Source organism: Apaloderma vittatum, unplaced genomic scaffold (genome assembly GCF_000703405.1).
Source record: "Apaloderma vittatum isolate BGI_N311 unplaced genomic scaffold, ASM70340v1 scaffold12209, whole genome shotgun sequence".
Classification (NCBI taxonomy): Eukaryota; Metazoa; Chordata; class Aves; order Trogoniformes; family Trogonidae; genus Apaloderma; species Apaloderma vittatum.
In genome coordinates this window covers 1-55,216 of record NW_009733595.1, presented here as the reverse complement: position 1 = coordinate 55,216, position 55,216 = coordinate 1, and the positions used below count along the sequence as shown (strand labels likewise).

General features: G+C 39.0%; 1 protein-coding gene across 1 annotated transcript; it reads right to left on the bottom strand.

The window, feature by feature from the left end:
• Nucleotides 1-20,359: 20,359 nt before the first annotated feature.
• Nucleotides 20,360-52,067, bottom strand: LOC104278857 (chromosome unknown open reading frame, human C14orf39). Its single transcript, XM_009875962.1, has 18 exons — nt 52,019-52,067; nt 51,645-51,701; nt 48,500-48,626; nt 43,085-43,174; nt 38,393-38,580; nt 37,869-37,911; nt 37,325-37,445; nt 36,031-36,125; nt 30,836-30,977; nt 30,304-30,381; nt 28,427-28,512; nt 28,267-28,331; nt 27,335-27,454; nt 26,364-26,431; nt 24,548-24,705; nt 23,904-24,039; nt 22,288-22,345; nt 20,360-20,800 (listed from the first exon to the last, which is right to left on the bottom strand). Exons 1-18 carry the CDS (start codon nt 52,065-52,067, stop codon nt 20,598-20,600), a joined length of 1,884 nt encoding a protein of 627 aa, XP_009874264.1. The 3' UTR covers nt 20,360-20,597.
• Nucleotides 52,068-55,216: the final 3,149 nt, after the last annotated feature.

The following is a 55,216-nucleotide window of genomic DNA, read 5'->3' as shown; positions in this document are numbered from 1 at the left end:
AGCAGAGGAGAAGTGACAATGCCTGCTGTCGTGTGGTAAGAGGATGAAGCCACCAGGAGTTGTATTTATTTAAGGTCATGGAAGAAAAGGTTCTTCAGAAAGTATTGAAAGTAGGTGATGGGGATGACTTTGTGAAGCACCTCGGGAAGGCTGTGAATAGTGGCAGGAGGGGAAAATGCCAAGAGATTCGCAGAGAAAGCAGATGCAGAGGATGCTGAAGTTGGTACGTAGGGCATGGAGGATGTGCGGGGGGCAGCACAAGAAGTGGGGAAGAGCTGGAATTATGCAGGGCACAAAGGCAAGGACAAGGAGCTTGAACAAATGCAGTAGAGAGAGGGGGAGTTAGTGAGCGGTTGAAAAAGCCTGGGCTGATTTTGGCAAGGACAGAAAGGAATTTCAACAGCTGTGTTCTGCCTGGGTGGCAGGGAAAATGGAGAAAAGGAAGTTTTATTTAATAACTAATAAGAAAATAATTAGCCTGGATTTTCAGCAGTGCAGTCTGAAAGGAAGAATCTAGCCCTTTGCTTTCTCTTCGCACACAGACTTTGTCTGATTCCTGCCACTGCTGGCAAGAGCTGTGGCATTTTATTCAGCTTTGCTTTCATTTGTACTGAACTTTTCTTCCTCAGCCACACGCTTGGTAAATGTTTTCATTTCATCCTGGCTCAGAAATGCTCAGAAACCACTCTTATCTCTCTTACTCCAGTTCCTTGTTGCTGCAAATCCACTGACAACGTTGCAGTTGCCTCAGATTTTCTACAGATGTAAAGGCAAGAAGCATAAATCCTTATATTTGAATCAGGAGGGCTGACTGCCTCTTAATAGAAGCATAATGAAACCATCAAGAGTTTTCATTCAATTAGACTTCTTTTCCCTCTGGCAAATGATTATAACACATTTATAGTGTAATGGGCAATTACTTTATACTCCTTGTCTGTTGACATCTTATTAAGCCTACATTTTATGTCCCTAACAAAGAGATCAGATGTAATTGTTAGGAACTACAAGGAATACATAAGAACTACCAGAATACATTTAAGCAAAATGAATATGTATCTGTTAGTGAGATGCATGATATGTGGTGGCAGATTTCTCCACTCCTTTCTGCTCTGGGGAAACCTCAATCACATATTCTTTTATTTCTTCATACATTAACTTTTCCTCTGGTGTCAAGAATGATCTTTGTGCTGAGTGGGTGTGGATTATACAATGAATTCTGTGCTTGTGAATATGAGACTGAGAGACGTGATGAAGCCTGCAGAGGGAAGTTTTGCCCCTGGAAGCTTTGAAGATACATCTGTTCCTGGGGTTTTTATACCCAGGAGGCAGCGAAGGCAGGGCAGGAGCGAGAACTGATGGAGTCAGCTCTGTCATGAATCACAGCAGATAGTCCTAATGATGCTGATGGTTTCTTTAGCTCAATAATATTTCTTATCCAGCCTCTGAAGAATATGAACCTTCCTGCAGTGCTCTATCATCCTGGGACATCCTGGTGTCAGGCAACAGACAGATGTGTTCAGCATCAGTGGGTGCTGATGGGAGCTGTGTGTGCATATTCCTGAGAGCAGAGTACAGCCTTTGGATTGGGCTACCTAGCAAAACCCTTACACAAGGATTTTAACAACAGGAATATAGTAGGTCACCATTTCTGAGCAGTAATTCCCTTTTGAATAACCCCTCTCATCTTGCTGCAGTGTTTAAAAGTCTGAGGGAAGCTTTAGGTGGTGGCCAGGAAGTACCTCATAGCTACGCTACCCTTGGTTGCTGTCACCATTGCTGAATTACTCTACTTGGAGATAGATCATAGAATTGTTTAGTTAGGAAAATACCTTTAAGATCATTGAGTCCAACTGTTAACCCAGCAATGACAGGTCCACCACTAAACCATGTCCCTGAGCACCACATCTACAGGTCTTTTAAATAACTCCAGGGGTAGTGACTGCATCACTTCCTGGGACAGCCTGTTCCTGTGCCTGGCAACCCTTTCAGTGAAGAAATTTTTCCTAATATCCAGTCTAAACCTCTCGAGGCCATTTCCTCTTGTCCTATCACTAACTACTTGGGAGAAGAGACCAACTGTTACCTCACTACAACCTCCTGTCAGGTAGTTGTAAAGAGTAATAAGGTCTTCCCTGAGTCTCCTTTTCTCTAGGTTAACCAGCCCAATTCCCTCAGCTGCACCTTATAAGACTTGTGTTCCGGCTCATTGCTTTAGAGCTCTTAATAACTGCAACATGGATGTCTCTTTACTGACAGATTAAAGGGTGACAAACATTACGTACAAAGACTTTTTTCACCTGCCTGGTTCTATGCTCTTTCATTATCCTCTGTGATGATGTGACTAACAGGGCAAGCAATGCCACATCCTGTCTCGGTTGCCTGGGAATCCTGAGCACACACCAATAATTCCTACCTGGCCACTGCAACAGAATCAGTTTTCAGCTCAGCAATGATCCTACAAAGAGCAGCTTTAAGAAACAGTGACAGAGAAGTTACCCAGAAAGAGACGTTACTCGGATATTCTATCCACACTGTTGGGGAGGTGGGACAGAACTTGATCCGTGACAATTTCCATGGCAGCAGAGCCCTTGCCAGGACTATGGAACATTGGAAGGAGGCGATGGAATTCACAAATCCACTTCATCTGCAGGTCCAAAAGCCACAAATAGAGACTTTTAACCTCAACACTCCAGTCCTCACTCATCTTGATCTTCCTGGCACACCTGCCTGGAGCTTGAGATAGGGAAGAGTTCGCCTGTGGTGGACGGGGGCACACTTCTGTGTAAAGTATTCAACATTTCATCCTTAGTACCCACATCCAAATACCAAAGCACTTCCCTGTTTTGAATGTTCGAGTATAATTCTGAGAGGATATTTTTTTCACTCTTAACGCCAAATTTGGGGCATGGGGTTGTTCTTCTCCAAACTCTTTTTGAAACATCCGCATGTGGCTGGATTTTTCATGTGAGTTAAGTTAGTTCTTCTGCTGATCTTGAGAAACCTCCCAAGTAGCGAGTGATTTATCATGAAGTCAGAGTTAAGCTGATGACAGGCTGGAAGGAATTTGTGCCACCAATCAGATGGACACATGCCATCGGTTTAGGCCCACAATTTTTGGCTTCTACCCATAGCATGGGGTAAAATATTCTCCCCAGTGTCACCCAGGTTTTCACTGACACACGGTGAAGGTGTTAAACACACTAAAGGTGTTAATTTAATGGACTGGAGGTGTTAAAGTTGCCATTGATGTCAGAGCGCTGTGTGACACAGAACCCAGAAACAATGTCTGGGGACTGGCACGTGCTGTGAGTCTCTCTGAGACGATCTATCACCAAACTGTTGGTGATGCCAGAGCTGGACTTTGCTGAAAAGGGGGTCCCTTTTCAAGCCTTTGTCCTCCTGTATCTAGGCATTCCTCTACAGAATAAGAATGCAAACATCTCTGCTTCTGCCTACCGTTGGCTCCTGCCTTTTCCTCTTGTAGATTCAAGCATTGTCATGATGTACCTAAATTATTCATTTTGCACCCATTTGCCACAGATTTCTAAGGCAATCATCTGGGTTTTCTTAAATATCTGTACGAATTTGTTTTCAGAGTAAATTGGAATTTCATTATACTTCGACTGTTGTTTAATAGTGCTGGGGACATGACATTTGGAGGCAGCCTGAATTTTGGTTTGAAAGGTCAGGTCTTTTTCTGAATAGCTCCTTCAGCTGGAGACCTTCCCCATCAGCTCTTTCATAATAAGCAAGAAGGCAAATGGGAAGATAAGCTAACTAGGAAAGAAAGAGATATTCCTTCCCTTGACCTAGAAGCCTGGCACTATTCTTTCTCAATGCGGTGAATTATGTAGTGGTTTTCACTATTATGCATATATTTAGCAACTGCCGCTCATCAGTCTGCAAAGGGAATAAGGTGGTGAAAGATGGAATTCAAGGGAGGAAAGAAACACGGGAAATGTTTTGTGTGTTGCTTTTATATTGCAAAAATTAGACTAGAACATACACAAGAATGTATCTCCATTGTAACGTGGGACACTGTGGCTTTTAATACCTCTGGCATCTCTCCATTAATATACTTCCTGGTGATATTTCTGAACAAAAAAAATCCTACTTCAAACTGCTGTCAAGACCAATCAAAAAGAACTTATAATTACAAGCAAAGGTAAAATGATGCACCACGGTACAATGAGGAATTCAGAGAACATATTCCAAAACAATCCTCATCCTTTCAGCTAAAGAATACTTTACCCAGAAGCTGGATTTTGAGCATCTTTTAGGCAGGTTACTTTTGCTGGGTTCTTATTTTTTGTGCAGTACGTACACCGGCTTATAGACAACTTTCACCAATAAATTCTGGAATCTTGAGTGCTTGGTGCTTGCTAACATTTAGATTGTCTATTTTGAGGGCCTGCTGGGGAAAAGTACCTATAAATGTTGAGGTGTTGTTACGTACTCTAAACATTATTTCCTTGTCATTATGCCCTGGCAGATTATCCAGCTCACAGATAAATCACTTCTGCATATGAGCATGTGCAAGCAATATACATGGAGAGGGTCTAGCTCTGCGCTTCCTGAGTCTGCTGGAGCATCTTCACCCCACCCAGTTCAGAGCTAACTGTGAGTTGTAGTGCAACTCATGTGAGGCAGGATAATAGTGAGCACACCTGGCCAAGCTTCTTAATGCAGAGACTGTGCTTGCACAGCTCCTACTTCATCCTGCTGGAGATTCCTAGATGTGTCCACAACCTACATTATAACAAGCAACACTTCAAGCTGTGATTTGCACAACAGCAGAGAAGATCTGCTTACTCACTTGCTAAAATACTAGAGGCAGGCCATGAAGATAGAACTTGGTTCTCATAGAGGATACAAGCTTCACGTCCTGCTTCAAGCATTGTGTCTCTGGGCCTCCACAAGAACAGAAGAAGATGACAAGGGAGCTTTGATTCAGAAGGTGAAATAAAATCCTGAATCTCAGCACCATGATAAGCAACAGGAGAAAATGCACATCTGAAAGGCGTAGTAAAGCCATGTTGGATACGAGGAAAAAAGAAAAAGGTATGAATGTAACTGGAAATCTTAAGCTTGTCGGGCATTGGAACAGGCTGCCCAGGGAGGGGGTTGAGTCGCCGTCCCTGGAGGTGTTTAAGAGATGGGTGGATGTTGTGCTGAGCGACATGGTTTAGTGGTGTTGGTAGGGCTAGGAAAAGGTTGGGCTCGATGACCTTGAAGGTCTCTTCCAGCCAAAACTCTTCGAGGAGTCTATGTTTTACGATTCTGTGATGCAGGTTTATGGAAGAGGACAGTCCATCTGAGTAAAGATACAAGTTCAGAGGAAATAAAGACAAGGAAAAAGATAATTTTCATCATATAATGTATTTAGTTAACACATGGTAAGTGTGGCATCTCACAGCATGTCTTACTTGCTTTATATATTTAGGTATTTGTAATTTTTTAAAGTTTATTGCAATGTTTTTTGTTTCAGCTCCCATCTGGTCAAAGACAGTTCGCTGTGAATATTGAGTATCTGGTATTAGAGAATTATTCACTGGATTACACTGAGCCTACAGTGAACTTGTAATCATCAGTCATCTTCCTTCCCCATCAGTCCTGACCTGCCAGAGTTCCTCTGGGATCACAGCATGGATTCGTATGCAAGAGAATTTGAAATACAGTTGGTGCGCACAGAGGACCTGGTACAGGGGACATATGCACAGCCTGAGATCAAACACAGGAGTCAGCTTTCAACCAAACAAAGTCAGACTGGCGCTGAAGTAGAGACACATGAAATATCAGCACTGATGATGTCTCCTCACCGTGTTCAGCACTGCACTTCTCACAGCAAATGAACGTTTCTGTGAAAGCACACACAAACAGAATAAACCATGTGCCTGCCAGGTGCCTACTACGGACTCACTCCCCATTCTTGTAATGTTCAACCACAGACGAGAATAAAACCTCCAGGTGAGCCTACATCATAAACCTCCAGCATTCAATGGCCCGTACTGACATCATTTCTTCAGGGACATTTTTTGTTTATATTACAATGAAAGCCCAACTCATTTATGAGGTGTTTAGTTTCTTTCAAAGGCTCTTACAAGAAAGATGTTTGACTCAAGTTAATTCTGTCCTTGGCTCTGTAGTAATCCCAGTAATGAGAACCATTTCCTTGGTTATCTACCCACCAGTGCAAGCATTGTTTTTGCATGGATGCTGAAGTGACCAAGGTGTTTGAAATACCTGGGTATCACTTGGTAGACATAGCATTCATAGCCCAAATGACTGATGACCAGGCTTTTAAAAAAAAAAAATTTTAAAATCTAGATTTATTTTTCTTTGTCAAAGTGATTATTGATTGGCTTAGGGCAAAGCCGGTGACCAACCATATGGGGATGTCTGTTATACGATTGGATTAGTGTTTACATCTAACTGCACTCCATCTCTATCCTTAGGATCAATAGAAGATGATAAAGAATGATTAGCCTTGCAGCTTCATCGTATGTGGTAATTCTTGAGCCATACAGAAAAAAAAAAAAAGTATAAAAAAGAGAAACTAATCTCCTGGTTTAGAAAAACAACCGTTATCTCTAAAAATACCATTCCATCGTTTCCTAAACCAGGAGATATTTTAGCAGTATTCAGCAACACAGAAATATAAAATGTAGATATTTAATTAGTTCAACTTGCTGTTCTAGATGTCTCTACTGCATAGAGGATACAAAATTTTAAATGTTTTGGCTCTAACTTTGCCTGTAAATATTGTTAGAGAATCAGATCAAAGTAATTTCTTTCTGAGAGGATGGAGATGCATGGATTTCACTCAAAACCACGAATTCATGAAGATATTATAAAGTTCTCTTTATTTTCTTTCAAAAATATACTACCTTCCCTTTATTCTGCTTTTAGAACATAACGCAGGGCTTTTCTTTTCTGCTTGGAGATGAACGTGGAGAAATAGGTTTGAGTACAAAAGAACTCGCTACCTTCTAATATTAGAGCCAGCTTGGGTTACTAATCCGTATTTATAGGAGCAGATGTTGATTGTCCTATTAATCAAAGCAAATCATTAGGCATTAATTACACTTAGTAACAGAATAATTGCTTGGTTTACCTAAACTGTGGTAGGAATGTTTTTTTTTCCTTTCTGAGTAGGATAAGCTTATTTGAATTATGTCATGCGCACACTTCCAAAACATAAAGAAAGTAGATCAAAATCTGGTTTGTTTTGCACATGTATGAGGTGAGCTGATCTTGGAAACAATGTCAATGGGCTGCCGTACACAGTCTAAGAAAAGATCAGTCTCAGAGACACTCTGGCAGAAAGGAAGATTGTTGTGATAAAAGAGAAAACAGTCAATTAATCCTGTATCTTAACGTGTCGAAGTGCTGGCAGCCAGGTTGTTTTTCTGCTTCCCCAGTTAAGTTTTGAATGTTTGAGCGCTGGGTGATCAGCCCTTCCAGCGCCGCACAAAAAGGTGAGTGAGTCAAACACACGCCCAGATCAGCAGAACATGTTCTCTGATCAAATAAAACCATAAATAAAGACACAGAGGTACAATGTAACAACACATTATCATCTCCAATGTACTCTATAGATGACTTTATTTAACTTTGTTAGGGAGAGAGGGGACACTTCCCATCAGTCTGGTGCTAGAAAGGCTGATGTGATCAGGATCATGCCCACAGCAGCTCCAAAAGCATGGCAGAGGTAATTGCTCTGCTCAGGAAGGCCAGGGCTCCAGTATGGATGTACACCTTGCTTAAACATCCAGCTGAACAGTGTTGGCTTTTCCTGCCAACAGCTTTAGAAAGATTTCCTTTTCCCCAGGAAAGAAAGACCGTATCCTTTGAGAATAAACACCACACACACACACACACACACACTACCCCCAAAAAATTATCAGCCAAAGCTTAGAATCACTTTCACCAGGTTTTCCTCCTGAAGTTCTTGGAGCTAAAAAGCTCAGCACAGCTTTGCCATGTTTATTCCAAATAAATGTCCAATGAATGTCTGTAATGTTTCAGGTATAGAAAAACCTGTCTTTTCAGTGCTGTAACAAGACACACATCCTAGGCATAGCAACCCAATACTGGCAAGAAGCATTTGTTGTCATTAACAAGGAATCAATTTTGCAAACTACATGTTCAGTGTTTATGAAGGAGTGGGAGAAGCTGCCAATGTATGAAAAGAGGGAAGAGCACCAGAAAGAGGCAAAGTCAATCAGACAAGCTGCACGCATCAGTGTAGAGACACACGGGTTTGCTTTCCCTAAGAATTCTGGGATGAGTCATGCCTATGTATTACTAAGATCATAATTCAGCTTTCTCAGAATCCTGACTGCGTGTTCAGAGAATAAAACGTTTGTGTAAGAGGCACTCAGCTCACTCCCAATAAGAGATTAATCACACCCTAGTCAATCTGCAGTCTAAACAATCAGAAGATGCACCAGCGCAACTGAAGCTAAGTCAAATTAACTAAGTTAGCTTTTTTCCCACTCGTTCAGTCTAATAAAAGATATTATCTCTTCTTACAGACCTTGTAGCACATAAAATAATAACAATGATGACAAGACCATTATTAACATGTTCATTTTTCCACATTGAGAAGAGAGATACAGGAAGACTAGGGACTGGCCCAGTGACAGACCCAGCTCTTCAGAGGCTACATCAAACGAATGAAGTTGGAGCTTGGCCAATGACCTTAATAAAATAGGACTGGCCCCAGAAATGATGACACAGCATTTATAGTTGTTCTAATTAGAAATTTGTTCAAGGGCACTAATAGACAAGGATGTTAGTGGCTTTACATTCATTCAGCACTTTATTTAGATTCTGCGCTAGTACCACAGCTCCCTGTACTCGTGCATGTTTTGGGAAATAAGAGGCTGGCAACTGCAGTGTGTGTATGGAGCAGGGCCCGTGCCGCTACTTGTTGGTGTGCTCATGCCTCTGCTTGCACATACTCAGTTTCCAGAGACAATGTTCTTGCTGATCATGAACGTGTGAACAGCCAGATCTGCCCACCATGGGCGTGTGTGAGTGGTACCTGTACCATGCTACAGGTGCTGACAAGAGGAGCAAAGCTGAAATGCAACATGGGCTTTGTCCTTGCTCTACTTTCAAGGCTCAGCTAACATTTGTCTTCTTAAACAAATTCATCATATGAAATAAATCTATTGTATGATAATATTGCCTTTTTGGGATAACTCCATCAACAAACTCATTAGTTAAAATCAGAAAAGGAAGTGAACTCTGAGTTTGGGGAATTCGTTCCATTCATCATAAAAATCCGACCCCAGGGACACACTCATCCTCCATCCGTGATGCTCCCAGTGTCCTTGCACTCCTGACAGCGTGTCCAAGAAGCTGGCCAGACATAAGTCCTGTTCTAGCAGCACAGATGCCGAAATCAATTTTAGTGGAGCCTGCTGGGCTGGAGCCGTGCCTAGATTAAGTGCAGCCCACTTCACAAACAAAGAGCGCCCGCATCGACGCGTTCAGGTCAGCACTGTAGAACAATGAGGCACATTGTAAGCAAGCACCAAATGAAAAGATACTTTATGAAGTGGTCAAACCAGGCCGGTGTGGCAGCATCAAGCGGCAAGGCTGGCACTTTGAATGACGGGGGAGTTACGTAAGTGGAAGCACACAGAAACTTTGGCATTTCTGCGCCAAGATTTCCAAACTTCTTTGCTACTGCCCATCTCAGCAATGGTTTTACTAGCTATGTCTTTACTTCAGCATCTCCTCAGATCACTGCCTCTCTAAGTTGACGTAATCGGCCATTGAGGGCCTAACAATAAGCTATAAAAGCGGTGAGAAAGCAGAGGTCCCTGCCGAGCAGTAGTTTGCCACGTCCTAAGAGTAGTGCTCAGCGCCCGCTGGAGCCAGCGCACAGCAGGGAGGAGACACTGAGGAGATAAAGCATTTGGGTCAAAGAAAAGCAACTCAGTCGGAATTAACAGGACCCATTTTGGGATCTGTTTTCCCACCCAATGTTTCTTCTTCATGCTTTCGTGATCCTCTTCTTTTTCTGATATCCTGCTTCTTGCTTATTTTCTGTTTTCCTGCTTGTCCTCCCCTGCTTCAACCTCTGCTTAAATGCCCTCCCTTTTACTTCATTTGTGTCTATGGTTCTGCTCCAGATCCTACACCACACGGAGCAACTAACGCTGCATCTCAGCATCTCGAGAGTTCACCAGCAGTGAGACTGGATGGAGCTCTTCCCCAAAATTTATTCTCTCTTGCAGGGGATGGAAAAAAATAAATAGGTGGCCTGAACCAGTGGCCCAAGCCTGCCTGTCTTCAGGTCTGCTCTGGCTTCCGTCCTACGGTTGTGGGAGAGCAGGTGACAGCAGCACACAACCCTGGTGTTTTTCACAGTGTACTCTGCACATCTGTGACACTCGGTGGATAATGTTAGAACAGAACTGCCAGGGATTAAGGTTTTGTTTCTGCTCCTACTAATAAACGCCAAAATCCCCATTGACTTTGCCGCAATAAAAGCAGGCCTTAAATGACCCGCCATGGACATTTGTAAGAATCCTCCCAAACGCGAGACACCTTTGATACGACACGCAGCACCATATGGATGCCCTCCTTTTCGTCTCCTGTAACAGCTGCCAGAAGCTGTAATGCTGACCGTAGCGATGACAATAAAAATAACTCCAACAGAAGATGGCATTTATTACAGGAAAAAACAAGGCCAGCTTCCCAGGCTGCTTCCCTGGCATATTTTGGTATCTTCACGCTGACTGACGCTGGCTTGCACCCGGGCTGCTGCGACACCACCGTGACACAACGGAACACGCCAAGCGCCAGGCTGCGCACACCTGTGCTGCACATCTACCTTACTCTGCTCAAATCCAGCTCTGAAAGCGCTGGAGCATGCACACATCAATGAATCTTACCTAGAGTCTTACTACAGTCTGGAGGTAAGAAGGAATAAATGTGTTATATCTCTGGCACCAATTCTCTGCCTGGCTTTTTTTCCTCCGTGACATTTTCTTTCTTGCTGTTTTTCATCAGATTTGCCCTTTCATCATCATTCCAGACTGACATGCACTTGAAAGGATATTCAACACTTTGAAAGCTGCTGTTTTTCAGATTTTATAAATTTCTCCCAGCTTAAGTTCTTGATGACAACTCTGCTCAGAGCGTGGCCTGTCAGTAACATTGATCTAGTGGGAATGGCCCGGTTTGAATTTGGTGCACGCCTTCCTGAGACACTCTAACAAAACCCAGTCGACGAGAGGAATTCTGTTTTATTTCCAACTACCACATTTTCCAAATGCCGAGTATTTATTTTAAGGCTTTCCCCCCTCTGCAAATGCTATAAACTAGCGAGAATTGTTTATTCTTTATTTTTTTAACTGGTATTTTCTTTTTAATGAGTCCTACAGGCTTAACGTGGCAGAACAACTGGTACTGAGGGGTCCTACGCAGCCTTAACTCCCGTTGGCTTCACTGGAAACTAAACGCGCTCAGCACTTGTGGGAAGCACTCAGCATTTTATGAGTCAGCCCATCATTGCCTGCCCAGTCTTTTTAAATTGTAAAATGTTTAAGCTTTGTCTTTCTCTCATTGTGCATAACACAATGCAGCCCTAAATGAAGTTGTAGCCTGTGGCCACTCCTGTAACATAAATGGTAATTCCTACCCAGGTCTCTCAGGCATATGGTTGTTCTTACTGATGAAGGGAGAATAGGAAGAATTGTTTCCAAACCCATCACTCGAGTTGTAACAGCAGCGATGTTTTCCCAACTTGAATATTTACATAAAGTTTATCCAGTTCTCACACAAAGTAAGAAAGTCAATCTATTTTTTTTTTTATTCAGGGGTAGCTGGTTGCATAAAACTCAGTTTTATTTATTACACTGTTCCTGAAATCTCAGCCACATTTATCAAAATAGTTTAGCAGTGATTATTGTTTTCTTTCACCAAAGAACAGTCACACTGGTTATGCTTTATAACTCCATATATCTACATTGTGATTACAGCATAATGCAGCTATATGTAATTATCATTTAGTCTCTTGTGTGTAGAATTTCTCTTATCATTCTGGTACATTAATTAAATAATATTTATATTACAACCTTCAATGACAGAGCTTGCTAATTATTAGGACTAGTGATTCAGCCAGAGAAATTTAGCATATAGTTAAATGCTACCTGTGTAGATCATTAGGTTATAAAATTACAATAGCATTAGAGTCACTGTACGGTAATTCATGATAAAACCAACTAATAGAAGCACATGTTTGTTCTAATAACAGCTCCCATTCAGGAACTTGCGGAGATCTAAAAATTTCCAAAATGCCAGAAGTTTTCAGGAGACATAGTATTTTTATCTTCCCTGAAAAAAAAATATATTCTCTAAAGTTGTTCTGCACAACTTAACAAGTACGAAGAATTTTACCAAGTCATTTTATAGGTAAATGACAAATAATCCCATAGAATTAACTTTATAAAAGCAGAGAGATGCATTTGCTGCTCTTAACTTCATTTTGTAATCTGCAAAGACAATATGTAAGCACTGACCATCAACTGTCAGTCCTGATATGATGATAATAGCAGATAACTTAACTATTTCTGAAGCTCTGGAAGAAATCACTAACCCAGCAGCACTCCCTTGTCAAAAACATCACCGTAACTGACAACGTAAGCCATGAAAGACAGAAAACAGAAATTCAAATCATTATTTTACTTTATGCCAATACTTGCAAATGATAACAGCGCTCTGCCCAGCCTTTGACAATCTACTGTATTCCAGTGGTGTCAGCTCAGATAAAACTCAACAAAGGGAACTGAAATACATACAGTATCCACTGGAGCATCTTTTTTTATTATTTTTTCCTCCACTTTTTGTTATGTAAAATATTCTGTGTTAAAATATTGACACTGCAATATGTGAGCTAGCTGCAAAAAGCACATAAAGCAGCGTATGCTGGTGCCAGCCTTATGCTGCTGCGAACATAGTATTTACACACCCAAAAAGACTCATGCCTCAGCCCTTTTCTTTTGCTATGTATCACAGAGATAGAAGCCCAATGTAATGCTAAAGCAATTTTGGTGGGTTTTTTGGTTTATATCATCTGTGCCTTCCTTCCTCTCCAAAACCAGCACAGGGACATGAGCAGATGGTACGTGTGGAATCTTCTGTGCCCCAGCGAACTTCGGTTCTTGTCATGACACAGGCAGTGCAGGGAGTCCAGGTCAAACCCACAGGTGCTTTACGTATAGAGGGAGCTGACCTGCACCTCATCATTCTGATGCAGTATTTCAGAAAAGAATCTTCTACGGTCCCTTGATGCTAGCATAAAAATATCTTGGCCACCATTAATAATTTTGATTCTTTTACATGAATGTGTAGCTGTTGAAAATATTACTATTGACAGCCAGAGATAGATGCCCTTTACACACCTATAGATCATCCAACGGTTCAGCCAGTAGCAACAGAAATCTGAGCTAATATTCTTGTCTGTGGTCCTGCTTGTAGACTCATGGGAGATCTGCAGCTATCCAATGCTCCTCAACAATCTGATCCCAAACTCAATTCTTCGTTGTGTTGCTGGGGACTGTGAGTTGGTGAATGACTGTGATCATGTGGCAATACAACCACCTACGGCAGATCTATAGCTTCAATGCAACATCAGATGAGTAATCCAAGTGTCCTGCAGAGATGCACCAAGAATATTTTCCAACTCTTTAAAAGCAATCTGGACAATTAATCTCTTCTGTCTACCAAATTATTGCATTTTTTAACAATTTTTCAAAAAGCTGACATGGCAATTGGCAATTTTGATATAACTCAGTCTACAAGTGATGACAATGATATGTTCTTACTATAGGTGGCCCATGTGCCTCCGTCCAGATGCTGCTGTGAGGATTCTCCAGATTCCCAGGTAGTGAGAATAATTCTACTCTTTGCATTTCCACCGTGGTCTGTGGTTGTTCCTGCATGCTGCCTCTTTCAATTCACACACTATATGATATTAATTCATAATTGGAGGAGAATTACAAGCTTATGCAGCAACATCAAGTCCCCAAACCCTACAGTGTGGATCTCAGGTCTATGAAGTTAGCTTATAGCAGAAAAATCTATCCAACAACTCATAGAATGGTTTGGGTTGGAAGTGACCTTAAGGGCCATCTAGTTCCAACCCCTCTGCCGTGGGCAGGGACACCTACTGCTAGACCAAAAAACCCCATCCAACCTGGTCGTGAACAGTTCCAGCAGGGGGCATCCACAACTTCTCTGGGCAACCTGTGCCAGGGTCTCACCATGCTCACCACGAAGAATACCTTCTTTATCATAGAATCACAGAATGGCCTAAGCTGGAAGGGACCTTAGAGATCATTTTAATCCAGCCTCCCTGTCACCAGGGATGCCACCTCTGGACTAGATCAGGCAACACATTTATACTTAATCTATATCTATCCTCTTTCAGTTTGAAGTCATTAACCTCATCCTTCCACTACAGTCCTTGCTAGAGTCCCTCCTCAGCTTTCCTGTAGCCCCTTCAGGGACTGGAAGGCTGCTGTAAGGTCTCCCCAGAGCCTTCTCTTCTCCAGGCTGAACAACCCCAACTCTCTCAGCCTGTCCTCATGCGAGAGGTGGCCCAGCCCTTTGATCACCTGCCTGAGCAAGTCCGTGGGCTTCTTATGCTGAGGACCCCAGAGCTGAACACAGCACTGCAGGTAGGGTCTCACGAGAGCAGAGTAGGGGGGGAGAATCACCTCCCTCAACCTGCTAGCCAGTTATCACACTGGATTGCAATCGGAATGCTTCTCCTGTCTAGCAAAAAAAGAAAAGTCTATGTTTTTGAAAACAGTAAGAGCGCAATCCAAGGTAAAGTGGAAGTTTACCTGGAAGTCAATACCTACTTCAAAGAACTACCTTCTTTTAAGTGCTCTGGGTGGATGGCCAACGTGGGCTTAAAAGCAGCTATGAAGTTCAGCGTTCGTTTCCACATAACCTGTGATTTACATTTCTTTTACCAGAACTCTACTGCTCTTTGGCCTCCAATGATGAGTCACAAGTATTATTTCAAGACTGAAAAGAAAAAAAAACAAGCCCAAATCAAAGGAGCCATGTTCTGTAATGCTCTTCTTACAACAGCAGTGGCAAGCAGTGGGTCTGCAATGAACACAGGTGATCAGGGCCTTAGTTTAACATCTCACCTCTAAGATTGCATTGGTTACAACTGGCGTATTTCTGAGAGCCTCTTCCAACTGTGAGGGAGAAAAAGAAACAGGCAGCTGCCTACGATAACTTCTTCAGTATACACAGCAGTGAGAAACACGACTGGTCAAGTGGTTGGGGCAAGATTCCCAAGGCAAAATATCACCTTGAAGTATGTATTGTATCCAGTGACATTTGTCAACCCATGTGGCATGGTGTCCTGCTTGGGTAACAGCTAGAATGCTACATAGGCCTGGCACCTCCCTGAACCGTAATAGAAACATTGCTTACACTGGATTTTTGTGGATAATTGTTAGGAAACATTTTTAAGCACTTCCGATATCCATAGCTTCTGGACACAAGACCTTGCAGCTGTGCCAGTGAATAACAGCACTGATCGTAGCATCACTCATTTTGTGGAAATAGTACATATAGCCAAACACGTGCCTCAAGAAAAAGAAAAAAAAACAGCATGAGACCACGCTTAGCTCAAGGCAGTGCTGCTCCAGCAGAAGGGAGCAGATAAGAACTGCAGGCTCCAAACTGAGTTTGAGTATGGACTGCCAACTACCAACCTTCCCACCAGCCATAACAGCTGGTTCCCCACTAGCGAGCACTTTTTTTTACTTAGCCCTGTACTTCTTTCCCTGATTCCCCAACCTAAGTCTCAAAGGATTACCCAGCAAGTAAGTCCTGTGCTGCATCAGATGAGTTTGTGGCTGCTTTATGGATTGCGCTACAATACAATACAGAAAATTAAGCTCCTGTTATTAAAACATTTGACATTATTTCTCCTGGGGAATCCTAACAGTCAAACATATGCCTTTTGCATATGTTTAAACATTCTATTAACCTGGAAACATTCATCTTTTGATGTTTTCTTCTATACCCTTTTTGGCAGGATCTTTTGATTAAAATGAAACCAAATACAATCTACCTATTATTGCTGCACTCAAGTGATAACTGAAAAGAAGAAAAATTAGGATGTAGCGAAGTGGGGGGAAAAATTTACCTTTCCAAAGGTAACGTGTTGCAAGTGCTAAAAAGAGCATCATCTTCACATCAAATCAAGCAAGGTACAGGATTCAAGAAACAATGTGCCAAGAGGCAATTTCTCAGCAAGATGTTAGCATCAGAACACAAAGTGATGTGTCTGGAAGCAGAACTGCTGAGCTGCAAACAACCTGGGTGTGAGTCAGAGAATATTAGGACAGTGCCTGTCCACCAGGAATATAGACTTGATTGCATGTGACTTGTGTCAACTCCGGAGACATCAAGAGCAGAACATAAAAGCAAGGCAACAAAGATATTTCTAAATGAGCCATTCAGCCTCTAAGGCAACGAATCTGGCAACAACTCAAGTTCCGAAAGAAGAAGTCAACATTCCAGGTTTGTGTTCCGTGGTTATAGCCTTCATTCATTTTTTTCAGGGAAAAGGTCACGGAAACATCACGTTTTAAATCATTAAAAGACACAATCATCTCCTTTTAAACTAGCCCATAACTTTGAAACCAGAATCCAATTGCCTGTTCAGCCTCATTAGTGTCTTTGGATCCTAATGACCCACTCAGTTGCAGTAAATGAAAAACTAATCCTTGTTTTATGCCATTGGCCAAAAAGGATTAGCCAACCCTTGCTACCCGTGCAATCAGCCTTGCACCAGGGAGATTACTGCCATCTAATACTGTAAGTCTACACATTCCAATCTGTTACAATAAGTAGCACTTAAAGCTTATTTCCTTGAAATGCTTAAGAGTATTAATGCTATAGTGTAAGATTGTTTTCTTACGATGCAATGACCCTTCTACCACTGCCCCCAAAGTTTGCATTTACCTTCATGTATGCAGTGATGCCACTTCCAACATTAAGTTTTAACTATGTTCGCAGTCTTGAAACGAAAAATGAAGTAGAATTTTTTTCTTTGTATAGGACCAAAACTCAGCAGGTAACCACGTACAGAATTTCAGTGGGGTTTGGTGCAGTAATTTTCTTGAGTTGTGTGGAAAGAGCAACTCAGACTGTAAAGAGCTGCAACTGAAACCAGGGTTTTAATTAATTATTTAAAGATCTGGGTGATATTTTTGGCATCCTACTATTAATCTCAACAGGTAGTTAGAAGTAAAGCCACTACTTACATTTAACGTGCTCTGATCAACACCATGGGTTGTAACTCAGTTTTGTATCACTTGTATCACTGCAACTTTTCCAACACAAAATTCTAGTTGCTTTTGCTACGTTACGCATAAAATGAGTGAACAATTGTATGAGGTGTGTCTACAGTATGTTGCTATATACTTTTTTTTACCTCTCACAGTATTTACTCAATGTTATAATTGAAAATTTAATATGGTAAAGAATCAATTTTAACACTATCACATGTCCCATTCGTATTTGAAAATTGAACATTATTTGAACACTGAACATTTTTCTGATGTAAAATTAAGGAACTCTCATGGGTTTGTCACCTTGAGCATTATATACAACCACACAAAGAAATCTGTCCTAAAGAACGTTATGCTGTGCATATATGCTTTATACTGATAGATTTAGATTGGAGATATAGAAAATTAATAAATTGCTCTTAACTGGAAATCTGACTTTTGAGTGGGAATGGTTTGATTAATGACTACTTTTCTGTCTTCCAGCCTAGGCCATTGTATGATTCTATGATTACAATAAAATAAATTATATGTCCCACAACTGCTGGAAGTCGTTTCATTAGTCTTTACCTCCTAGTTTCTAAGATTTTTTTTAGCATAAAACCTGTCCAGCTGTTGCTTTTTTGTTAGCCAAATAGCCTGGACTGTTTATAAGCAAGCTTTACACTTATGCATCAGTAAAATTAACAGTAAAACAGTATATGAGGCTCCAGTCAAAGTGGTATATCACCTTACAAATCATACTGATTTTTTTTTTTACTGGAAGATGACTTTGCACAAGGCAAATGCAGAGAAATGTTCCTTCTGTTATTTCTGACCAGCAAAATGACAGGTATTATCTCTCACTGAGAAAGAAAACTGAGATATCAGTGTCCTCTTTCAGGCAGCACCAAAAGTGTCAATTTTATTCTTCACAGTTCAAAAGCTTTACTCAACAAATTAAAAAATTGATTTATTCAAATGCAGTGGTATTTCCTACCATTTTGGTGGCATAATGTATTTAACCAGCACTAAGCTAATGCCAGGCGACACGCTAGCTTTTACAAGGGATTTTCAAGTAAATAGTTTTCTGTCAAAAACATCATTAAAAACTTAAATAGAACAGTAAAGATATCAGGGCCCTGGTTAGGATACTAATATGAGATTCAAAGTCAAATCCCCACTCTGCTTATTTAACAGAGGGCTGGTTTTTTTATTTTTATTACCTTAGGGTTCAGCTGTGAACCTGAACTCTCTTTTACCAGGTGCAGAGCAAGGCCAGAACAAAAAGCCAACCCCCAGCTCCAAGGATTCCTGGCAGGCTTACTCGGTATAACCATATTGCCACCTCACAGATAGCTACGCTGCTTTTTAAGAGATCACAGCTCCCAGCTGCCCTTGCTACCCCACCGCTGGAGGTCAATGGTCTCCTGTTCAGGCTGTGGTCTCGTGTGTAACAGATCGTGTTTTGCTTCCAAGCAGCCCCTGCTACAGGACAAGAGGATGTCTGTCCACACTTTCAGACCAGAGGTGGGGATGTAGCCAGGTGTGTGTGTCAAGAACAAAATGAAATGACTTTGGTCAATGAGGTACATGCTAGTCTCAGCAATCCAGCAGCATGACTGCTATTGATTTTGTAGGAATAACAACAGGCAGAACTTGTCAGGTGTTAATGGAAAAATCTCAGTGTATGTTTATAAGCAGACCATGCTCTTAGATCTCAGGAACATATTCCAAATACTGAGTGGTTGCATTTTCTGAAGCAGCTTTCTCTTTTATGTTATTAATCAGCCTATCCAATTTGTCTAAGTAAAAAATCCAGGAAGACCTAGACCTACGGCTTCTCCCTCTTCACCCAGCAGCCTCGACTACCAGACTGTAATGTCAGAGACATGGATGACAGAATTCATGAAAGCTTCCTGAATCTTTCTCCAGTGAAAAATACGCAATTTTCACTGATCTTTATGCACAATTACTTAAGAAGAAGCTGGGCTGCACAAAAATAGTTCTAAGGCATTTAGGAGTTTGGCAGAAAAGAAGGAGTGTTACAGGTAAGCAAGCTTTTGGTGATTTAGGGCTGACGCAAAGGGAAGGGAATTCTGCTCCCATTTGGACTCTGTTGACATTTTATTCACAGACTGTGCAGACTATACTGGTAGGATGCTCTTTGTCAGCTTGTTCAACTCAGTCCACGTGCCCTTCTGAGTAGTTTGTGCCTTTGCAACATCTTCTGTGAAGTTCGCTGAATGATGTGGTCTCCCTTTTATTTGCTTTGCTTCCATTTTGGTATTTTGCTTGCCTGCTGTCAGGGAGGTTGTTTATTTCATAGTGACTGAGAAACACAACTTCCCATATAAATTCCTAAGGCATTTCGAAAATTAGTAACCTGCATTTCACATGTAACAAAAAAAATAACTCAAAAGTGACCTGGTACTTCCTTCAAAGGCCATAAATGTGAAACCACTGATTCTACAGAAAATGGTTCTGAGAGATTCACAGGCCACAGTGCTGTGGTAGCTCAGAAGAGTCAGCGTTCCTTGTCGAGTAACCCTGATTTTGTTTTCCATTCCATGAGGAAAGCCATTCGTGGAGAAGTGGTGGATATACCTGTACTGACCACAGCTAGGCTCTGGGAACTGTCTGCTTTTCTATCTTTTTTTGAAAGATACTACATACAGAGAAAGGAATTTGATTTCCAGTTAGAAAGACAGGACAGAAGTTAAAATGTTAAATATCATTGCAACATTATGTCACTTCACATATTAAGAAATACCAACAAAACTTTACATAAAATTAACAAAAATGTTTATTGAAAAAATTTTACAAGTATTCTGTGAATAACAACTAATTTAAGAACACTGCCTTTAACTCAAATTCAGCTTTTACTGCTACAATAAACAGTTACTCTTACTAACACAAGTTTAGTTTATATCAGAGGCTTAGGGTACTCAACTAGAAGCTTAGATGCTCTCTCACAGCTATTTAACTAACATGCTACTGTAAAATGGTATTTCTGCTCCTTCCAAGTGCTAATTTAGCAAGAGCGTATCATAACATTTTATGAAATAAACATATTTAGAAAATGAGTAAGAAAAATAATAGCTGCATCTCAAAGCATGTGTGCCTGATGAACATACACATGCTCTTGTAGCAACTGCAATAATGTATTCTCACAGCAAATGAAAGGAGAAGATGAAATGCTTTGTACTTAAGAAACTGAAAACATTTGTCAAGGCTAAGTAGGAAAAGAATTTAAAAGGAAGTCAAAGGTATTCAAAAGAATGTAAAAGGCTTTGTATTTTGTAAGGAAGAATGAAAACCTTTCACAGAAGGAGACTGTGATGATGATCTCTGATCCTGTCCAAATGCAAATGGAAAACTAAAATCATCTTTTCCATCTCCAAATGCAGAGGTCGATTCCGAGGAGAAGGGAAAGGCAAACGCATCCTCACCTTCTGATTTCCCAAAAAAGCTTCCTATATAAAATACATATTGTATTAATTATTGCACTGTATCTGACTGAAAGGATACTGCATTCAGCATAATACACTTCTATATTAATACTGCACTCCCAACATCCCGCTGAATGCCACCCTACTCCTGTGAGCTTACTTCTGCACTAGGAACGGTACTTCCAGGAGGGCATTACGGGAATCTATCTAGAATGAGGTGTGAAGTACTTGAGTGATTTAAACAAAATACTTTTGCTTAATACACTACACTAAGTGAATTATTTTGAATACAGAGATTTTCATAAACTGACATACTTTTGCAGACTTTTTCTTCTCTACACAACAATGCAACCAACCACCGAAATACTTGGAGAAACAAAGCTACAGACAGAAAAACACCTGAGTTCTATATTTAGTAACACAAAATTCACACACATTTCTCTACAACAGTTACATATGCATACAACCTTATATTCATCCACTTCAAAAATAGCTTTGCACTTGCAGAACCTCAAAAAAAAAAAGATTACAGTTCCCTTCAGAAAAGTGTTTCATTAAGTTTTATTCAACTGATACCATGAAAAATTTCCCTTTCATTTTGGTAAAGTCAGGATCTCACACAGATAGTGTAAACGTGCGTGGCTCACTTAGTATGAGCAGAAGAAACTGTTTAAGTCATTCCTCTCTCTCTCACTTGTGCTATTTTTACACTATCTCCTACGGTTTAAACTGATGGAATTCAGTTTACAATTGAGATTTCTTTAACCAAATGGAGACTTTATCTTCATTTAGTCAAGGGAGGGAAAAACCCTGTTGTAGTCCTCTTCCCAACACCAAGCTGGTAGTCTTAAGTTAAAAGTAGTAATTACCAAGTACTATAGCTTTTTACATTAAAAAACCCCAAACTTTTCCTTTTATCAGTGCAAAATCTTTGACATTTGCAGCTCCTCTCAGTTTGCTTTGAACCCACCTAATGCAGTCCCGATTTCTCTCTCTCATACCTCTTTTTTTTTTCATGACATCTCATACATTTGAAGCCAAACATAAAGGGCAAGATTTATGCTTAAAAACAAATGAACACAATAAACCACTGAACTACAATATCACAAGAGAACACCCTCTTAGACAACCAAAGGCACCTTGTTAAGCAGGATCATGAGCTTGTCAATCACACAGAATCACAGAACCGTTCTGGCTGGAAGAGACCTTCACGATCATCGAGTCCAACTTTTTCCTAGCCCTACCAACACCACTAAGCCATGTCCCTCAGCACAACGTCTACCCCTCTCTTAAACACCTCCAGGGACGCCAACTCAGCCACCTCCCTGGGCAGTCTGTTCCAAGGCCTGACAACCCTCTCAGTAAAGGAATTCTTTCTAATATCCAACCTGAACTTTCCCTGGTGCAATGTAAGGCCATTTCCCCTTGTCCTGTCACTTGCCACTAGCGAGAACAGACCAATCCCCACCTATGAGCTGATAAACACAAGTATACCTGAGTTTCAGACTTACCAATATCTTTTTGTGGAGACAGAGGGTTCAAGTTTCCCACAGAATAGTTTTCCTCTGTCTGAAATGCAAGCAGCCATTCAATTTAACAAATGACAAAGACAAAAGGTAAGCTCTAATGCTGATATGTCATAAGTTCATCCATTTTTATGATAAAGACACTGTGCGAGTGAATGTTACCAGCCTTGACAAAATCTGCATTTAAACTTACATATCAGTCCCCAAAGCTGCAAGGTCAACTCTTTGATAAAGTAATTTTCATGTTTTTTACTAACATCTGTAAAAACACTCCCTCCATTCTTTTGGAAAAAACAGACTAAGAACAGACTAAAATCTGAGGAGTCTTACTGCTGTTTTTTTCAAGCTGAAAAGATTTAAAATTATTTAATTCTGTGCTATTTTAGAAAACCTCTAAGCCACAACATAATTACTGGGTGCTGAGTAGGACCTGATCTTGCCAAAAAAAGTAGCAGAATAACCACACCACTCTTGAGAAGACTTCTTAGGCTAGATTTATAACAGATAATTAAGTCCTTTGAAACTCCCATTTAACTTCAGAGAATCCCACAGGACTGCTACAGGCTGGTAAATTCTTCCTTTTCCCACTGAGCAGGCACAAAATAATGTTGGTCCTGAAGCAGTAGGTGACTTAATCACAGAATTACAGAATGTCAGGGGTTGGAAGGGACCTCTAGAGATCATCTAGTCCAACCCCCCTGCCAGAGCAGGATCACCCAGAGTAGGTCACACAGGTGTCCAGGTGGGCTTTGAATGTCTCCACAGAAGGAGAAAATTCACAAACTACTCACCAGTGTCTTCTCTCCTACACTCAGCTGATGCTAGGAGATATCAACAACACAAACTTTAGCCTTCATCTAGCAAACTCAAGACTGAGCACACCCACTGAAATAGGAGATACCTGGGTTTAGATGCCTTATTTGCATAATGGGGTTTGAATCTTCACTGCCAGGAAGTGGCCCCTAACCACTGCACTATGCACAGTCCATCCTGAACACCCAATTATCTACTTAGTAGCCCAGAAGACTAAAAATTACTCTCTGAGCGCTGCAGTCAGGGATCCTGCAACGGGAAAAAAAGACCTGGATTCCAGTCACAGTTAGTTACCTACCTATTGGCTCCACTTAAGGATAGCTAACTCATATTTGCTTGTCACTATTCCTAACAGATAGTGCTTTCCTTGCTTTTCTCAGCATTCTGCATTGTGTGAAAAATGGAGGGGAAAAAAAAAAATTTTAACTACCTGATTCTTCACTTCAACAAGATGAAATCGCACAGGATAGGCACGTGATTTGTGAATTCTGCTAGGGCACCTACAGAAGCCTTTTTGTGAATCTCGTCACGTCTGTATTTGTACAAGATCCAATCTTGCCCATATAGGAAAAATTCATACTTGATCCTAAGTCATCACAGGGGACTTGCCAGGAAAGAAGATAAGCACTTCCAAAGGATACCAAATGTAAAATTAAGCAAGCTACTAAAAAAAAAATACTATTTGCCACAAAGACAACCAATCTGAAAAACCTCATTCACTGTCAATGCTGCTTCCTTAATATGTTTTGTTTAGGGAAAAATTAATATTCTCAAGTACTTATTTTTACCTCATCAGATGAATTTTCTGCCCCAAACACAGAAGAATCAAATAAATTAAAGCCAGGTGACTTCTGGGAGAAGTTCATGAGAGAAAAGAAAGCAGGAGATTTTGATGTTCCTTCTTCACAACCTACATTCTGAACGCTATAGACAGGAAGAAATTACATTAATAATTTTTAGAAGTAGTACAGTTTTTTTTTCTTTTTGTCACTTTTTTTAGATTCCCCTAGCTTCCACAAATAATTGCTTCCTGAAACACAGAATAGGTAACACAACTCTTTAAAGCAAAGTGAGGTGGCATTCTTACCAACTGCCTATGATTTTACACCAAAAAAAATCGCTGTTTAAAGATAGAAATTGATGTAACAAATATTACTGCAGGAAAATACAACAATTGTAACTAAGGCGCTAGAAAGAACCCGAGTCTCATATATTCCTAAGCAGAGTCACATCTTTCCAGCCTCAAGTGGAAATGATACTCTCAGAAGAAAATCTAATAAATTACCTAGCATGATGCAGAAAAAAATCCAATATTTTTCAAAGAGCTTCCTAGATAAGTCTTTCTATAGTATCTTTCAAAAACAACAGAAATGCTTATACAATAAATACCAATACAACTTTCTCAAAATCAAAATAAAAGCTGAAAACGTACAAGTCAAACAGAGGGGTTTTAGAGATTTGGGTTTTCTTCCCCTTTGAGTCAAGCGCTCCCACAAACTCAGGTGTTTCAGGTGCTCTTAAAAAATGTTCTGCACTTTCTTCTGCTGTGTCAGAATTATCTTCATTTGACTTGAAACATGTGTGTATGTCCTATTAAAAAGAAATATACAGTAATGTTTGTGTCATTTAAGATTTCCCAAAATATCATTAGTCCATTCACCTACAAAGATATTTGTTATATGTCTTAGGGTTAGTTAGTTATTTTTATTCTCATGAAAAATAAAAGGATTTTAATAAAATGCTCAAAGCGACATATTCACCATACTTACAACCGTAACCTTAATTTATCTAATTTAGGATGGACTTCTTGTGAATTATATATGAACTTTTCATCCAAAACAAACAAAGAAAGTTGTTAACTGACTGAAAACATCAGTTTTGAATAAAAGAACTATTTCACTCTAAAGTGTGTCTTACAGTCACACTGGAATCCTCTTGATACACCCTAGTGAAATAAAGAGCATCGCCGTGAGAATACACTTCAGTTGACTGAGGTACTTCCTTTCCCTCACAAAACGTTAAATGAGAATATACTTTGATCCTGTGGAGCTATTTCCACTGGATTCAGTGTTGTTTCAAAGACACGCTTCCCTGCCAGCTGACTGCAGGCACCAGCCTGTAGTGAGCCCAGCAGAAGATGAGGAGTATCTCAAATTTGATCCTGTGTACCCGTTTCAGCTGAGAGTTCGGAGCTTGTATGGTGCTGTATTTTGGATTTCCAGTGAAAACAACGTTGGTAACACAGAGGTGTTTTAGTTATTGGTGAACAGTGCTCACACAATGTCAAGTCCTTTTCTGCTTCTCATGCTGCTCCACCAGTGAGTACACTGGGGGTGCACAAGCAGCTGGGAGGGGACACAGCTGGGACAGGTGACCCCAGCTCACCAGAGGGGTATCCAGACCATGGGATGTTGTGCTTAGCAACAAAAGCTGTGGGAAAGCATTAGGAAGGGGGGATGTTCGGAGTTATGTGTCTTTCCAAGTAACCTTTACATGTGATGAAGCCCTACATTCCTGGAAATGGCTAAATATGTGCCTGGAGATGGGACCAGCGAATGAATTCCTTTTGCTAGTGGGCACAGGTTTTGCTATACCTATTAAACTGCCTTTATCTCAAGCCACAAGTTTTTTGCACTTTTACCCTTCTGATTCTCTCACCTACCGGACTGTGGGAGGAGGGAGCAAGTGGTTGTGCTGTGCTCAGCTGCTGCCTGGTGTTAAACCACATCTTGGCATCACTTTCGTGTGCAAGCTGTACATACAACTGGCTTAAATATTATGGTACAGTGAGACTGATCTCATATTCTGGCGAAGGTTTCTGGCAAAAGCAGTGCCAGCAGAGCCAGACTCTGTAGCCAGCACAATACCTATTTACTATAGTTCTGTGGGAGAAACGAGTTTCAAATGCAAACATTCTTTTAATTTTTTTTTAATTTTTCATTAGCTTACACTGATGAAATGACATGTATCAATTTATACAGAAGCTACGATGTGCATAGGGTAGTCATCCTAAATCGCCTGTTGTTAAGGTAGCATAAAAACCAACAGAACACTGACATGATCAAGAGCAATGACCATCGTATTATTAATCAGAAGGAACTGACTGGCTTCTCACCTCTTGGGTGCCTTATAATGAATCACTGTCAGTTTCTGAGACTTGACTCTTGCCAACAGATTAAAATATGTCACGATATTTTGACTATTGTAAATAAAATAATTAACTACAACACAAGAAATGCTTTGCTTACTTCAGGTACATATGAAGAATCTTTTGGCTCATCTGCTTCTTTACCATCGCACTTGCCCTTTTTGTTTGCTACGCAAAAAAGAAAGAGCTGCTTGTATTATAACAGCATTTTAAAAGGGTAAACAAAAAGTGCATTTTTTGAAAGAATCCTTGAGAAAGGCTTACTAACTTGGCATTGCTATTGGTAAGGAAGGGTTCTGACTGTAGTTTTCACAATAACCCACTCTGTGGCAATGGCCCTAGGAGTTACCTCTCATTCTGCCACTTACTATCGTTAAAGCAAGGCTGAGGCTGCTTCATGTGGTTTGGCACATTCTTCAAACCGAACCACTGTTCCCGAGAGTCCTACGTTTCACAGAATCGAATCACAGAAACATTTAGGTTGGAAAAGACCCTTGGGATCATCAAGTCCAACCTATAACCCTCCTCTACAGAGTCCACACCTAAACCATAACCCCCAAGACTACATCTAAATGACCTTTAAACACCTTCAGGGAAGGTGACTCAACCACCTCCCTGGGCAGCCTATTCCAGTGCCTGATTACTCCTTCTGTGAAAAATTTTTCCTAACGTCCAGCCTAAATCTACCCTGTTGCAGCTTGTGGCCACTCCCTCTAGTTCTGCTACCAATTCCCTGTGAGAAGAGACCAGCGGAGGACAGGAGAGAAGATCCCGCCCCCAGCCTCTCTACAATGTCCTTTCAGGTAGTTGTAGAGAGTGATGAGGTCTCCCCTCGGCCTCCTCTTCTTCAAACTAAACAGTCCCAGCTCCTTCAGTCGCTCTTCATAAGATTTATTTTCTAGGCCCTTCACCAGCTTTGTCGCCCTCCTCTGTCCTCGCTCCAGCACCTCGACATCCCTCTTGCACTGAGGTGCCCAAAACTGAACACAATACTCAAGGTGAGGCCTCCCCAGTACGAGTAATGGGGGACAACCCCCTCCCTACTCCTGCTGGTCACACTGTTTCTAATACATGCCAGGATGCCCATCGTCTTCTTGGCCACCTGGGCACACTGCTGGCTCATATTCAACCACTTGTCTATTAGAATCCCCAGGTCCTTTTCTGCCAGAAATCCGTAATCCGACTGCTGCCCTCTGAGAGAGCCAATACCAGCCAACAGAAATCAGGTGGAAACAATACAAAAAGCACATTCCTATGACATTGATGAGGTGTATCTTCAAGAACTGGGCAAAAGCCAGGATGAGAAATGAGAAGAATGTTATCAGCCTTTCTGCTCTGAACTTCAGACTGTGTAATGTTTCAGGCACTGTGGGTTAGGTTCTTTTGTTTCAGGATACATAATTAAGGTCTTATTTATTAAAAGAAAAGGCTATAATTTTTTACATGCTTCTATATTGGCAGTATAATTAGAAAAAAAAATTTAAAGCTCAATGTCTTGTGATGTCAAAAACTATAGGTGGAATTGTAACTACTCTCTTTTGTTTCTATAAGCATTCTGCATGCGTTTCTCAAGTTAATTTTCATCTTTAATAATTTTAATCTTAATCTTAATGCTTCCAGATTCCTAAATTACTGAATTTATTACACATCTTTTCTGTGCATTTTTGCATGCCTTCTGGGCACATTTTGAGACTGGATTTCATTTTACCCAAGTAATTTGAAACTAAACTGTGGATTTCCAAGAAATGCTGGAAGGTTCATTAGCAACAGTCAACGCAGAATGAATCCCACATTACTGAGCAGTTAATCAATTAATTTAGAACACTGCCTGTCTGCTATGCTCAAAGTTTGAACTAAATAATCAAGGTAGAAAAGGAATACAAAAAGTAGCCCACTTAGTACCAGAATGGAAATTTAGCCCCTAGAATTTTTTCTTTTATAATTTTGTGTTCCAGTATACAGTAGATAACCCCAGGATCAAAGAAAAGACAGTGGTACTTTACCAATTACTGCATTTTCACTTTCAAACTGTTGATTGGAAGTCGTCTGCTTTGGAGGAATTACCAATCTAAAAGACAAAAAATTACCATTTGTTTAAACATGGATTATTTCCATAAACCTCAGTCTCAGTAATGAAAAACTACTCTATTAAAAAAAAGTTACCTGAATTGCATCTGGTTTTGTAAGCTTGCTATTGATGAAACTTGGGCAATTTGCGGTTTATTAGTCCCTGAAGTGTCAATATCTAACTAAAGGATAACAGAAAATTCAAATAATTTAGGGGTCAAGCAACATTAAAACTTTTTTTTTTCCTACCTTTGCTATACCTACATTTTAACAGCGTGATACCCAAACCCACTTCTGTAATTTCATATAAAATCTCATTCACAGCACTGATAACTAGATGCAAATAATTAACTTTTCCATTGCACAGTGTTAAAGAATAAACAAACTTTATCCAGGTTTTCCACTTCTGCAGCCAAGTTCCTCCTGCTTGACAACACAGAAGGGGCTAGAGCCAGGCCCGTCACCACCTCTGAAGACCGAAGTGAGTATACACATCACTGAGTATGTCTCCTGTGTGTACTGAAAAACTGCAGAAAGCATGGAAATACTCCCACCTCACAGATTTTCAGCAGATCAGAAGCCCTAACTTTTATATGTAGCATGTATTCATGCCTTAAGGGAAGGGTGGCACTAGGAATCTATGCCTCAGCTTCAGATAACACATTATTTCACAGGGAGCTGCTAGTTCTGATTTGGTTTTAATTTGCAAAATGTATTAAAATGGCTTCAGTTCGGGGTAGGGAACAAAAGGGCTGGTTACGCAGAATCCGCCACTCGGCTTTTGTCGTTTCCTGAAGCATAGCAACTTTCTTTCTTCCAGTCTTATTTGTCTTCAGGCTCCATCTTCTTTTCCTTGTTGCACTCACCCTTTCTTCAAGTTCCCTTAGCCTTGACTTCCCACTACTCTCTAAATGTAATTCTAAGCCCCAGACTCCCATCCTCATCTCTGGATCACCCTGGCAACGGCTCTTCCATCATCCTCATCATGTCCAACTCCCCCAGCCAGTCACAAATCAGATTTTCTTGAAATTTCTTCTGGTCTTGTTCCACTGTTGCTCATAAAAATCTGGTTTCAAATAGTTCCAGTGAGATGTCCCTTACAAAGTAAAGTCTTGGTATAGAAACTTGCCCAAGCTTCTGCACAGTGAACACGGTTCCAAACTATTTAATCTCCTATGGCCTTACTATATCTGAGTATTGCTTTTAGACTTCAGTAATCTATTGGTCTTACAAATATTCTCGCTCTTACTGAAGTTTTATTAATGGTTTTCATAACTGTGTCAGTTGATCCTCCCACTTGTTTCTTGACTGTGTCTGTATACCGAAGAGATGGAGCTGCAACACACTTCACTTTTCCAAAAAAGTGCCACAGGAACTATTTGTTTAAAGGTGAAAGATGGAAAATGTAGTTGTGAACTCAAGTGTACAAAGCAATGATACTCCTGTCAGTCTAGATTTTTGTTTCTGGTTAAACCTCAAAACTGAGCTGTTAACTGCAGGCATCCCTGTACAGCACGCTGAACGTTTAGTCCTTTATGAAATCCTTCATCACGGAGCAAATGGCTGACAACTAATCAGTAATAGGTCAAATTCCTCCTTTAGAATTCCAGAAATTTGCTACACACAACAAAGTGAATCTATTCAGGTTATCTCTAAATTTTTAAAACCATTATACAAAATTAATTGGACAGATGCTTCACCGCAAGGTTGGCCTTAGAACGCTTACTATGACCACCAGTTGGACTTTCTAAGAACATACATATTCTCAGCTGAATTAGAAATGGCACCAAAGAAAGATTTTTGTTATCATTACCAAGTAATGGCAGATTACCGAGACTGTCATCCTGATTACAGTGTTAGCAAGTTTTATGTAAGATACGGTAGCACTAGGTACCTGAAGTGTTTTAAATTTAAACAAACACACAAAACAGATTATATAATGTCGTGTTTTCACCACTGGGAGAGCTGCATACCTGTGACGAATTTTCTGCAAGGCCGAAGGAGCTGCTAGTGGCCACTGAAAGCTCCACAGGTTTTTCTGTTTCTTCTCTCTCTAAATTAACAAATATTACTTAATATTGTCAAGAAGATTAAGTATCCAAAACACAGCACTGTTAAACTGAACTTGCAAACAAAGGTTATAAATTTTCCTGTTAACAGGAAGCTAGAAGTATCAAAAAGTATGAGAGCATCAATCAATTTACTGTAAATAACAGTTAATATTTACTGCATTTATGCAAAGAGTGCTAAAGTTATGTTTCAGATTTTTCTGACATCATGCGTCAGGTATACCTGCCATGTTATTTCACTGGTTGCACTGGTAAGAGAGAAATCAGACACAGAAGATTTTTCAGAACATAAACACAGGTAAGTACCCAACTTCCACTAAAAGCCTGGCTTCTGTTATCACAGCAGGAGCAGTTCACTAGATTTGTTATCATGGCTTCCATTCATTTACACAGAAATAATCCAAAATCCTCACAGAAAGATCATTAACCACATTGCACCTGCTTCTGGTCGTTGCCTGGAAAATCTAATACTCTGTACAGACTGGACTAATTTCCGAGGAATGCATGGGACATATAACGGTTTATACAGTTGATGTTTCTCATTTAGCAAAGTTGGATGTTCACTCTCTTCAAATATCCTAAAAAAATTTTAAAAAAAAAGTTAACAATTCCAAAAGAAAGGAAATCATAAAACATAACTGCTTCAAATAAGTGGAGTGCTCAAGGGAGATGCAAGCTGCCAGGGACACCTTCTTTCAGCTCCAACAGCTGATAAAAATTGAAGTTTTATTTAAATATGAGACAGAGTATCACTGAAAGAAAAAGACATAAAGTACCAATAAGCCAATCATAAGAACATTGCTGCCTTAAATTTTGTCAGTATCAAAGAAAAGTATTATGCGTGGAGTTTTACTCTTTAATCAAAGCACATCGCTATTGTAGCTCTGAAATCACATTTTCACATTCAAGAACACTTTTCTGAGATTGTCTAGAATACTCACACTATACACGCATAAAAGAGAAAACTGCAGCAAGTGTTTTCACTTGTGGGATAATTATCCGTGCAGGGTAAATAGCCTTTTACAGTGTAGAAAGACAAAGGTTAGCAGAACAATGTAGGGTAAAGTGGCTATTTGGCACAAGAACATTTACCATTTTTAAAAAATAATGAGTTCTATTTTATTTTCTCTTTGGCATTTCTGCTTAGGCTTCTGTGCTTCTAGCTACAACATCTGTTTTATAGCTGACTAAACAATGCTATTCAGAACAAATGAAGAACTGAGTCAGTCTTTTTCTTCTTGAAATTTTCCATAAAGAAAAATATGATAAAATGTAGGACGCACTTTACAAGGTAGTTTGGAGTAAAATTAGCAACACTACTAAAAAGAATACATCAAATTAGAAGCCTTAGTTAAGATACATGGACCTAACAACACATTAAGCTAATGTACATGCACAACTGCGATCACATAAAAACGTGAATGCACCTCAAGACCAATAACTCTGATGAGAAGGACTATCTTCACCTGTGAAGCCGTGCTCTGCTGGACTGAGACCCAACAAACTAGATAAATCATATGATATCTTATACATCAATCAAAAAGAAAAAAACAAATCGCAAAAAAACTACAAACAAGAATATTGCAAGATTTTTTTTACGCTGTATTTCTTTCAGTTACAGTAATTAGAGATATAATCTCTGTCTAGAATGAGGAGTAGAGGAAGTAAGATGTGTATCTTTAAATTTAGATGCAGAGAGTACAAAACCAAGGAGAAATAAAACCGGAGCTAAGCACAGAATCCAGGCTAAAACTGCTTCACTTTGTTCAAAATGGCTTATTTGGCCATTTCACCACAACTGTCACTCAAAAAGGAATTGAACAGGCTGCTGCTGTTGAAGTCAGGAGTTAGATTGCCATAAACCTTTTTTTTTTTACAGAACTTAGAATGCCAAATCCTGGAGTCCGTTTCCTTGTGCTTCTGCAGAGCCTAGCAGATAACTCCGTATTTCTGAAAACTCACTGTTCATGAAGCAAAGCATTCTTTTAAAATGCATATCTACTCAATGTATTGATGGCAGAGTTACAGGACTCAGAAGATCTTAAGACAGGCATTTGACCTTTACAATCCCTTCCAATCCAATGCATTCTGTGATTCTGTGATTTTTTTTAAGCAATGAAACCTTCCAAAGAGCCTGCAGTTAAACTTCATGCATATAAAATACACCTGCTCCCTTCTCTCCCCAAAAACACTACCAAAAAAAAACGCTGCATGCATTTTCTCTGACATAATTAATAACCATTGAAAGAAAAATCAAACTGCATACTAAAGCTCAAACTAGTCCAAATTGCAGTAACAACAGGGAAGATCGTTCGTTTTCTTTCTCTATTTCATTGTTAGTAGACATCTGAGCAGATAAAAAATCTTTATCAGGATCCATATTGTGAAAGAGGTAACATTTTTTTTTACTAAAGTGCCAAGAAAGATACAGGTATTCTCAAGTTAAAATAAAATCCCATTTCCTTAGTGGCAGTTTTTTCCTTTGTAGCAGAAGCAAACCCAAAGTTTAATATGACTTTATCTTCACTACAGGAATCAAGTGTATTTGATCACATACATGAAGAATTGCACTTGCTTCCTGGTATTTACCAGGTCTCTACTGAAGCCTTTTGGTAGGAGGACTTTTAATAATTAGCTGCCATAATTATCAGTAACTAATAACTGCCTATGAGGTTGTGGTCAGCACAGGGTTAACTCCTCATATAGGTTTATATTTAAAGGTCCAGAAACAGCTTTACAAGTATTCTTCCAAGAACTACATCACCAAGTTTTTTTCTTTGATCAGTAAAATCTCACCACTTGTAATGCAAAGAGACTGGAAGAACTGCAATAATCCACCACGGAATATCCTTTACAAGAAGTTCTAGCAAAAATCTCTCACTTGGAACATAAGAGACTTCAGCTATTCAGAGGTGGAATTAATATGTAATCAAATGGGGGGGGGGGCCAAAAACAAAACAAAATCCCACAGAATTACAGAATAATGTAAATAAAGCTCCATCAAACATTTGATAAAAGCAGAAAGGATGAACATGGTATACGCCAAAGCACAGTTCAAGACATCAACCTTTCAATGTAATAAATACAATCTCTACCTGGGAAATCAAGACCACGTCTTCAAAAGAGTTGAGTCCAATTTGGTGACTGATAAGAACTCCTGCTTTGGAAATTTTAACTACGATACTTGTCTAGATAACTGGTGAACTACAAAGGCCACTCATCAGAGAAAACGGCTGGTATGAGAAGAGGAATCTGTTTTGCAGTCAGCCTAATCAACACCTAGCTGGCCTGCAGTATGTGATCCAAACTGAAGTGTTCCAGGCCTTTTAAAGAACAGTTACCATTGTCACCCTCCTGCCCAAAGGAGAACATATATATCAGCACCTATTCATTAACTTGCAAGTTGGTTTCTTGTCTTGTAGCCTTCTAAAGCATTTCATGGGTATTAATTTGTGCATTGTTGTGCTCAGTGCGCTCATTGCTCTGTTTAGTTCTTTCCCTTGGTGCTGCTGGTTTGTTTTCACGCTGATCTGCATCAATTCACGGAGATCCACAATGCAACTCTTTTTCCCCTCTTCTTCTTTTGTGGCAGAAGATGAAGACAGCTCCTTTTTCTTCACGAAGTTCTCTTTGCTTCGTAGTAACCTTGTTGTGATTTCAGAAGAGCTCACTAGAGACTACTGCCTTTGGCAGCCACATTCTGCTGTGCTGTTTTTGTACATTGCCCTGAGTCGGCACTTTATTTAAGGAGTGGATGCCCCCTCCCTGGAAGTGTTCAAGGCCAGGTTGGACGGGGCTTTGAGGAATTTGGTCTTGTGGCAGGTGTCCCTGCCCATGGCAGGGTGGTTTGGAACCAGATGATCTTTAAGGTCCCTTCCAATCCAAACCATTCTATGATTCTCTGATTCTCTGATTGTTACTTTTTTTCAGAGAGTTTATAATTACAGATTTGTAATACACCTATTTTTAGCATCCATAGTTACTTAATCAGATGTTTCTATGCTTTCTGGTGAAGCCTTTTTTTTAATAAACTACTGCCAAATGGAGATCTTTAAAAACAATTTTTATGCCATTTCATGCAAGGCTTTGTATTATGAGTATCTTTGGCATTTAAAAGACATGTAGACGTGATGCTAAGCGAAGTGGTTTAGTGGTGGACCCAGCAGTGCTGGGTTAACAGTTGGACTCGATGATCCTAAAGGTCATTTCCAACCTAAAGGATTCTATAATTCTGTGACTTTATTATTTTAAATAAGTTTAAACTTTACCTTAGGAAAAACATATTAATTAATAACCAGTTTATGGTCTGATACAATACGCTATATTACGTAAATGCATCTGTGGAGATGAAAAGGCGATGTGGATTCGGAGATATTTACAACATCTTATAACCATGATGCAATCCACAACTTCACACAACTTCAGGTGAAGGCAGAGGCACCTGAAGGCTCCATGGCAGGGAGGCAGGCGTACCAACGGCTGCTGTAGCAACGCACCCTACAAATTCCTTTCTATGAGGAGCCCAACCAAGTCCTTCTTACGCCTCCATGTGCAGAGCAGAGGGCTCTAATAGGTCTTTAATTGGCATTTTGCTTTCTGCACGCTGAACATATGTGGGTTTCTTTGAAAAGTCAAAAGGGAGTGTTTCCCTCTTATTTTAACCTAGTATTAAAACTGAGTGGATTTCTTGCTTCCCTAAGTTTTTGAGGTTTTGCCAATTACAAAAAGCTTACATAAGAAGGAAGAATGGGTGAAAAGGTTTAAACTACAAAAAAAAAATTCATTTGATAGGACTGTAAGAAGATATTAAAGTCCTAAAATGTCCTGATGGAAAGGATCTTCGGAATGATTAAAACTACACATTTCTATAGATATAGTCCACCAAATCCCTAACCAAAACCCTAAAAATCTTCTTTTTCAAGCACAACACAATGTAAAATCACATAGACAAAGTGTTTTGGACCTATGCTCAGTTTAAAATGGATTTTGGTCTAAAGGTATCAGCTCTAAGGGTGATAGTTCAAAATTCACAAGGACTCCAGGCAACTGCGAGGTAGTCCTGATGGTTATTTTCAATCATTGTAATCGAGCTCGAATTAAAGTGAGTCCCAGTTGTAAATGACCACAGACTAATTTACTAAGCCATTAATCCTGACTATGAAACTTTCACTCATGCTTGTTTTTAAGAAATAAATTAAGACTTAAATTTCTTAAGTAGTTCAGAGATGAAGATAAATAACGTGGAACTCTTGACTCTTTTTCCCCCATGTATGCCTTTAGTAGAATAAATGGTTTTTATCTCTGACTTCACAGTCACTGTAGTTGTATTCGAAACTCATAAAACTATTCACATAGATCTGTCAGCAGTAGCTGTGAGGAGCAAAGGTTTCTACAACTTTCAAATAGTCTTGCTTCCAAATGCATTTAGCTTTCACAAATCAAAATTTATCACCTTCTTAACCCCAAGACATAGAAAACTTTTAAAAATACATAATTAAATCACATGACCAGGATTAGAGAAACTTGCCAGTCATTATTTAGCAATGATTTGTGTTTTGTCACAGTCTTTGTGCAATTGCTGAGGGAGTACTCTAGGCGCAAGCAAAGTAAAGAAATAATTCTTAAGTGTACCTTTCTTTAAACTCCTTTGGCTTCTCCAGGCATTTCTGATTTTTTCCTTCAATCATTTCCGAATTATTCTGATCTTCTGTAGCCTCTTCAAATGTCTTAAATGATAAAGAGCAAATAAAAATTTTTAAAAATTGCAAAATTATAGCTATGTGCTGCAGCTCATGAATCATTTCACAGTAGACCAAGATGGTCTGAAGAAATAAACAGAATAAGGTTAAAGAGAGGCAATATTTTTTGTTAGGCCAACTGTAACAACTGAAATAAACGCAGAAGTTTCTGAGCACAGACTCTATGTATCTATTCAGAACAAGGAGCCCCTTAGACAGTCTCCTTCACAGTCATAAATAAATTCATCACATCCCTTCTTATTGTATGCTCATGCAGCACATACCACATTAGGACTTTTAGCCTGTAACTATGAGCATCAAACAGCACCACAAAATATAAATAGAAAACACGATCTGTGCACAACATGGGTCTGTCAGCACAAGGCTGGCTGAAGTGGACCCGGCTGACAGGGCAGTAAGTGAAGTCCTTGGTATCTGGTCCAGAGAGGTGGAAATGTGTGGATGCAGTACTTTAAAAACCTCCCAAATTCTTTACAGGATTGGTCTTCTGGGCTACTCAGGCTTAGGAGACACCCTTGGCCTCCCAGCAGAGGACTGGGTCAAAAGGTTGTTCTGACAAAATCCTTTTTTTAGAAGACCATCCCTTTGGAACCAGTACTGCTTCTAGTCAGTGGAACTGTGCTAATCCCCCAATTAACATCAGCCACTTTTACCTCTGAGTATTATTTACCCACACTTAGTTGGGAGGAAAAAAAAAAGAAAACCAATTTACATACCTCTTATTGTAAAGTATATTTAGTTAAACACATTAACAGAACATTAAAAACCAGCAGGACCTGGGAAAGCTGTATACTCGAGCCCTGGGGCTCACTGAGGAATGGTCCCGCTCTATTTTGTATTCTCTAGCCCTCTTGAGCTCGTGTGAAAGTCACCATGACACTGTGCCTTGACAGAAATTATGGTGTAAACTGAGGTCGAAGGAAAGTAAGCTGTAGGAGACTTTACAGTCATGGATCACTCTTCTTTAAGAAAACGTATGTGATGTTATAGAAACATAATTATTAATACGTGCTTGAAAATACGCTACTTTTTCATGTGTCAGGAAATATAACGGCGGTATATATAACAACATTTATAAAATGTGTTTATATGGTTGGACTCAATGATCTTAAAGCTCTTTTCCAATCTGAATGATTCTATGATTCTATATAAAATAAAATAGTTACCTTTCTGACATAATTAATTTTCATTTCTAATTCTTCTGCTTCTTTTTGTAGTTCAACGGACTCTTGCATGGCATCCGCTGCGAGCTTTAACATTTCCTGTGTTTTTTTCCTCGAAGAAGCACTTTCATGTTATGGAATACAGACTTCAACGTTACTTTTTTCAAGCAAGCGATGCTATCAGATCCCTGAGTCCTCTATGCCACAAGCGCAACATCTTATTTTCTGCCACAGGTGCAGAAAACTCAGACAAACCTACATTTCCCAGACGTATTTCAAATCTAACTTTAATTAGGCTTCTCCTCCTTAACGAAGCATTTTGACGGCTATGTCCTTAAGTGAGTTTTATTTTCTTTCGTCAAAATTCTCCCATAAATTTATACTGAAGGGCATTACTCAACCTTCAGCTTTCTCACAGAGAATGCTAATGCTGCCACTCTGAACATAAATATATAAATAATAGGTACACTTTCTAAGAGAAAGTTGTAAAAGGTAAATATAAACTTCCTTCCCTGTCAACTGCATAAACACTAAAAATCAAGGATACATATGTAAAGCCCAGTCATTCAGGGATTTAAAAGGAACAGGCTCTGCAGAAATAAAATTTAATTTCAGATCATTCATTCACAAATCAAATTTTCTTTACAAATACAAGATAAATCAATACATCAGGAGCACTTATCTTCACTTAGTGCACATAACAGAAACAGCAGTATGACAGTAATATCATTAAGAACAGCACTGAAAATATATGAAAAATAAATTTAAAATTTTGAGAGGCTAGTTCTAAAGTAGTTTTAGAACTTTATATCCCAAGAAACCCAATGGCAAACCTCTCCCCATTACCTTCAATGGTGAGAGGAAGGAATATTAATATATATGCACTAAATTCTTGGTCAAAGTCTCAGTTTACTACAGATTTTTTCCTAAAAATGGTGTAACAAAAAGGAGACCTTTTTATCAGCTTACGAGAAGCTGTGAAAAATAAATTAGATGATTTCTGCACAGCAATTTCAATGTGTCACACACTACCAAGGGGCTCTACTGTAAAAGCATTGGTAATAGTAGTACCCAGAATATCCACGCAAGCATCTTCTTTCAACTTATATTTTTCAGACAGTTTCAAAACTCTGCTTCGGATTTCTTCAAGTTCTTTCTTTTTTTTGTAATACTCCTGTGCAAGAGCAGTTTCTGCATATTTTTCACGGTGTTGCTTCAAAACCTCTTTATACTGGGTGATGTAATCCTGATACATTTTCCTATAAAAATACATGTAATTTTTTTTTCATATGAAATCACTGTTTATAAGGGGGTAAAAAAGTATTAATTTATAGCATCAGCTCAATTTTATGCTGCCAACCTAGAAAAAAAGTCAGATTATATTTAATACAATAATATTTGGCTCTATCATTTATCTTCCAGCTACTTTCTTGGAAGTCTATGCTGTGTGTAACATAGAACACACTCATGACATAAAAAAAAAGTCAAACCTCATTGTTCTGACAGGGATGTAGATCGTTCCATACTCAAAGGCAGCCTGGCAGATGACAACTGGGTTTTTTCCCCCATGTAATTATCAGGAAAGGCACTGCAGGCCAAATTCAGTGTTCCTGTATACTGACACAACCCCACTGGTTTTGGTGGATCTGTATCAAACTTATAAAAGAGAATTTAGCCTAACTGCCCACATTTGGAGCTGCCTGACGTGTCACCGGACTAAGAGCTGCCTCCAAGGAGATGCTGAGCAATCTGTGTGGGACTGAGGGAAGCCTGAAATACACATACATTAAGACACTAAAAACAATAGGACTATTCACGTTTCAGGTTAAGCAAACACTTAAAACGCTTAATTGGCAAAGAGCCAGAATGCTCAGCTTCTTGTAGGACTGCCCTTTAAATTAATGTTACGCTAATATAATTGTGCTGACATCATGTGAGTACGTAGCTACAAATTCTTAAAGCAGGTAGCACCAAGTCATGCACACGACATTTAAAAAACTTTAAAAGGGCTTCTGAAACAAAAAAAAATATACTATAAAAGCAAACAAATACCATAGCAAGTAACAGGATGTAACTCATCACATAAAGTTGAAAATTGATCAATACTCTGTTTGGAAAGAAGAGGGAAAAAAGTGCTATATTACAGCTACCCTCTTGTGTTAAATTAATGACAGTGACTACATCGGAAATGAGTTCCTTTTCAGGTTTTCTCAGGCAAGGAATTTACAGGATAGATGGCTAATGACTGATCAAATATTCACCTGTCTCATTGGGGGAAGAGTCTTTTATCACACCAATAATGCTACCAGGCACAACTTTTATTACAGCTAATTTCCACTACAAAAGTAGTATCTTTCGGGAAAGCCGAATGCAATCAGGGAACTGGTTCTGGTTCCTGATGTCGCACACAGGTAATGTAAGTATAGACCTGCAGGAAGTCTCTACTTCCCACGCAGACAAGAGTTAACTATTAATAATTTTTAAAATTGTTAATAATAGCAACCAGTGCCCAGTAATTATATTTGTCTCTACATTTGAAAGCAAAAAGCTTAATAACTGCTTAAAATAAAAGAAGTAATTTTTTTCAAATGTTGATATTCTATGCCCTTTATTGCTGAAAGAAAGATAAATTTAGGCACATGCAAAATACATAATAAGAGTTTGATGGTAAGCATTTCTGCAGATGGCACATGTTTATAAAGAGATATCACAGCTGCATACATCCAGCATGTACCATTAACACAGACTCATTTACCTGAGAAAGAAATACTACACAAAGTTGCTTGATACTAGAACATGCCAGTATAAAATCACAGAAGCTGAAGGAAATGTTGTTCCCCAGGAAATGATTATGTGAACAATAGTGAGAAATTTTATAATAATCACTTATTAATACACCTGTAGATTAACGAGAAATTCTTCTATGAAATGCATTATGGCACGTAACAGCAACTAAAGCCAGAGCCTGACCTGCTTACCTGCACCACGAGTAAAGCCTACTTTAAGGAACAGCTCTCACTGCTTGTGAACCATGCAGTATTCCTCTTTAAAGGATATATTTTATCTCAAACTGCCATTAATCATTTAAACACAGCATGACTGCAAGGCAGACACTTCTGGCTGGCTGCTGGCTAGTCCAGGCAATGGAAGAGACAAAAATTTGTGGCCAAATTCAATAGTAAAAGCTTCTGCTCTTACAAAAAAAAAAAAAAATCTTAACTTTCAACTAAAACTACACTCCAGGCCTCCAGGCACTAGTTCCCCTTAAAATGACTGAATTTGAAATACCTCTTTAGGGTTAAGAAGTTGTAGATCAACACTGAGAAACCAAGGAACTTACCCTTCCAAACTTCATACAGAAAATTACATTAAACTATTTGGTCTTCTACATGGATGGTCTCAGGAGTCTAGGTTTCTTGATTTACTGAATATATGCGAACACTGTACAAAATTTGCCAGGTTTGAAAGATGGAAAATTTTCAGTTCTATTTAATTTAATAGAAGCTACAAACGATAACTGAGCAACAAAGAAATTTGCTGGTATAAAATTAAGAATGCATTACATATAAAATTTAAAAACATAAATAAGCAAAATAATCTGTCTTGGCAGGCACATTTCAAGCATCTGAAAATATTCTGCAAAGTTTATATTCTTTTCCCAGAATATATTTTCCGCAGATTAATTTTTATGGCTATGTACAGTGTAGTAATAGTAATAGTAATTAGTAATAGTACTACAGTAGGCCTGAGAAACTGTCACTATTTTTAATATTTTTCCTAAGTAAGTCACATGCTCCAGTTCAGGCAGTTAAACACAGGCTATTTAGAATTCAGCATGGTTCACACTAAAGTCATTAGAAAAAGTTTTATTCTAATGACAGTGGGAAAGGACAGCACCCACAAATCCCCGGAACATTACCCAGATAGCTATTTATTCCACTTTCCTTCTTCATATCACTTATTTTCAGGATGACCTTCCAGTTCATATAAGCGTTCTTATCTGTTCTTGAAACCAATAGCAATGAAAAGTGTGGAACATTTTTAAAGCCTCCACAATAAGTAACTAACTAAACACAAAATGATCTGCCCATCTTTTTAAAAATATCTTCTCTTCTAAAGCAGTATGTCCTCAGTGCCTCCAAATGCTACGCTAAAAAGCATGTTCAGTGCATGAAGTTCTAAATGCACTTATTTTTCTTCCTAATTTAAATATTTAGAATTTGCTGGATGCACATCTTGCTGATTTGAATAAATGATCAAATGCTTCGGTACAGAAGGACTCTATTTTAGAGACTACCTTTTTAAAACACATGAATTAAATTTGGTTTAGGATTTCTAGTCATAATGTCTTAATTAAGCTCAGTAAAACAGGTCAAACACTTTCATGTTGGCATTGAAACTAGTTATCTAAAGAAGCAATTTAAAAGTAATGCTTCTTCGGCTTGTCAGCTCACATTAGTAAAAGCCAAAATGGCTTAATCATATACTCATAGAAAGCCAATTTAGCCTTATTTTTCACCAAATATAGAGCTCTGAACAGGAAGAAGACAGATAAGCTACTCACTAAGTTAATTAAAGACTATCAAGCATGCTGTTGCTGTTGTCTTGGACAACTGGCAAAAAGAAACACTTACAAAGAATGAAACCCAACATTTTAAATTACCTAAAGTTATAGCTCTAAAGTGGTGGTTAGATATCTAGATGGGTCTGCTGTGATTGTTTTCACTACAGGCTAACCAACCTCTTGCCCTTCACAAACATCAGTAAAGGTGAAAAACCTTCATGAAAATTAAGATCAGTTTTACCCAAGTGTTAAAGAGAACTTAAGAGGGTTAACTTGGCACACGTCAGTTGGGACATCTCAGTGAAAATCTTCATTCTCTCAAATGTAGGCAGCTACACTGCACAACTAATAATTTCTTCAAAATGCAGAATCTAATTAATGAAGTTGAAACAACCAAAATGCCAAACAAAATTGAATGTGCAATTAATACTAACTAGAATCTGACCCTCAGCTAGTCTTAAAATTATTTTAGACCAGGCTTTCCTGAGCTACTTGTCCTGTTCTTCAGGATTTAATGCTCAACTTGCATGCTTTGTGGTTAGTTTGAAGACTATACAGTGGTATACAAAAACTCGATTTGTTTTTTCTAATAATCATATGCAATTCATATTCACAAATAGGTGAGATTATCCGAATGCTTCTAGTTGTTATTTTACTTAGTCCATATATGAATTTAAAGGCTTAGGGTCAATTAAGTGATGCTTCTGAAAAAAATATAAAACCTATGTGTTTACAAGTAAGCCTTCCCAAAGCTGAGTATCTGAAACTACATAGTATACATGAAGACATGTCATAATAATGGCAAAAAAATCATTCATAGATAGAACTTATGTATGCTTTTGTAAATACGTTCTAGTATTCCATATTTCTGCAAAACCTGAAACATCCATGCCTTTATTTCTTGGGCTTTTCTTGAAATTGTAGGCAATTGAACAACATTCAGAAAAAGACAAAGTAGCATTTGAGAAGCAATTGAATTTGAAGAAGGCATATCTTTTCCTATTCCACTAGTAACTACAAAATAACTTATGACCTCATAATAATGGAAACAAAAAATTATTTTAATTACTCAGTCATATTATCCTGAAAAGTATATAAAAAGTATAACTTTTTGACACAGACTGTATGATCTTTGATGATTAGTTTAGATAGGTTAGTAAGTACTATTGCCAGAAACCTCAGTTCACATAATCAGATACCTCTCCTTTTCTGTAGCTTCTTGTAAAGCTTCAAGTTCATTTTTCAAATATTCTTCATGCTTGCTAAGAATTACATAGGTGGGCTTCCAGCTGTGGGAAAATTAAAAAAAGAAAAAAAGGCAAGCATGTAAGTGGTCTTTCCTAATAAAAAGCCATTCAAGAATGACGACATCAAGTTGCTTTAGCTAGCTTATCAGAACAAGTAATTCACCTAGTATTTTGAAAGTCAAACATAAATGGGTTTAATACAGAAAGCTTTTACATGCAGACATTAATTTTCTTAAGATTTTAAAGCTGCAAATTCAAGAATGTAGATATATACTCATATAGGATTATCAAGTATTACAAAGCACATTTAAAGAAACAGAGAACTTCACAAATTTTTGGAGCCTAATACTAAGCAATTAGGCATTTAAATCCATGTATTAGGTACTGGGCACAACACCATCAGTAAATCCTTCAGATACCCAGGATCTTCTTATTGGAGATGCACACAGCTTTGTTCTCAGCAGTATCAGCAGCATCTATCTCATACCTAAATGCAAGCAGCAGTCACAAACTCAGAATTTCCTCCATTTGCTAAGCAAGTCCTGCTTACAAAACAAAGGAAAGAGAGGGTGTCTTTCAGTAGAAAAGCCTAGACACTGGGAGCACTGACCCAGCAGTTCAGACTCACAGGACCACAAACCACCTCTTACTGACGAGATGTTAACTAACTCAGATTCTGCTCCTGACAGCTAATAGTTAATAATAAATTAATGGCAGGTGAGAACTGAACTTCGCTTGCTGTCAGTAACATTCTTTTCCACCTCCGAGTCACCATCCACATATATTTCCTTCTTCCACGCAGCTGGCATTTCGCTATAGCGTTGTTAAACGCACCCGTTCCAGAAACCTGTCTCCAGACAAGAGGTGCCGTGTGGCTCTTAGCCTGGATCTCCTCTCCTGTGGCTCCCCTATGGACCCAAAACACAATCGATCCATTTTTTTGTTGTTCTCGTTTCAGGAGCCTCCTGTAATGTCAGAGCTATGGCAAAGCCCACCAGAGTGATTTTCTTACAGCAGGATGGGTAGATTGTACTGAAAGCACAGCTATGTTAAGGAATACATGAAGGACTTGGATTGAGTAAACCAATACCACTTTCTCAGCATCCAAGTATCAGAGATGCATCGTCCTTGAATGTGGGAATTCTAGAAAAATAAGCAGATAAACTTTCTGATTCAAGTGAAATTCAGATGTTATCTTTATGAGAGGCATATAATGTGTCTTTACATAAGAAAAAAACACCCTGTCTGAAAAACGATGGTGTAAGAAGAATTAGCCATCCAGGCCTGGATGTGTTCTGCTCTCCCAGATGAGGTAACAGCTCTCAGAAAAAAACTATTTTCACAGAAAGCTGTAACTGAACAAATGGCCAGTGTTTTGCTCAGTTAAAGATTGTAAGAAACAATTTCAGAAACCTCTGGTGCACAGAACCTCCAAACAGCAAGTAATACCTTAATAAGACTTCACAGATACCAAAGTGTTGAGAGGTGAGGGAAAGAACAGAAAAATTCACTGACTTGACTGAGCTGAACAGGTGTATGTGCCACTGACAAGCCCCGTTCATTCAGAGAGAGAAACCTCTGTGGTGACAGGTTGCCAACAGGCAACTTCTGAGATGCTGGGAGCTGGGATCCAGGTGATGGCTGAATCAGCTGACCAGGCTGAGGTCTTATTTCCGATGGAAAAGAAAATCACATGCTCCCTCCAAGGGAACCTTCTATACAAAAAAGTAGCACACCCTCTCTCCAGTCAGGGCTTGAAGTTATCTGTAAATTCAGCTTTTGTGCAGAAAGCAAGCTACCCTGAGGCAAAAAAAACACCTACTCTGAAGTTTGTCTGAGCGGAATGAACTCTCAGTCCTAGGAGATGTACACACAAACCCCAATTCTAGGAAAAGATAGACAGATATCAACGCTAAACATTGAAGAAATAGAAGGAAAAATCCATTAGGAATAAAGAGACTAAGTGAATGAGAGACACAGTTACATTTAAAGAGTTAGATCAACTAGGAGAAGAGGAGCAATGGCAACACGGAACATGGCTGCAACTGAACAAAGTGAATAATTCATTACTGGACAGGTGAGAGCAAGGGGGATGTATGGTTAAAGCAGGGTAAGTGAAGGGCATTTTTGCATGTGCGTATGCCCTACGGTTCAAAACTGGAGGGTTGGCGGCACGCAATCACACAAAGAATGAATGTGCATTTTGACAATCCTTTCCAAGATGGTAAAAAATGGAGGCTTCAGTAACAGCTAACTTAATGTAATTTCCATCAAGGAAATAAATAAAAAGGCCTGATGCTTAATTTGCTGAACTAAAGTCTAATGACCTTGAACAAAAAATAATATGCTCCAGGTGGTGAGACGACACAACATATAATCACCATTTATAACAGCAGTAAAGTTTGTCAACAAAAGCACTGAATGAGAAACTGCAGCATCCATTCAGGAAATTTAGCACTATTGGCACAAATCTGACACCAACGGTGATTAAAAAAGTAAATACAAAACGCTACTTCACCATATCTACTGCAAATTCGGCAGAAAGATGAATTTTTAAGGGGTCAGACTTCTAAAAATAGAAACCAACATACTTCTGTATTTATATAAAAACACTGTACCGGTACACAAAGGCTGTGATCTACTCAGAAAGGTCCATGCCTTTCTTTGGAGGGAAGGAAAAAAGAGAGAAAAAAGAGCACTGAAAAAGTCACAGAGCTTTTATTAATTAAAGTACAACCCACACTGGGTGTTAAGATCTCCTGTTCACATCGTTTTTGCAGACAGATGCATCGTACAAGAACACTTTTGCAAACACAACCAGGTATGCAGAATTCAAGTAGCTCAGCTACCAGTTAGCTAATTGCATCACTGCTTCACAGAGGTTCTTGGTAGCTATCACATTTATCAGTCCTTCCTTTCACCAGCTACAATATAAAAAAAATCTTTATCCACACTAATCTGAAAGCAATAAAAATATCCTATAGTTTAGCTAGTGGGATAATATAGTAATTTCTTTTCCAAATTAGCAAGATCATGAGTACATTTTTTTTTCCATGATATCCCATCATTCTTGAACCTGATTTGAAAAACAGAAGAGAAACAATAAAATAGGAATAGTTTCCCTCAGTAGTATTTCATCACTTCTTATTGCTCAAGAATCAACATTTCTAGTTTGAATCATGCAAGAAACTAAATATTAGAAAAACGTCATCACTTGTCGAAAAATATAAATTTCATTTCAGTCACTTTGTGCCTTGTGTTCTTTGTCACATAGACCAATACAAATTTCTTTAGATAGCACAGTAGCAACCCAATAACACCTGTCTCATGCATCATATTTTCTGTTGACTTGCTGAACATAAGAATCACGTATTTCGTTCAAAGTCTTCACATGCTTCCATATATTCACCATGTCTCATAATCCAGACAAAAAGCTGTTTCTTTGAGAGCTCTACTGAGCATTACTAGCAATTTGTCAACTATGAGGGAGATTGCAACTCCAGAATAGTATTTGAATTCACAAAATCAGCATGGGAATCATGTCCAGTAAATACAGAGTATCACCTAGAATAAATTTTAGAAATTTAAGATGATTCTGCTCCATAAGTGCTCTAATTGTCTGATCTTACAGCTAGGGCTTGTTTATCGCAATTTTCAGTATGTCGTTAAATGACATTTTCAATAATTTAAGACACAAAGTCTCTTCTCTTCTGCAAGCATTGTCCTTCTATGAATACATGTATTCATTAATGAGTCACTTCTCATTTTCAGTCCCTTTACACTAATGCCATTAATTATTCTTTGTAGGACCTGAGCCAAATCCCATTGCACTCAATGATTAAAATTTAGATCAGATCCTTACCTCCACCCTTAATTTTTTTTTTGTATTTTCATCACTTAGGAGTTTGTGATTTGTGAATAGATTTTCAACTTCAAAAGACATCTAAGGAAGTGTCACGAATGGCTTCAGAAACAGAAAAATGTTCACTTCATACTGCATTGGAGGCAAGAATTTAATGTAACTGGAATTTTCTTGTCAAGGTCAAATCTTTTCCTCTTTCTAGAATAAAGCTACAAATCAGTGTGGTATGGCAATTGATTCACACAGCTAGCCGCTAAATTCATTCACTAGCGATGCTGTTCTTTTTTCTGTTTTCAGATAGCTGAAATTAAATCTAGAATAAATAAACCCTGATGCTATCTTTACTACTTTTTTATTCTTAGAGACATCCTCGTTCTCCATTCATATCCTTAAAATAAATAAAAAATCAAATACACATTACAGACATTTTTATTCAAGTACTTATCTTTAGGTATAGAATTGCAAGAAAATGAAACAGAGAGAAATTGCCAACAAATCACCACTTCAACTGCCAAGGAATTAGACAGGCTGTGGGGAGATGAATGCTGCAATGAAAAGACATGATTCTATCACCTGGGCCAAACTCTCTGTATTGTCAAAAACAAATTTGTCTGTTTAGGTATCCTTGCAAACACCCGAGACTTTCAATTTTAAAAATCAGGTATTCTATGTCAGGAAGAAAATACTCCGTGTAGCCAAATTCTTGCTTGAGAAACTTCTGATTAGTAAGATTTAACAGTGATCTGCATTTAAAACTTATACCAATAATCTGCCAGAAAAACTTCTATAAAGAAAAGCAGCCCATTGCATTCATCAAAACAATTTTGCTGCAGAAACAACTACACCAAAAATCTGCCTGCAGAAGTACACACATATGGGTATTGAGTCCCGATCCTGTCTTTTCATGGCATCAGTTTGTAGAGGCAGTTATGACACCTTAGGAGAGAATATATATACACCAAAAAGAATGTAAAACGTGTTGTGAACAAAGATAGAAGGATGCCTCAATTTCAGGAAGACAAATTCAGAATTAAATAAAGAACACAATAAAGCCTCATTGTCATGGGTAATTGTTAAATTATTTTTAGTTTTAAAAAAATTTGCTTTTTTGAACAGTATTATTAAGAATGTTCAAATATGACAAAACTGAGCTGTATCTAAATATAGAAAAATTATGTTTTTCTTACTTACCTGAATACTTCAGCATGCTGCAAAGACAGCACGTGAGTTCTCTGAAAATTGTTGATTCTAATAAAAAAAAACTAACCCAAATTTAATTGTAGTCTGTTTTTCTATAATTTCCTTGTTCAAGGGGTGGGTGATACTACAGTTTCATACCTGATGATTTGCAGCTTGAAAAAAAATAAAATACTAGTTTTCTTTAACACCACTCCTGCCTGAACACACACATACATATTTTCACATTGCTTCCTCACTGACTTTAATGCCATGAATCAATAACAACTTAAATCCGTACCTCAAAGTTCAGGCTCTGTTATACTTACACATTGCAGCTCTCCTTACTGCTCTCACTTTGTTTGTGCAAATCAGCGATCGCATCATTGCTATTATTTATATTTTCCTCCAACCTAGCAATTTCGTTCTTTATTTCCTTGATTTTTACAGTATACACTGAAAGTAAAAAACATTTTAAAAGTGAGTGTATGTATTTTCAACATATCCCTGAAATAAAAAGTCTAAATTCAAAACTGTTAAAAATTTATACCTAAATACTTTCCCTTAATAGTCCCAGAGGAGTGGGCAGTCTGCAATTAAGCAAAGCAACAACAAAGTGAGTCAAAATCCCAGTTGCAGTTGTGGGGCGAGTACCTTAATTATCTTTTAATATTGTGAGGTTGCCTTTGGAGGAAAAAAATAAATAAATTGTGCTGTTTCAGCATCCCAGTCTACACAGAACTAAAGTAAGTATTAGAGGTAGAAAGCAAAGCACTCTTAATAGCTAGAGGCAACCCTTCTTATTTTTTTGCAGCCCAGTGTCTGCACATACTGGAAGTAGCACAGAGGGAAACCAGAGTGTAAATCACTTGACCCTTGGTAATGCTGGCAACTGGGGAGACTGAAGTACAAAAGTGGCTTGAGATAAAGGGCTCCTTGAAAAAATGGATTTGTTTTAGAGAAGTCCAGAAACACAAATGTTTTGAATAGGAAAGCTGGCTACAAGAAAGGGAAAACATTGCGAAAGGCATATAAGCAAATTACTACTAGAAACAGAGAAATTAAAAGGGAATTTACTCAAAGTGGGCACATGTAATGTACAATAAATTAACACAGGAAACAATGAAAAAAATGCATTATAACAACAAATCACCAAGCGCTATATTTGCAGTAATTCTTAAGGCAGATTCTTAATTCTGCCCTTTGTAACAGCAGACACCCGATAACATTTTCTGAATGAGTGCTTAGATCCATATCGTTGAACGCAGTGTTCTCTTTCACGAGGAAAAGCTGTGAGAGCTATTGTGCATTCTCACGTTGTAATGCAATGAGCAGAACTAGGTGCATTTTTTTTTCCTTTGCTGTTTATTTTTTCATACAAGGTGTATCAGTGTCATCCCCTGCCATTGCTACTGCCCTGATCACTTTCTTGCCAACATTGGTGGCCCTAGACAGAAGCCAGTCACAGACACCCTGGCCTTCTCATCTACGGAATCAGGAAGGGCATCTTAGTTAAGTAAAATGTCTCTTGAGTTTGAATTCCTGCTCTAGAACTTCAGGTCCTCCTGCAGTTTGAGTCTGGGTTTGCAGTGCTTTCTACACATTCACTTCCAGTGTCGGCTGCATGAACATCACAAAAACAGAACAAACAAACAAAAACCACTTCAGAGAGAAATAAAAGCAAAAAAATATTTTAATATCTTGAGTCATCCTGAATATCTTCAATATCTTAATAGTTTTAATATCACTATTTTCAGTATCTTAGGTTAGTAATTTGCCTTTACTTAGCATGAAGCATAACTACTGCACCTTGCTTCTCTTCTGTAAAAAAAACGGGTATTTGGAAATACCCTGCAGACGACATTTGAAGATTTATCAAGATATGGTGTAACTTTATTAACAAAACAACCGTTGCGTAAGCAGAGCAATGCACTTCACATTTCATTCCGTGTTTTCTGGAGATGAGCACTTCTGTGACAAGAGTGAGATGCTCTACCCACCCCGTGCTTTCACAAGGATGTTGCAGATGAGATCCATCTCACCCAACTACACAATGCAAGCACCTGCTTCAGAACTAGACACCCCTGGCTACAGCTACACTCGGTGGGGACAAGCAGACATTTTTTAAAGCTTACTTCTTCTAATCTACTTTCTTCAGGATAGCACAAATCACACCCTGAAAGTGCTTATTTCCCTCCACCGGTTATAAAGGGATTCTAGCCAAAAAGCCTGATGAATCTCACACCAAAAGTGTAAGGCTGAATGCTACAACTGTTCCTCTGCCAAGGAATACTCACATAGAGACGAAATTAAATCAGTGGAACTATTTCTGGGTAAGTTTTTGAAAGATTCTGAAAGACCAAACTTTTTAAAGGCTGTGAGTTCCCATATTTAGATATTTTTGAAGTGAAGATGCAAACAGTGATGCCGTGTTACTGCACAGCCCTGAAAGTGTACTTTATTTATCGTAACCTTGCATAAATTTTAAGAAAAATCTCAACCCCAAGGTTCATTTATGTGGCTGAAGAGTTAGCCCAGAATTCTAGGTGTACCAGGTTTAGTGTTAGAGATGTTTCAATGTTTAAGATGCTTCAATTTAATATTAATAATCTTGATGAGTAAGTATTTGCTTGGACAGTACTTGCTTGAAAACTCAGTCAAGATTGTTAGAAATGTTGCCATCAAGGCGAGTAACAACTAGACCAGAATTCTCTCGTTCTTCTTCCAGAATGTTATGAGCTTCAGTATCTACCTACAAAATTTCAATGATGAGCACACGTGTCCTCAGATTGTTCAAAGGATAGTTTCTCTGCCACAAACATTCTTGTGAGTGGGTGATTCAACAAAGTATCATGATAAAAAACGAAGTCCAGACCTAAGCGCACAGCATTATGCTGCCTGTAAGTCCTGGGAGAAAAGAATTTGATATGGAGCGAGACTTTCTGATCTGATTTACTGTTTTGAATTCCAAATAAAATTACCAGTTGTTTGATTGCAAAAAAAAAAAAAATTAACCAGGCTTGAGTAGTAGTAGCAACCGAGAGAACTTTCATTATTTTAAGGAAACAGCAACAGAGAAGAAGAAGCGAGGCAGAGGTCCAAATCTGGAAAGAACAAAAAACATGAGGAAAGAAAGGGAGGCAAGAGGCAGATGTATTGAGCAAGCACAGCTGAATCAAAGAACTGCCAGTGCCTGTGAGGAGCTACAGACCACGGGCAGGAAATGGCGCAGCATGAAACTGGCTGCCCATGAGACAGCTGAGCAGCGTTAGCTGAAAGTCGCGAGCAAAAGCAAAGTCTGCTGGGGAGAATGAGCAAGTATTGATGGCAAACGATGAGGCAGGGTGAGAGCAGGACACGGGACAGCTTTTCATTAAGACTGCTTCCGCCTCTGAAACAGAACGTGGACCAGGACTAATGAAACAAAAGCAGTGTCTTCAGTGTCTAATAAAATGATAATTTAGCTCTACTAACCATTTATCTGTTGATTCGCATGTTCCTTAGCAGAAAATGTTTGTCCTAGCTGGAAAACTAAGAGGAAAATTAACACTTTTTCATATATACTTATACATACATGAGTTGAGCAGTAAAAGAAATATATGTTTTACATTAATTGCACACACACAGATTAACAAAGATTTCAACAAAATATCTAAACAGCAATTTTATTATTAAATAGCTGTTAGAATCCCTCTCCAAAACCTCACACATAGCAAACATTACGTAGGCAAACACTGAAACCTTAATATTACAAATTTATTTGAAGGCAATATGTTTAAAGCAGAAAACATCACTATAGGTACTACATTAGTAATTAATAATTAAAAATATATGATGTAGTGACTCACCAAACTCGAGCAGAAGCTTGTCAAAGTTGTTCAAAAGCCTGTCAGTCATTGTTGAAACTAAAACAGAAAAATGCAATTCAAGGATTTACACAGTCAAGAGCTTTAACACTACAATAAACACGCGAAAATTGCAAGACAATACCATATATTTTAAGGCAAGGAGGAAAAAGTTGTAACTGCATTTGAATTACTATCTAAACCACTTTAATGGAACCAAAATTCTCAGTGGTAACGGACTCATGGAAAGTCTAAACCACAGTTAGGAAAAAAGGAGGAGTATCATTTAGGTAAAGCTTTGTTCCTGGTGCAGCTCCACCTTTGAGAGGCTTAAGGCTCTTAGAAGGTATAAAGAATGCAAGAAAAGATGCGCACGTACAAAATTCGTAGCCTCTACTCCAGCTGGTTTACTAAGCCTATCGACTGCAACGCTGGTCATGGAAAAACTACTCATCCGTTCCCTACGCTCCTCCTGTCCTATTTGCAAAGTACATTTAAATCAGAAAATGTATTTTACAGTTGGACTCCATGATCGTAAAGGTATTTTCCAACCTGAACGGTTCTGTGATTGTATATGCATAAGTGCAATTAAAGACAGAACTCACATACAGTGGAAAGCAGATTATTACAAATCCACTCTTCTGTTTGCCCAGCGCTGCTGTGTGCAACAACTTGGTTACGAGGTTTCAAACAGTTTGGGAGCCACGCAGTCTTCTAAAAAAAGGATGCAACCACTGTTTAGCCGGAACGTACTGGGTCCAGGTAGTTGGCTCAAATATACCTGCCGTGAAGCAAAGTTATCTGGTACTTAACTGTCCCACAACAGCTTCCGCATATTCTTAGTCCTGTGTGAAAAGTAAAGCCACAACAAATTGGGGATGAGGATGAGATCCTAATCCAGGATAAAGTGGAATAGAAAAAAACTGCAGAATTTAACTTAAGTGGCATTAAGGCTCCACACTGTATCACTGAGGCTGTGGAAACAGGAGCGGGTGGGGGAAGCATTTAAAATGCTGGGTGTTTGACAGAAGTGAATTTGCCTAACAGTTCTAAGTGAGGATCAGAACAACTAATCCCAAGTGACTGGATTAGTATAGGCTGTGATAAAAACTCTGAGAAAGAGATAATAGTTTTACCAAATGTATTTAGAAGCTTGGAACCCTAGTTCATAGTGCCTGGAAACACTGGTAGCAAACAAAACATTTTCTTAAAATACTAAAATAAATACTAGGAAACACCACCTCAAGGCACAGGACAATGCAGAATATTTTTGCCTCTGCACAATGTGAAAGAAGAGCCTAAGTGCAGTGAAGAAGATCCTAATTTTGGATGCAAAAAATAATTTGGAGCATATATTAAAAATTCGTTCTCTAGAAACAGTTTAACAATGTTTGCTAGTTGTTTCCCTGACGGGTCCCATAAAAACTCCAAGATATTGGGGCATACATGGAAGCTACATGGATGAATTCAAAATAAAAAGCACAATCATTACTTTAAACAGCTAGGACTTTCTATTTATCAGTTTATAAATCACAGCACAAAGTTCCCAGATAGAATAGACTGCAGAGCTCTGAGTTATTAACATACATAGTACTCTATCATCTAGTCACTAAGACAGTCATGATTAATTTTGTCTTTTGAATCCTTTTGTAGAAAAGGGGTTTTCTTCTGTAATTTTACAATACGATATATGTAAAGGGTAAAGCTGCAGAAAATGACAGTCCTTCTCAAAGGATGCATTTGTAAAATACCTGCTATTTTGCATACTCTTAAAATGAAGTAACATGACTGCAAACGACAAATGCTGCTAGGTGTTGTGAATTAAGAGGATACGCATGTCCTTAGTAGAAAGGACTGAGAGATTCAATTGCACTAGTAATCAATAGTATGTTTGGGGATTTTAAAAGCAGCAGTTTGGAAGAAAAGTCTGGAAGAAAAGACATCTAAATTTGGGATGATTGATGGCTTCCAGGATATGACTGCAGTAAATATTCTGAGTCCTGCTGGAGAAAAGCAGCATCAAACCATTAGCCAACTCTGGATGACAAATTCAGAGGATCTTCTCACACGAGGCTGTCATTTTTGTTAAAAAATAAATATGTCATACACGACAATGGGTAAAACAGCTTCACAACCCATATATTATTTCTAATGGTGCTACTCAGAACGCCGCCAGAAGAAAAATACTGGATTTTTGTACCGCATTAATATAATTATATGCAATTCAGCTGTGGCAATAAATCTTCGTGTATTACAAGATTGCACTGAGCACTGAAAGCACAAACCAGCTGCCTGGTGGAGTCTCCAGGCCTTATCACAACACGAAGACTGATGCCAGTTCTCACAGCAGAGTTACAGCTTCACATCTCATCTGGCAACGGCCATCTCCAAATTCTTCATTAAAAGGTGAAAATCTTTGAGGTATCTGTGTTCCTTACAATCAAATGTGCGGTTCGGCGCATCGTCAGCCGTTAATTCTGTTGGGTTTGTAATCATTTTCATTCCAGCAGGGCTCTCTTGAGACCTGGCTGTATTTCACCTGCGCTGTTCATTGCTGCTTAAGACACTCTTAAGTGACTGGTTAATTGTTTCGTGGTAGAGTTCACATTTCTAGGCTAAATTTTTACCTCTGTTTAAAAAAAAAACAAAACAAACAAACAAAAAGAAAAAAGAATGCTGTTTATGTTCCTCTGTCCCTCTTCTCCAACACCGCCCTGTGAGGAGAATCATGGGAGGCCGCCCCAAGGTGAGGACGCGCCATCTTTTCTGAAACCCTCTGCTTTTTTCGCCATTTCTAAGCACCATCGAAGCCCTCTCCTCGCTGGTGACAATTCTAGTTATTACATCTGAGCTAACGTGCCTGTAGGGCTCTTCATTTATGAAATGCCTGTTTCTAACACTCCTGTTTTAAGGCGCTTTGGGTGCCTGGCTACCGGCGCGGCTCGTCAAGCCCTCGGAAAAGTCCTGCATCCACTAGATTACCGCATTTCACTTAGTCGAGCACGCACCAAACAAACGGGTACTGATGCAGATCATACTCCGAATTGCTGGAAATTAAAAAAAAAAATTAACCTATTTTTGTCCAAACGGTAACGGGAAAAATCCGTCCGGCGGGATAGCACAGGGGCTGCACCTCAAAATGGCGGCGCAAGGAAAGGGCGAGGCCGTTCCGGGAGAGAAGGCAGCCGGGGCTGCCAGGTG

What these genes read in the sequence shown, in the direction of transcription:
- LOC104278857 (XM_009875962.1), bottom strand. Translation starts at nt 52,067, where the DNA reads ATGACTGACAGGCTTTTGAACAACTTTGACAAGCTTCTGCTCGAGTTT. An exon ending in AATGACTGGGCTTTACATAT is followed by an intron (nt 37,446 to 37,868) that starts GTATCCTTGATT and finishes ATAACATGAAAG; the next exon opens with TGCTTCTTCGAGGAAAAAAA. An exon ending in GTCTCCACAAAAAGATATTG is followed by an intron (nt 20,801 to 22,287) that starts GTAAGTCTGAAA and finishes TATTTTATATAG; the next exon opens with GAAGCTTTTTTGGGAAATCA.